Raw genomic sequence first — 72,089 nt, 5'->3', positions numbered from 1 at the left:
TTTCCAGGAGAGTCTGAGCGATTTCCAGGAGAGTCTGAGCGATTTCCAGGAGAGTCTGAGCGATTTCCAGGAGAGTCGGAGCGATTTCCAGGAGAGTCAGAGCGATTTCCAGGAGAGTCAAAGCGCTTTCTATGAGATTCATAGCACTCCTGCAAGTTGGAGTTGGCAGCAGCTGTAAATTCAGGTGTTTCAGAGATACACCTGGAAAAATAGTGACCCCCAAATTCATTGATAGCCCCCGTCCCAAAATGCTCATCCAATATTTTAGATCTGTGATCTGTGCCTCAATACTAACCCCACCACTCCCGCAAGAAGGGCAGGAGGAGTGGCGGTTGGGTACACCCTATAAAATGCAACTCCAATCCAGTAAGCATTCACCTGCCGTCTCTACAGAGGGAGGAGGCAATGTAGTGCACTTCATTGTCAAATTTGTCAGACTCTCGATGTGCAACCGGGAGCCTGAATTAAATTTACCCACTGCGGCACGAGTTTCCCAGGCCTCAGGAAACCCGTAAGCAAAGTGGAGGTGGAAGGTGCCAGCTCCAGTGCCATTGGCAACGCTTCTTGGGGGCAGGAGGTGCAGGAGTGTCTCCCTCCAAGCCTATAAAAGAATCGTTTGGACTCCCTTCTGCCAATTGCAGTCTCTCTCTTCCACTGATCCCCACCCCACCCCTCCTCGCCCTCACTGCTCTGATCTGTGACTCCCCACCCCTAACCTCGATCTGTGAAGGTTCCCGATATTGCTTTACCTGCCCGCTACCTGGTGAGAAACAGAACTCAAACATGATAAAGAGGTGCTGCGATTAACTTCAGCGGCATTCACATCCCTGGTGTCACGGTATTCGTTTGGCCTCTCCCACTCCCATCCTACCACCTTGCTAAATCTCAGGACCCTGGCCTCTAAAATCCTCACTGAACTGTTTTGACTAAGCCTTGAACACTGCCACTGATGGCCGTTATTTACCACATAATTTTTTAAATAGAATTACACATAATTCTCCTAAACATTCACAGCTCAAACTAAACAAGATCCTGCAACTCAGCACATTCAACAGTGAATAATTCACAACCATGCAAGGGCAGCACGGTAGCACAGTGGTTAACACTGTTGCTTCACATCTCCAGGGTCCCAGGTTCAATTCCCGGCTTGGGTCACTGTCTGTGCGGAATCTGCACGTTCTCCCCGTGTCTGCATGGGTTTCCTCCGGGTGCTCCTGTTTCCTCCCACAGTCCAAAGATGTGCAGGTTAGGTGAATTAGCCATAATAAATTGCCCTTAGTGTCCAAAAAAAAAGGTTAGGTGGGGCTACAGGGATAGGGTGGAGGTGTGGGCTTAAGTAGGGTGCTCTTTACAAGGGCCAGTGCAGACCCGATGGACCGAATATCCTCCATCTGCACTGCAAATTCTATGATTCTATGAGATCAGAATGAAAATGTTATTGTCGTTCCTGTCTCTCAAGGTAGCCTACATGGCAGATTTAGCAACTTAGAGGAGGCAAGAGAGGTGATATCGAGCCTACAGGCATGTAGAACATACTCACGGCCAGACTACAATACAAAAAAGATCAGAGCCAAATCCAGCAACCAATTTATTGTACAGTCGATCCTTCCCTTTCATTTGGTTTGGGTTGACCTGCAGGGCTTTGATACCATAACAGGACCCACAAGGAAACAAAACTTGCATATTAGGAGGAATCATTGTCAGCTAATTATGATTGACAGCACAGAATGGAAACGTCACAGACAATAGTGCTGGTAGTGTGTGAAAGCTCTGTGAAGGACCTTTATGAAAGAGATGACAAGAATAATAAACTCTCAGAAATTTCAAATTATAAAAAGACATCTGAACTATCTTTTATGAAGTGTGATGACAGCTAGACACAATATACCACGCATGGTGCCACTGATGCTTTAACGAGTGTCAATTTTTCTCGCGTGCATTTACTTTTTATCCATGTTCCTGAACTGCGCTGCCTTTTGCAAATGTTGTCTCAATGATGATGAGATTCTTAAAGCTGCCTCCGTGCACTGACCCAGTGTGCAGAACCATTACTTGCCAAAAAAACGCCAAGCGCCCAATATTCCCAGAACATTGATCCCTAGGTAGCCTCAGACTCCCAAAATGGTTGTTGAGCCTCCTCGCCAACCCGGTAACCTCATAACACGGATCACTGGATAGCCCTAGACAGCAGCGATCAGGTCAGTAATGGAGCTCTTCCCATCAACCAGGCCATGAACCCCTGTTGCCACACTTCCTCACATTTCCTTTCCCTACAAACCCAACTTTTCCAATGTTCTTCTCACTGTTCACTCAGTTTCCATCTTACACAAAGTTCACTTCACCCAAAAAAACACCCTTATTCTCAGGCACCTCCCCTGGCTACCTGTTCCCAATGTACCAAGTTAAAAATTCTCGTCCTCAAGTCGAAATCACTTTATTCCCTCACACTCTTCGCAATGAACTTCCAGCTTACTTCAAGGCCTCCTGTGAGTCCTTACTTCTCTCTGCTACACCATCAATCTTGGGGCCTTTAGCCAGTGTGGTTTTACTTTGTAGAACTTCCTCCTTTAAACATTTCCTCTTGGTTTTCTTCCCCACCTGTAAAAGCTGCTAATGCATTGATCCTTTCACCATCTCGGTGAACTATTGGTCTGCATATGTTTCTTTCCTAGTCTTACAAGTATCGGTGTGATTAAAAGTCTGTGCCCATATAAAATTTTGAATGAGCGATTCAACATTTCTAAGCAATACATAACCAACAGCTCAAGCATGTACTCCACAATTTTCTTCCTTTGTTAACTCCTTTGTCCCAAGAACAATGAAAGATTGGAACAATCTTCCACAAACCTTGTCCTCCAAGGATGCTTTTAAGAAGAAAATGCTCAACTTTTTAAGCTAATGTGACCGTCGCCTGCAATCATTGTACCCCTCCTGTAAAAGTTTAAAATTCCCTGGTGGAAGACTACAGAGGGAATCCTTACTGAGTGCCAAGTATCAAGTATCTATACAGTCCATTATTCAATTATATGAGAGCCAGATATGAATCATGATGCTAGTTGATTTTTACAAACAAGTGAAAGTTATATAATAACTTCTATAATAACAAAGTTAATTCATTTCACATAAAGGTAGCTGGAAATATTTCAGCAGGCCTGGCAGCATCTGTGGTGAGAGTTGATGGGTGGAAGTTAGTGGAGCTGACCAGGGCATGCATGATGGCAGCACAGCCAGAAGAATCGGATGGGGTTATTCACATCGGATTCCGAGCATTAGGAACTCTGTCTCCAATTAAGTCAGGTGCAGGAAGGGGCTGACATGGGATCTCCCCCCCCCCCCCCCCCCCCCCCCCCCACGGTAGGCTGTCAATTAGGTTCAACAATGAGCCAGCTGAGAGCAATTATCCCCGAGACCTCCGGAATTTAATGATGGCTCATGGATAGAATCCCTACAGTGCAGAAGGAGGCCATTCGGCCCATAGAATCTCTATCGACCTTCCAAAAGAGCATCCTTCCTTGGTCCATTCTGCCAACCTATCCCCGTAACTCTCTGTAGTGATCTTGGCCAATCTACCTAACCTGCACATCTTTGGACTGTGGGAGGAAACCAGAACACCCGGAGGAAACCCACGCAGACACAGGGAACATCCACACAGACAGTCAGCCAAAGTCAGAATTAAACCAGGGTCCCTGGCGATGTGATGTAGCAGTGCTTATCCACTATGCCACCGAGCCGACCAGTTATGGGACCCAGCATTAGAAAGGGTTTTTGGGGGGCTCCCGAAATCTACCCACTACCCCTGTCCTCCCCTCTCTGACGATCATCTGCCCGCAACTTCCAATCAGGATGGGATTTACCCCCGCTTGGGAGCTTGATTGCATGGAATGTCCAACATTGGCCAGTTAATTGCCTGAGAGCACTTAAATCACTCCCTGCACAAAAAGGGCACAGGGCTCATACCCGTTCTCCAACTGCGAGGGTGATTCCCACGTGACCAGAATTGAATCCCAGCCAATTTCCCAGGTCGATGACTTTTCATCAGAACTGGGAAAAGTTAAGTGATGTCACAGGTGTTAAGCATGTAAAAGAGGTGAGGGCAAAAAAAGGACAAAGGCTGGAGAGATTAAATGACAGAAGGAAGATCAAAGGAAGAGTTAAAACAAATAGCAAATAAGGAGACAAAAGGTTGTGTCCAGATAAGGGGTGAATGATAGAATGATGAACAGCTGCCAACCTAAAGCAAAAAAGAGAAGAGGAAAAAAACCCAGAACAAGATAAAAGAGTTTAGCGAAAGGAAACCAAATGAGGATCGAGATATGTTCCGGAATTATTGAAAACACTGTGAGTCTGGAAGGTTGTGAAGCGTCTTAGTGAAAGGTGAGGTCCTTACATTGATCTTCACTGGAACACTGCAAGAGTGGGCTGGATTCTCTGCCATCGGGATTCTCCGTTGCGCCGGCAGTTATCCCAATCCGGGGATTTCCCGACGGCGTGGGGCTGCTGGCGAGGTGGAGAATCCCGCTGTCGGCGGGGGGTGCGCCGCACCAGAAAACTGGTGTGGCGGGACAGAGAATCCCACCCCATGGACAGAGAGTTCAGAGTAGAAGCAAGGGTGGAGAATACAAAAGGAAGATGACGACAAACTCAGGCAGCCAGACAGCAAAGCAGCCATCCAATATGTGAAGTGGACCAGATTTTCAGGGAGGAAAAAAAATCTTTATTTCACTTTATTTTGGGTTGTCCTGAGAATGTTGATGGTGCTATGCAAATTCAAATTTTCTTAATTTCAAATCTCTCCTCTGTAATAAGAAGAAATAATACTCCACACCAGGGGTTCCCAATCTGGGGTCTGTGGACCTCCAAAGCTCAGTGAAGGCCTCCAGGGAGTCTGCAAAACTGGTGGTCAAACACACGGAATTTTTTTCTTTTGAGTATTTTTTAAATCTCCTCCTTTTTCACATTTTCTCCCAAATTTACACCCAACACTAAACAATAATCAATAACAAATGTAAAGTCAATCTCAATAACAACGATCCCATCCTCCCACCAAACCCCAGACATTGGCCCACATGTTAACATAAACAAATGACAAAAAGGAATCAGGAATCACCCATAGTCACCATTCACACACACCGCCCCCTTTCCCCCCCAGCCCTCCCAACCCCTAACCCCCTTAATGTTCGGTGTGATCCAATTCGTGAAAGTGCATAATGAATAACGCGCACGAATTGTAGAACCCCCCCATCCTTCTCCTCAGTTTCAGTTCCCCCCCCCCCCCCCCCCCCCCCCCCCCCCCCCCCCGCCCGCCACACCACGCCAGGGCACAGGGTGGAGAGGTTGATCTCCACCCTAACAGGATCCGCCTTCGGGCGATCAACGAGGCGAAGGCTACAACATCTGCCTCCGCGCCCATTTCCAACCCCGGCTGGTCCGACACCCCGAATATGGCCTCCCAAGAGCCTGGGTACTTTTCACGTGCACCACTTTAGAGATTACCCTAAACACCTCTTTCCAGTAATCCTCCAGCTTTGGACAGGACCAAAACATATGAAAGTGATTTGCGGGGCCTCCCCCATAACGTTCACACACATCTCCTACCAGTGGTGGCAGCAAGAAGAGGCTTCACATGGTCTACAGGTGGCGACAATGGGGTCTCAGGACAGGAGTGGTGCACCGCAGACCTCAGGAAAGGAGCAGTGCAGTGCTGGGCCTCAGGAAAGGATTGGTGCACCGCAAACCTCAGGAAAGCAGCACTGCAGTGCTGGGCCTCAGGAAAGGAGCGGTGCAGTGCAGACCTCAGGAAAGGAGTGGTGCAGTGCAGACCTCAGGAAAGGAGCAGTGCAGTGCAGGGCCTCAGGAAAGGAGTGGTGCAGTACAGGCCTCAGGACCGGAGTGGTGCACTGCATGGCCTCAGAAAAGGAGTGGTGCAGTACAGGACTGAGGAAAGGAGCGGCGCACTGCATGGCCTCTGGAATGGAGTGGTGCAGTGCAGGCCTCAGTAAAGGAGTGGTGCAGTACAGGACTGAGGAAAGGAGTGGTGCAGTGCAGGGCCTCAGTAAAGGAGTGGTGCAGTACAGGACTGAGGAAAGGAGTGGTGCAGTGCAGGCCTCAGGGAAGGAGCAGTGCAGTGCTGGGCCTCAGGAAAGGAGTGGTGCAGTGCAGGCCTCAGGAAAGGAGTGGTGCATTACAGGACTCAGGAAAGGAGTGGTGCAGAACAGGACTCAGGAAAGGAGTGGTGCAGTGCAGGCCTCGTGAGTGGAGCGGAACAGTTTGGGCCTCGGGAGTGGAGCAGTGCAGATTGGGACTCGGAGTGGAGCGGAACATTTTGGGCCTAGGGAATGAAGCGGACCAATTTGGGCCTCGGGACTGGAGCGGTGCAGTTTGGGCCTCGGGAGTGGAGCGGTACCGATTGGGCCTCGGGGGTGGAGCGGAACAGTTTGGGCCTCGGGAGTGGAGCGGTGCAGATTGGGACACGGAGTGGAGCGGAACAGTTTGGGCCTCGGGAGTGAAGGGGAACAGTTTCTGCCTCGGGAGTGGAGCGGAACAGTTTGGGCCTCGGGAATGAAGCGGACCAATTTGGGCCTCGGGACTGGAGCGGTGCAGTTTGGGCCTCGGGAGTGGAGCGGTGCCGATTGGGCCTCGGGAGTGGAGCGTGCAGATTGGGACACGGAGTGGAGCGGAACAGTTTGGGCCTCGGGAGTGGAGCGGAACAGTTTGGGCCTCGGGTGTGGAGCGGAACAGTTTGGGCCTCGGGAGTGGAGCGGAGCACTTTGGGCCTCGGGAGTGGAGCGGTGCCGATTGGGCCTCGGGAGTGGAGCGTGCAGATTGGGACACGGAGTGGAGCGGAACAGTTTGGGCCTCGGGGGTGGAGCGGAACAGTTTGGGCCTCGGGAGTGGAACGGAACAGTTTGGGCCTCGGGAGTGGAACGGTGCCGATTGGGCCTCGGGAGTGGAGCGTGCAGGTTGGGACACGGAGTGGAGCGGGACAGTTTGGGCCTCGGGAGTGGAGCGGAACAGTTTGGGCCTCGGGAGTGGAGCAGAACAGTTTGGGCCTCGGGAGTGGAGCGGTGAAGATTGGGCCTCGGGAGTGGAGCGGAACAGTTTGGGCCACGGGAGTGGAGCGGTGCAGTTTGGGCCTCGGGAGTGGAGTGGAGCAGTTTGGGCCTCGGGAGTGGAGCGGAACAGTTAGGGCCTCGGGAGATGAGCAGAACAGTTTGGGCCTCGGGAATGAAGCGGACCAATTTGGGCCTCGGGACTGGAGCGGTGCAGTTTGGACCACGGGAGTGGAGCGGAGCAATTTGGGCCTCGGGAGTGGAGCGGTGCCGATTGGGCCTCGGGAGTGGAGCGTGCAGGTTGGGACACGGAGTGGAGCGGAACAGTTTGGGCCTCGGGAGTGGAGCGGAACAGTTTGGGCCTCGGGAGTGGAGCGGAACAGTTTGGGCCTCGGGAGTGGAGCGGTGCAGATTGGGCCTCGGAAGTGGAGCGGAACAGTTTGGGCCAAGGGAGTGGAGCGGTGCAGTTTGGGCCTCGGGAGTGGAGCGGAGCAGTTTGGGCCTCGGGAGTGGAGCGGTGCAGAATGGGCCTCGGGAGTAGAGCGGAACAGTTTGAGCCTCGGGACTGGAGCGATGCAGATTGCGCATCGGGAGTGGAGCGGAACAGTTTGGGCATCGGGAGTGGAGCGGAACAGTTTGGGCCTCGGGAGTGGAGCGGTGCAGATTGGGACACGGAGTGGAGCGGAACAGTTTGGGCCTCGGGAGTGCAGTGGAACAGTTTGTGCCTCGGGAGTGGAGCGGAACAGTTTGGGCCTCGGGAGTGGAGCGGAACAGTTTGGGCCTCGGGAGTGCAGCGGAACAGTTTGGGCCTCGGGAGTGGAACGGAACAGTTTGGGCCTCGGGAGTGCAGCGGAACAGTTTGGGCCTAGGGAGTGCAGCGGAACAGTTTGGGCCTTGGGAGTGGAGCGGTGCAGATTGGGACACGGATGCAGCGGAACAGTTTGAGCCTCGGGAGTGCAGCGGAACAGTTTGAGCCTCAGCGATGCAGCGGAACAGTTTGGGCCTCGGGAGTGCAGCGGAACAGTTTGAGCCTCAGCGATGCAGCGGAACAGTTTGGGCCTCGGGAGTGGAGCGGAATGGGCCTCGGGAGTAGAGCGGAACAGTTTGAGCCTCGGGACTGGAGCGATGCAGATTGCGCATCGGGAGTGGAGCGGAACAGTTTGGGCATCGGGAGTGGAGCGGAACAGTTTGGGCCTCGGGAGTGGAGCGGTGCAGATTGGGACACGGAGTGGAGCGGAACAGTTTGGGCCTCGGGAGTGCAGCGGAACAGTTTGGGCCTCGGGAGTGGAGCGGAACAGTTTGGGCCTTGGGAGTGGAGCGGAACAGTTTGGGCCTCGGGAGTGCAGCGGAACAGTTTGGGCCTCGGGAGTGCAGCGGAACAGTTTGGGCCTAGGGAGTGCAGCGGAACAGTTTGGGCCTCGGGAGTGCAGCGGAACAGTTTGGGCCTAGGGAGTGCAGCGGAACTGTTTGAGCCTCGGGGATGGAGCGGAAAAGTTTGGGCCTCGGGAGTGCAGCGGAACAGTTTGAGCCTCGGGGATGGAGCGGAACAGTTTGGGCCTCGGGAGTGCTGCGGAACAGTTTGAACCTCGGGGATGGAGCGGAACAGTTTGAGCCTCGGGGATGGAGCGGAACATTTTGAGCCTCGGGGATGGAGCGGAACAGTGTGAGCCTCGGGGATGGAGCGGAACATTTTGAGCCTCGGGGATGGAGCGGAACAGTTTGGGCCTCGGGAGTGCAGCGGAATAGTTTGAGCCTCGGGGATGGAGCGGAACAGTTTGGGCCTCGGGAGTGCAGCGGAACAGTTTGAGCCTCAGCGATGCAGCGGAACAGTTTGGGCCTCGGGAGTGCAGCGGAACAGTTTGAGCCTCAGCGATGCAGCGGAACAGTTTGGGCCTCGGGAGTGGAGCGGAACAGTTTGGGCCTCGGGAGTGCAGCGGAACAGTTTGGGCCTCGGGAGTGCAGCGGAACAGTTTGAGCCTCGGGGATTGAGCGGAACAGTTTGAGCCTCAGCGATGCAGCGGAACAGTTTGAGCCTCGGGAGTGCAGCGGAACAGTTTGAGCCTCAGCGATGCAGCGGAACAGTTTGGGCCTCGGGAGTGCAGCGGAACAGTTTGAGCCTCAGCGATGCAGCGGAACAGTTTGGGCCTCGGGAGTGGAGCGGAACAGTTTGGGCCTCGGGAGTGCAGCGGAACAGTTTGGGCCTAGGGAGTGCAGCGGAACAGTTTGAGCCTCGGGGATGGAGCGGAACAGTTTGAGCCTCAGTGATGCAGCGAAACAGTTTGAGCCTCGGGGATGGAGCGGAACATTTTGAGCCTCAGCGATGCAGCGGAACAGTTTGGGCCTCGGGAGTGCAGCGGAACAGTTTGAACCTCGGGGATGGAGCGGAACAGTTTGGGCCTCGGGAGTGCAGCGGAATAGTTTGAGCCTCGGGGATGGAGCGGAACAGTTTGGGCCTCAGGAGTGCAGCGGAACAGTTTGAGCCTCGGGAGTGCAGCGGAACAGTTTGAGCCTCAGCGATGCAGCGGAACAGTTTGGGCCTCGGGAGTGCAGCGGAACAGTTTGAGCCTCAGCGATGCAGCGGAACAGTTTGGGCCTTGGGAGTGGAGCGGAACAGTTTGGGCCTCGGGAGTGCAGCGGAACAGTTTGGGCCTCGGGAGTGCAGCGGAACAGTTTGAGCCTCGGGGATGGAGCGGAATAGTTTGAGCCTCGGGAGTGCAGCGGAACAGTTTGAGCCTCAGCGATGCAGCGGAACAGTTTGGGCCTCGGGAGTGGAGCGGAACAGTTTGGGCCTCGGGAGTGCAGCGGAACAGTTTGGGCCTCGGGAGTGCAGCGGAACAGTTTGGGCCTCGGGAGTGCAGCGGAACAGTTTGGGCCTAGGGGATGGAGCGGAACAGTTTGAGCCTCAGTGATGCAGCGAAACAGTTTGAGCCTCGGGGATGGAGCGGAACAGTTTGGGCCTCGGGAGTGCAGCGGAACAGTTTGAGCCTCGGGGATGGAGCGGAACATTTTGAGCCTCGGGGATGGAGCGGAACAGTTTGGGCCTTGGGAGTGCAGCGGAACAGTTTGGGCCTCGGGAGTGCAGCGGAACAGTTTGGGCCTCGGGAGTGGATCGCTGCAGTTCAGGTTTGTTTGAAAGGAGCGGCACTGTTCATCCCTCGAAAAACGAGCATGCAGTTCGTGCATGAAGAACGGAGCAGTGCAGCTCAGGCCTCAGGAAAGGAGCGATGCTGTTCAGACTGAAGAGTGAAGCAGTGTAGTTTGTCTCTTAGGAAGGTGATGTGTTGGGTGTTCTGGATCACATACAGGTCACCAACACTTGAAGTGGTGCAACACTATTTTATTAAAAGGTTAACTATTTAAACATACTTGAACTGTGGGTAAATACGATACCAGCTTTAATTCAAGACCCTTGCCTTGTCCTAACCAGTTGATGCACTCAGCACATGGTGAATGTCTGTGTTGCAGGCTGTGAGCTCTGTGCTCCTAGCTAGCTGCAACTCGAATGAGAGGGAACTCTGATGTCCCCTGTCTTTATAGTGCGTGTGCTCTCACTGGTGATTGGCTGCGGTGTTGTGTATGCTGATTGGTCCCACTGCATGTCCATCAGTGTGTGTGTGTGTGTCTGCACCATGATATACAGGTGTATATTATGACATCCTCCCTTTTATATAAAAAAATGTGCCTTCATGACAATAAATAGTGTGTGGTGAATGTTCCTGACTACGTGTGCGCGAAATATTTACAGGACTATGTACATAAAACTAAGCTATTTATATGGGAAGGTGCCTGGTGCAGAAAAAAAGTGTGTCACACAAATAACGAGATGAACACTATATACAAACCACTTGAACGATTAAACGGAAGAACCGAACAGACCAGAGAGTCCATTACTACAAAGTTCACAAATTAAGTCTCTGAGGTGGGAGACGAATTCTGGTTGACCGCCTCAAGGGTGGGTCGGAAGCCACCGGCTGAGGAGCGGGCTGGACTGAGTCAGAGTGAGGAGGATGCAGAGTGACCGGAATCTCTGCATAGTCCAGGTCAGGGACAACAGGAGGGCGTGGCACTGGCGGAGGATCATGTAGCGAGCGTGGAACGAGACGAAGGGCACGCCGATTACGGCGCAGAATGGAGCCATCCGGTAGACGAACCAGGAACGAGCGGGGAGCCACCTGCCGAAGAACCACAGCAGTTGCAGCCCAGCCACCATCCGAAAGATGGATGCGGACGTTGTCATCTGGAGCCAGAGCAGGGAGATCAGCTGCACGGGAGTCATGAGCCGCCTTGTGCTGTGCACGAGACAGCTGCATCCAGCGAAGGACCGGAACGTGGTCAAGGTCTGGGACATGGATGGACGGCACCGTCGTCCTCAGGGTGCGACCCATGAGCAGCTGGGCTGGCGACAGGCCAGTGGACAGTGGGGCCGAGCGATAGGCCAGCAAGGTGAGGTAGTCGGATCCCGCATCGGCAGCCTTGCAGAAGAGTAATTTGACTATGTGGATGGCCTTCTCCGCTTTGCCATTGGATTGGGGGTACAGGGGCCTGGATGTCACATGCACAAAGTTGTACCTCCTGGCAAAGTTGGACCATTCCTGGCTTGCGAAGCAGGGGCCATTGTCCGACATCACAGTGAGTGGGATGCTGTGACGAGCAAAGGTGTCCTTACAGGCACGGATGACTGCAGACGATGTGATGTCATAGAACATAGAACATAGAACATAGAACAATACAGTGCAGTACAGGCCCTTCGGCCCACGATGTTGCACTGAAACAAAAGCCATCTAACCTACACTATGCCATTATCATCCATATGTTTATCCAATAAACTTTTAAATGCCCTCAATGTTGGCGAGTTCACTACTGTAGCAGGTAGGGCATTCCACGGCCATGTCGTGCAAACGTACCACCTCCGGGTAGTTTGAAAAATAGTCCACAATCAGAACATAGTCCCTGCCCAGCGCGTCGAACAGGTCGATGCCGACCTTGGACCAAGGGGACGTGACCAACTCATGGGGCTGTAGGGTCTCACGTGGTTGGGCCGGCTGGAACCGCTGACAGGTGGGGCAGTTGAGCACTGTGTTGACGATGTTGTCATTGATGCCGGGCCAGTACACTACCTCTCAGGCCCATCGGCGGCACTTCTCCACGCCAAGATGACCCTCGTGTAGCTGTTCCAAGACAAGCTGGCGCATGCTGTGCGGGATCACGATGCGGTCCAGCTTCAGGAGGACACCATCGACTACCACCAGATCGTCTCTGATGTTGTAGAACTGTGGGCATTGGCCCTTGAGCCACCCGTCTGTTAGGTGGCGCATGACGCGTTGTAGCAGGGGGTCAGCCACAGTCTCGCGGCAAATTTGGACAAGGCGTTCATCCGTGGCCGGTAGATTGGAGGCCACGAAGGCCGCATGGGCGTCAACCTGGCAGACGAATCCCGCTGGGTCACACGGGGTGTTGACTGCCCTGGACACAGCGTCGGCTATGATCAGGTCTTTGCCCAGGGTGTATACGAGCTGAAAGTCGTATCGCCGGAGTTTGAGCAGAATGCGCTGGAGGCGAAGCGTCATGTCGTTCAAGTCTTTTTGTATTATATTGACCAGCGGGCGATGGTCGGTCTCGACGGTGAATTGGGGAAGGCCGTACACATAATCATGAAATTTGATGACACCGGTCAACAGGCCCAGGCACTCCTTTTCTATCTGCGCGTAGCGCTGTTCCGTGGGGGTCATGGCGTGTGACGCATATGCAACGGGGGCCCATGATGAGGCCTCATCGTGTTGCAGGAGCACTGCCCCAATGCCAGATTGGCTGGCATCAGTCGAACTTTTTGTCTCTTTCGCTGGATCAAAAAAGGCCAATACCGGGGCCGTGGTAAGTTTGGTTTTAAGTTCTCTCCATTCGCTCTCGTGGGCAGGAAGCCATTGGAAGTCTGTCGTCTTCCTGACCAGGTTCCTGAGAGTTGTGGTATGAGAGGCGAGGTTAGGGATGAACTTCCCTAGGAAGTTGACCATGCCCAGAAATCGGACTGCCTTCTTGTCCTCTTGCTTTTTCATGGCTGTGATGGCAGCCACCATGTCCGCATCCGGCCGCACACCCAACTGGGAGATGTGGTCCCCTAGGAACTTAAGTCCCGTCTGGCCGAAGGAGTATTTGGCTCTGTTGAGGCGTAGGCCCTGCTCCCGTGTGCGTTTGAACACGCGCTGGAGGCGACTGATATGCTCCTGCGGGGTGGTGGACCAGATGATTATGTCGTCAACATAGACGCGAACACCTTCAATGCCTTCCATCATTTGTTCCATGATCCTGTGGAATACATCTGATGCCGATATGATCCCAAACGGCATCATGTTGTAACAAAATCTGCCAAAAGGGGTGTTAAAGGTACACAGTTTCCTGCTGGATCTGTCTAGTTGAATTTGCCAGAATCCTTTCGAGGAATCAAGTTTGATGAAGAGCTTGGCCCGAGCCATCTCGCATGTGATCTCTTCGCGCTTGGGGATTGGGTAATGCTCCCTCATTATGTTGCGATTCAGATCCTTTGGATCAATGCAGATTCTGAGCTCGCCGGAAGGCTTCTTTACGCAGACCATGGAACTGACCCAGTCGGTTGGTTCCGTAACTCTGGAGATCTCCCCTTGGTCTTGGAGGTCCTGCAGCTGCTGCTTGAGGTGGTCCTTGAGGGGTGCTGGGACTCTGTGAGGTGCATGCACCACAGGCGTGGCGTTCTGTTTGACTAGGATCTTGTAAGTATATGGGAGCATGCCCATGCCTTCGAAGACGTCACGGTGCTGGTCGATGATGGCGTTGAGTTGCGCCCTGAAGTCAGCATCCTGGAAGGCAGACGTGTCATCAGGAGAGAGAGAGTGAACTCTTTGAACAAGGTTTAGCAATTTGCACGCCTGTGTGCCAAGCAGAGAGTTCTTCGAGGAGCCCACGATCCCGAAAGGAAGGATGGCTTTTCGTGACTTGTGCGTCACTTCGAGTTGGCATGAGCCGGTAGCAGGAATGATGTTGCCATTGTAGTCCAATAGCTGGCAGGCCGATGGGAGAATGGTTGGTTTGACACGAAGGCTTTGGAAAGCAGACCACGCCATGAGATTGGCGGAGGCACCAGTGTCCAGGCGGAATCGTATTTGGGACCGGTTGACCGTCAGGGTGGCACACCACTCATCGTCTGGATCGATGCTGTATACCGACAGCGGCTGGTGTCTTTGCTTCGGGGACAGCCTGTTTTTCGTTATGACACCGACTCGAAAAGGCGCCTTCGGGTCCTCGGTGTCACCGCTGTGTGCGAGGTCGGAATCGGACTCGGTGACCGTGGGTTGAATTGCCCGAATATTCCTGCGGGGCCGGCTGAAGCGATATGAATTGGAAGGCTGAGCTGCTCGACAGCAGGCAGCATAGTGGCCAAGTCTTCCACATCGTAGGCATTGTCGAGATTTTGCGGGGCATTGCCGCTTTAAATGGGCGGAGCCACAGTTGCCGCACGTCGTGACGTCTGCACGTTCGCTGCGCCACCGCGCATGCACGGTGCGGTCCTGCGTGGTGCCGCCTGAGCATTACATTCCTCCATGTCGCTGTCCCCTCGTTTGGTGCGTACAAGCGCGGGAGTCTGCGAAAAGCACCCAAAATGGCCGCCCTCACCCAGGCTGAGGCCCTGGAGGTATTCAATCACTTGGACCCGTTCCGCCTCGTGGGGACCTTGCCGCGCCGTTTCAGCCGCTTGTATATGGGAGTACCGACTGGTGGCATTTTCATGTAGGACACAGGTCTCGATGGCGGTCGCTAGGGTGAGTTACTTTACTTTGAGGACCTGCTGACGTAGGGGGTCCGATTGAACACCGAAAACAATCTGGTCGCGTATCATGGAGTCGGAGGTGGGTCCGTAGCTGCAAGATTGCGCAAGGATGCGGAGGTGCGTTAAAAAGGATTGGAAAGGTTTGTCCTTACCCTGCAAACGCTGCTGGAACACGTAGCGTTCAAAACTTTCATTCACCTCTGCGCTGCAGTGAGTGTCAAATTTGAGGAGAACCGTCTTGAACTTCGTCTTGTCTTCGTCATCTGCAAAGGTGAGAGAGTTGAAAATATGGATGGCATGGTCCCCGGCCTTGGAAAGGAGAAGAGCAATTTTTCTGGTGTCCGAGGCGCCCTCCCAGTCCATGGCTTCGAGGTAGAGCTGGAAGCGCTGTTTGAAAATCTTCCAGTTGGCCCCGAGGTTGCCGGCGATGCGGAGCAGCGGTGGTGGGCTGATGTTGTCCATGTTGCAGAATGACGGAATGCTGGCGGAAGGCAGATCACTTGCAGGTAGGTCTAAGAAGTGCTAGTATGCAACCACTCCTGGTATCATGATGTGTTGGGTGTTTTGGATCACATACAGGTCACCAACACTTGAAGTAATGCAACACTATTTTATTAAACGGTTAACTATTTAAACATACTTGAACTGTGGGTAAATACGATACCAGCTTTAACTAAAGACCTTTGCTTTGTCCTAACCAGTTGATGCACTCAGCACATGGTGAATGTCTGTGTTTCAGGCTGTGAGCTCTGTGCTCCTAGCTAGCTGCTACTCGAATGAGCGGGTACTCTGATGCCCCCTGTCTTTATAGTGCGTGTGCTCTCACTGGTGATTGGCTGCGGTGTTGTGTATGTTGATTGGTCCCACTGTGTGTCCATCAGTGTGTGTCTGCACCATGATATACTGGTGTATATTATGACAGAAGGTATCGCTGTCATTTGGGCCTCGGGAAAGAGGCAGAGCAGCTTGACCCTTGGGAAAGGAGCGCTGTAGTGCGGGCCTCAGGAATGAAGCGATGCGGTTCAGGCCTCAAGAGTGGAGCGGTGTAGTTCATGCCTCGGGAAAGGAGCGGTGCAGTTCCGGCTCGGGAAATGTGTGATGTTGTTCAGAATGAAAATGAGCAATGCAGTTTGGGCCTCGGGAATGGAGCAGTGCAGTTCATGCCTTGGGAAAGGCCTGTGTTTGTGAGGATGTGAGTGTGTGTGAGAATGTGAGTGTGTGTGTGCGTGCGTGTGTGTGGGAGAATGTGAGTTTGTCTATGTGTGTGAGAATGTGAGTGTTTTTGTGTGTGAGAATGTGAGTATGGCTGTGTGTGTGAGAATGTGAGTGTGTGTGAGAATGTGAGTGTGTCTGTGTGTGTGAGAATATGAGTGCGTCTGTGAGAATGTGAGTGTGTTTTTGTGTATGAGAATGTGTGTGCCTGTGTTTAAGAATGTGAGTGTGTCTGTGTGTGAGAATATGAGTGTGTCTTTGTCTGAGAATGTGAGTGTGTCTGGGTATGTGAGGGTGTGCATTTGTCTGTGTGTGTGAGAATGTGAGTGTGTCTGAGAATGTGAGTGTGTTTCATGTGTGAGAATGTGAGTGTGTGTCTGAGAATGTGAGTGTGTGTGAGAATGTGAGTGTGCCTGTGTGTGAAAATGTGAGTGTGTCTGTGAGAATGCGAGTGTGTTTCTGTGTGTGTGAGAATGTGTGTCTGTGTGTGAGAATGTGTGTGTGCATGAGAATGTGAGTGTGCCTGTGTCTGTGAGAATGTGAGTGTGTTTTTGTGTGTGAGAATGTGAGTGTGTTTTGTGTGTGAGAATGTGAGTGTGCCTGTGTGACTGTGAGTGTGTCTGCATGTGAGAATGTGAGTGTGCCTGTGTGTGTGAGAATGTGAGTGTCTGTGTGTGTGAGAATGGGATTGTGTCTGTGTCTGTGAGAATGTGAGTGTGTGAGAATGTGAGTGTGTCTGTGTCTGTGAGACTGAGTGTGTCTACGTGTGAGAATGTGAGTGTGTCTGTGTGTGAGAATGTGAGTGTGTCTGTGTCTGTGAGAATGTGAGTGTGTCTGTGTCTGTGAGACTGTGAGTGTATGTGTGAGAATGTGAGTGTGTCTGTGTGAATGTGAGTGTGTCTGTGTGTGTGACAATGTGTGTGAGAATGTGAGTGTATCTGTGTGTGCGAGAATGTGAGTATGTTTTTGTGTGTGAGAATGTAAGTGTGTGTGTGAGAATGTGAGTGTGTGTGTGAGAGAATGTGTGTGCCTGTGTGTGAGAATGTGAGTGTGCCTGTGGTGAGAATGTGAGTGTATCTGTGTGTGCGAGAATGTGACTGTGTATTTGTGTGTGAGAATGTAAGTGTGTGTGTGAGAATGTGAGTGTGTGTGTGTGAGAGAATGTGTGTGCCTGTGTGTGAGAATGTGAGTGTGCCTGTGGTGAGAATGTGAGTGTCTCTGTGTGTGCGAGAATGTGACTGTGTATTTGTGTGTGAGAATGTGAGTGTGTGTGTGAGAATGTGAGTGTGTGTGTGTGTGTGTGAGAATGTGAGTGTGCCTGTGGTGAGAATGTGAGTGTGTCTGTGGTGAGAATGTGAGTGTGTCTGTGTGTGCGAGAATGTGAGAATGTTCAGCCGCTCGTGTTTTGCATGAAATCAGTAAGTCGCATCATTGATAAGTTGAACATTCATGGAAGTTTGAGATGGGAAAACAAATTAGCTAAATTATTTTAAAATACATCTGCAAGACCGACCTCTTTAAAATGTAATCTTGCCTTTGAATCAGCAGCTACTGGTTGTGAATGTAAAAAGAATTCAACTTCAAACACACCACTTAAAAATAGTTCATCTTCAAATCCTCTTGATGGAATAATTGATGAAAAATATCAGAAAATGTGATGGTAGGGTTTGTGGTATTAGAGGTATTACGGTACCTGATAGGCTGGAGCACCATCGGTAGAAACTGTATGCTTTCGATTGGTTAGAATGTATGGTAGCTCCGCCCTGCTAGGCGGGGTATAAGAGCCCGTGCCGCCCCAGCAGCCTTAATTCTGTACCTGAGCTGCTGGGGGAAACATCTAGCTTATTAAAGCCTTCAGTTGGACTACAACCTCGCTTTAGTGGTCATTTATCGTGCATCAATTTAATAAGCTAGATTTTTTAAAAAGAAAGGATGGAGCTCCGAATCAAGCCGGAGTGTCTGCAACTCAGCCCCCACGCGGCGAACTCAGCGGCAATCTTCAAGCACTGGCTGGCGTGCTTTAAAGGGTATCTCGGGACGGCCGAAAACACACCCACGGGAGAGTAGAAAATGCAAGTTTGCACTCAAGGGTGAGCCTGGAGATTTACACCCTCATCGAGGAAGCGGAAGACTTCGATGCAGCAATAGAGCTGCTAAAAGGACATTATATTCGCCGGGTAAACCAGGTCGAAGCCCGGCACCTGCTTGCAACAAGGCGACAAACCCCTGGGGAATCACTGGAAGAATTCTACCGTGCACTCCAAGTGTTGGGGAGAAACTGCAGCTGCCCGCAAGTTTTGGCGAGCGAACACACTGAACTCTTGGTCCGGGACGCTTTCGTAGCAGTTATGCTATCCTCCCATATCCGCCAGCGACTGCTAGAAAAAGACACTCTGGGTCGCAAGAAAGCACGGACCCTTGCAGACTCCCTGGACGTGGCCTCCAGGAACGCCCACGCTTACGTTCCTGACCGCACGGCAGCCCCCTGGGCAGCGTGGAATCCCTCCGCAGCCGACCCCGAGACATCCCCCCCACAAGCCTGCGCTGCAAGGCAGCCTGGCAACCCCGGGGGGCCCCGCTGCTACTTTTGCGGGCAGGCAAAGCACCCCCGCCAGCGGTGCCCGGCCCGCGCATCCACCTGCATGGGATGCGGCAAAAAGGGCCATTTCATGGGGGTATGTCAGGCCCGTGCGGTTGCCGCGGTCTCCGGTGGCGAATGCGGACCGCCACCACAAACTTCTCCGCAGTCCCCATGCGGCCAGCGGTCGCCGCCATCTTCCTATTCCAGGGCCACGTGCGGTCCCCGGACGTTGCAATCTTGTCCCGCAGATGTCACGTTAGAGGGATGGGAGGTGCCATTTTGTGCAACCCCAGCCATGTGTGACCAATGGGAGCTGCCATCTTGGATGAACCCCCAGGACCCCAGCTCAGCTGACCACGCACTGCCCGAAAGAACTCTCAACTGCTGCGATTAGCCTCGATGACCCTGGGTCAGTCCCGGCCTCGAACACTCTCAACTGCTACAATGACCGTATTCATCAATGGGCACGAGACGTCCTGCCTAATCGACTCTGGGAGCACAGAGAGCTTCATACACCCCAACACGGTAAGGCGCTGTTCTCTCCTCATCCACCCCGTTAATCAAAAAATCTCCCTGGCCTCCAGTTCACATTCAGTGGAGATAAAGGGGTTTTGTGCAGCAAACCTCACAGTCCAGGGAAGGGAGTTCAAAAATTTCCATCTCTACGTCCTTCCCCACCTCTGCGTGGCTACACTCCTGGGTTTAGACTTCCAGTGTAACCTCCAAAGTCTAACCTTCAAATTCGGCGGCCCTATACCCCCCCATTACTGTCTGCGGCCTCGCGACCCTTAAGGTCGACCCGCCTTCCCTGTTTTCGAACCTCACCCCGGATTGCAAACCCGTCGCCACCAGGAGCAGATGGTACAGTGCCCAGGACCGGATCTTCATTATGTCAGAGGTCCAAAGGCTACTGAGGGAAGGGGTCATTGAAGCCAGTTACAGCCCCTGGAGAGCTCAAGTAGTGGTGGTAAAGACCGGGGAGAAGCATAGGATGGTCATCGACTACAGTCAGACCATCAACAGGTTTACGCAGCTGGACGCGTACTCTCTCCCCCGCATATCCGACCTGGTAAACAGGATCGCGCATTATAAGGTCTTCTCCACAGTGGATCTCAGGGCCACCTACCACCAGCTCCCCATCCGCACTAGTGACCGCAAATACACTGCCTTCGAGGCAGATGGGTGGCTCTATCACTTCTTAAGGGTTCCCTTCGGTGTCACCAACGGGGTCTCGGTCTTCCAGCGCGAGATGGACCGAATTGTTGACCGGTACGGTTTACGGGCAACATTCCCGTATCTCGATAATGTCACCATCTGCAGCCACGACCAGCAGGACCACAACACCAACCTCCGAAAATTCCTCCAGACGGCAAAAATCCTTAACCTTACATACAACAAGGATAAATGCGTGTTTAGCACCGACCGTCTAGCCATCCTCAGCTACGTAGTGCGAAAGTGAGTTATAGGCCCCAACCCTGAACACATGCACCCCCTTATGGAGTTCCCCCTCCCTCACTGCTCCAAGGCCCTGAAGCGCTGCCTAGGGTTTTTCAGTTACTACGCCCAGTGGGTCCCCAACTATGCGGACAAGGCATGTTCCCTGATCCAATCTACAGCTTTTCCCCTGTCGATAGAGGCCCGCCAGGCCTTCAGCCGCATCAAAGCAGACATTGCAAAGGCCACGATGCACGCCATCGACCAGTCCCTCCCCTTCCAGGTCGAGAGCGGCCACCCTCAACCAAGCAGGCAGACCAGTGGCCTTCTTCTCACATAGCCTCCATGCTTCCGAAATCCGCCACTCCTCAGTCGAAAAGGAGGCCCAGGCCATAGTAGAAGCTGTGCAACATTGGAGGCATTACCTGGCCGGCAGGAGATTCACTCTCCTCACTGACCAACGGTTGGTTGCTTTCATGTTTGATAATGCACAGCGGGGCAAGCTAAAAAACGACAAGATCTTGCGGTGGAGGATCGAACTCTCCACCTACAACTACGAGACCTTGTACCGTCCCGGGAAGCTAAATGAGCCTGCTGACGCCCTGTCCCGCGGCACATGTGCCACCACACAAGTGGACCGCCTCCAAGCCCTCCACGTGGACCTCTGCCACTCAGGGGTCACTCGCTTTTTCCATTTTGTCAAGACCCACAACCTGCCCTACTCCATTGAGCAGGTCAGGACAGCCACCAGGGACTGCCAAATCTGCGCGGAGTGCACTTCTACCGGCCAGAGAAAGCGCACCTGATAAAGGCTTCCCGTCCCTTTGAACACCTCAGCATGGACTTCAAAGACCCCCTCCCCTCCACCGACCGCAATATGTACTTCCTGAACCTGATTGATGAGTACTCCCGGTTCCCATTCACCATCCCCTGCCCCGACCTGACCGCAACCACCGCCATCAAGGCCCTCCATAGCATCTTTGCACTGTTCGGTTTCCCCGCTTACATACATAGTGATAGGGGGTCCTCCTTTATGAGCGACGAACTGCGTCAATTCCTGCTCAGCAAGGGCATCGCCTCGAGCAGGATGACCAGTTACAACCCCCGGGGTAACGGACAGGTAGAGAGGGAGAACGGAACGGTCTGGAAGACCGTCCTACTGGCCCTACGGTCCAGGAACTTCCCAGTCTCCCACTGGCAGGAAGTCCTCCCGGATGCCCTCCACTCCATCCGGTCACTGCTTTGTACCACCACCAACCAGACACCTCACGAACGTCTCCTTGTCTTCTGCAGGAAGTTCTCCTCTGGGACCTCGCTCCCAACCTGGTTGGCAGCACCCGGATCCATCCTGCTCCGAAAACACGTGCGGATGCACAAGTCGGACCCGTTGGTCGAGAGGGTCCATCTGCTCCATGCTAACCCCCAGTACGCCTACATGGCGTACCCCGACGGCCGACAAGATACGGTCTCCCTACGAGACCTGGCGCCCGCCAGAGCCCCACGCACACCCCAGCCACCAGTCCCACCCTCTCTCCCACTGGTGCACCTTACAGGAGGATCGGTCCTTCCGCCAGCCCCGTCTAGTCCCCCCCACCCACCGACGCTCCCCTCAGGCGTTCCCTTCCCAGGTCAACCGTTTTCCCCACCAGCACCATCTAGGGGTGACGAAGCTGCCATGGAGATCAAAGCCACGCTCACGGAGTCACAAACGCCCGAGCCTCCACCGGAGTCACCACCGAAGCTCCGACGATCACAGAGGACGATCAGGGCCCCCGATCGACAGATTGCTTCATTTTAAATTGTAAACTGTAAACTGTAAATTTAAATCATCAATTGTAAATAGCTATCAGAATTGTAAATAGTTACAAAATGCTGTACGGAGGTATTACGGTACCTCCATAACTATTTCTACCACGTTGCCATGTTTGTAGTATCAGGCCACCACCCCCGCCGGACTCTTTTTTAACAGGGGGTGAATGTGGTATTAGAGATATTACGGTACCTGATAGGCTGGAGCACCATTGGTGGAAACTGTATGCTTTCTATTGGTTAGGATGTATGGTAGCTCCGCCCTGCTAAGCAGTGTATAAGAGCCCGTGCCGCCCCAGCAGCCTTCATTCTGTACCTGAGCTGCTGGGGGAAACATCTAGCTTATTAAAGCCTTCAGTTGGACTACAACCTCGTTTTAGTGGTCATTGATCGTGCATCAGGGTTTTCTCATATTCACACACTAACCTCCTTGATAGCGCAGAAGATCTACACAGTCCAACTGTGGCCCTCAGGAGTGTGATGGAATACTCGTCACTTGACTGGATCCAACTACACTCAAAAAGCTTGACACCACCCAGGACAAAGCAGCCCACTTGATTGGCACCTCATCCACAAACAATCACTCCCTCCACCACTGACGAAATGTAGCAGCAGTGTGTACCATCTACACGGGTAGCAGATATCTGGAAACACCGCCACCTGGACGTTCCCCTCCAAGCCACTCACCACCCGGACTTGGGAATGCATCACCGTTCCTTCACTGTCGCTGGGTCAAAATCCTGAATCTCCTTCCCTAACAGCACTGTGGGTCTACCTACCCTACAAGGACGGCAGCAGTTCAAGAAGGCAGCTCACCATCCCCTTCTGAAGGGCATAGGGATGGGAATTAAATGCTGTCCTCGCCAGTGATTCCCACATCACAATGAATTTTAATTATTTTTTTTAAATCGTCACCAGCTAGACACCAATGACAGCCAGCTCCATAAATGCCCATTGATGGCCTGAGTTGTCCACTTATACATGCATTGCTTTTGGTGAACTTGCTCTATTCCAGAGGGTGGCAGTGAAAGCCCAGCTTATCCTATTACATCTCTCTCGACTGAAGCTATAATTACAATATTCAACCTAAATGTAATAAGATGGAAGCTTATCTTACTAAGAACTGTAATTATGCAGAAACATTTGACACAAATCATCACTGCTTTTGTTTTTTAAAACTAATTTTGTTCCATTTATTGGCAGGCGATGGCATTGGGATGTGATCCGAAAATTCCATTTGCAGAGTGACTCTATTGAGTTATGTGTCGTGTCAGCTCCAGACGGGTTCTTACCATGTAGGAGATGACTGAGAGGCCTGGGGCTTGCCGTGGGTTTGGAGATGTTCCAAATCTTTAGGGAAACTGTACTACTCACTGAATAAGGATAGACCATTTATAGAGTCACATCAGCCCACATCAAAACTTGTTTTAATCTTCATGAGATTTCTTTTCCCCCTTTCCTATGACAGCTGAAAGCGTTGTTAATTATGGTTCTCACAGCAAGCTAACAGCAGACTCTGTAAACACAACTGCAAAGAGCCAATTGCAACCAGACTTAAAGTGGGAGCATTTCCCAGAACACGGACCGAGTTTGTTGAGTTCCACTATCCAGGCAACATTTTAATCTACACTTTGCGGGTTGGCATTGACACATACATCGAGCACAGTCCCATCTCCAGTGTTAGAAATAGTTTTTATCCACTGACACCAATGTCGGGTGTCACCAGCTATTCAATTAGAAAATAATGATATCTGATCCTAATTGCCAGATAGCATCCATAGTTTCATATGACGCCAATCTTAAATGAGATTGTAGTGTTAAAATCACTCCCCATCGATTTTTTAAAATAGATTTTATCTACCCAATGATTTATCATGGCATTGTTCACAGGACGTCTGAGATGTGGACCACACAGCTGACATACTTAACGGCTAACCCGGTCTTGTCTCTTAAGCCTGTGTTGTTATGTTACTTTGCCGCTACTTGGTGTAGGCGTTGCTGAAGAATACTCCAGACCTCGAGGTAAGTTGAACGTATTTATTGAGCGATTAACAAAACTCCTAAATGAGTTCTACACTGACTCTAGTAACACAGTTTACTCTACTAACTAGATGAGCTTGCTCTAGAGCACGTGCTATGGTGTGACGGTGCTGCTTACTACACACGTCTTGCTCTCTAGGTTTCTGCCGGTGGAAGAGGCAGGGCTTGTGTGCCTTGTCCTTTTTATCGTGGTCGTGTGGTGATGCCACCTCTGGTTGTCCTGATTATCCATTGGTTGTGTCCTGTTCTGATGACCCATTGGTTACGTGTCTGCATATCATTACAAAGCCTATTGTCCAATGTGGGCTCCCTGTGGAGAAGTGGCCTAAACCGACAAATCCTGAGGTCAAAATACAGATTAGCAACTGTTTACGTTGGATATTTCTCGGGTGACTGTTTGGCCCCACTCACTGGGGGAAACCAGGTTACATGAAGAACAGAGAAATCTGCAGGATATCTTTTTTGTCTGACAGACACCTCGCTGCATAGTTAACGATCCCGTGGCCCTTGCTTACGGATAAAATGAACAAAGGAATTGAAGACATAAAGAATATTTTGCCCAATCATTACAGGAAAGAAATATGCCTTTCCCTTCGGCAAGCTTTCCCCCACAAGCATTGGGGTTCCGACATCAGGGTCAAATGCGGGTCAGAAGCCTACACTGTGCGAGAAACTGCCACCCGGCAATGATTTTCCTGAATTGGCCCATAGTGGCCAGAGGTCCGACTTGTGGTCCAATTAAAACAACAGGCCGGCTTTTGATCCTGGAGGGCCAACAGGGGGGGGCCTTCCCACACTGACGAAGTAGCAGGCTGCCTCTCCCAATACCCTCTCCAACTTTTCAAAATGTGAAATAAAAATTCCCTTCAGCAGCCATGCCACCATTGGAAGGGACTCCACATGGTGGCCTATAACTAGAGCTGAAGCCAGGCAGGCAGGGAAAGGCCCCAAAGCCTGACTTCAGGCTTCGGGGCCTCCAAACTGTCCTCCAAACAGTTGGCCTGTTGCCCAAGGCCTCCCTGAACATTCCAGACAGCCTCTGAAAATAGGCCTTGATACCCTTTACACGGCCTTAACTGGTTACCTGCTATTTGCAGGTAGGTAGCCCTGCTGCCCTTCAACTGCTTCCATCCTGCCCTCATCGAGTCAAAGATGTTTCCAGCATGGAAACAGGCCCTTTGGCCCAGTTTCTATCACTAAGCTAGTCCCACTTGCCTGCATTTGGCCCATATCCCTTGACACCTACCCTGCCCATGTAACTGTCAAACTTGTTTTTTTTTGTAAATTTAGAATGCCCAGTTATTTTTTTTTACCATTAAGGGCCAAGACCAATCCACCTAACCTGCACATCTTTGGGTTGTGGGGGTGAAACCCATGCAGACACGGGGAGAATGTGCAAACTCCACACGGACAGTGACCCAGGGCTGGGATTCGAACCCGGGTCCTCAGCGCCGCAGTCCCAGTGCTAACCGCTGTGCCACGTGCTGCCCCCAAACTGTTTTTTAAAAGGAAAACATTGTACCGGCCTCGACCACTGCCTCTGGCAGCTCATTCCAGGTGTTCGCCACCCTCTGTGTGAAGACATTTCCCCTCTGTTCTCTTTTGTATCTCTCCCCTCTCATCTTAAACCTATGTCCTCTAGTTCTAGACTCCTCTACCTTTGGGAAAAGATGTTGACTATCTACCTTATCTATGCCCCTCATTATTTTATAGACCTCTATAAGATCACCCCTAAGCCTCCTATGTTCCAGGGGAAAAAGTCCCAGCCTATCCAGCCTCTCCTTATAGCTCTGACCATTAAGTCCTGGCAGCACCCTCGTAATTCTCTTCTGCCCTCTTTCTAGTTTAACAATATCCTTCCTATAATAGGGTGACCAGAACTGAACACAGTATTCTATGTGTGGTCTGACTAATGTGGTCCAACTTCAACAAGACGCCCCACTCCTGTATTCAATATTCTGACCAATAAAACCTAGCAAGCTGAATGCCTTCTTCACCACCCTGTCCACCTGCGACTCCACCTTCAAGCAGCTATGAACCTGTACCCCTAGATCTCTTTGTTCTGTAACTCTCCCCAACTCCCTACCATTAACCTGCTCTGATTTGATCGACCAAAACGCATCTCCTCACATTTATCCAAATTAAACTCCATCTGCCATTCATCGGTCCACTGGCCCAATTGGTCAAGATCCTGTTGCAATCTTATGTAACCTTCTTCACTATCCACTGTGCCACCAATCTTGGTGTCATCTGCAAACTTACTAACCATGCCTCCTACATTCTCATCCAAATCATTTATATATATAACAAATAACAGTGGACCCAGCACCGATTCCTGAGGCTCACCGCTGGTCACAGGCCTTCAGTTATAAAAACAACCCTCCACAACCACCCTATGGCTTTGTTTGCCAAGCCAATTTTGTATCCAATTGGCCACCTCACCCTGGATTCCGTGAGATTTAACCTTTTTCAACAACCTACCATGTGGTACCTTGTCAAAGGCCTTGCTAACGTCCATGTAGATAATGTCGACTGCACTGCCCTCATCTACCTTCTTGGTTACACCTTCAAAAAACTCAATCAAATTGGTGAGACATGACTTTCCCCTTTCAAAGCCATGCGGACTTTCCCTAATTAGCCCGTGCCTGTCTAAATGCCTGTAAATCCTGTCCCTCAGAATACCTTCTGACAATTTACCCATTACAGAAGTAAGGCTCACCAGTCTGTAGTTCCCAGGCTTATCCCTACAGCTCTTCTTAAACAAGGGCACAACATTTGCTACCCTCCAATCCTCAGGCACCTCTCCTGTCGCTGATTCAAATATCTCAGCTAGGGGGCCATCAGTTTCCTCCCTAGCCTCCCACAATGTCATGGGATACATTTCCATCTCATCAGGTCCCAGGGATTTATCTATCTTGATGCACTTTAATACCTCTCTGTAATATGTACATTCCTCAAGACATAACTGTATCTTTCCCCAATTTCCCTAATATTCGTGCCTTTCTCAACAGTAAATACTAATGAGAAATATTCATTTAGGACCTCTCCCATCCTTTGTGGATCTACACATAAATGATCTTGTTTATCTTTAAGAGGCCCTACCCACTCCCTAGTCACCCTTTTACCCTTTATCTCTCTGTAAAAGCTCTTTGGATTTTCCTTTGCCTTTTCTGCCAGGACAATCTCATGTCCCCTTTTTGCCCTCCTGATTTATTTCTTAACTCTACTCCGACAAGCCTTAGACTCTTCAACGGATCCATTTGATCCCAGCTGCATATGCATGTTATATGCCTCCTTCTTCCTTTTGACCATGGCCTCAATATCCCGAGTCATCCAGGGTTCCCTCCTTCTATGCCTTACGCTTCACTCTAAGAGGAATGTGCTCACCTTGAACCCTAGTTAACACCTTTTTGAAAGATTCCCACTTACCAACTGCCCCCTTGCCTGCAAATAGACACTCCCAATTAACTTTTGAAAATTCCCACCTAATACCCTCGAAGTTGGCCTTGCCCCAATTTAAAATTTTAGCTTTCGGGCCAGAACTATCATTTTCCATAGCTACCTTAAAACTAATGGAATTATGGTCACTTGTCCCAAAGTCATCCCTCACTAACACTTCCATCACCTACCCTTCCTTATTCCCCAAGAGGAGGTCAAGTTTTGCCCCCTCCCTGGTCGGGCCATCCACTTATTGGGCCTCTGTGCCAAAATCGCGATCGGCGCGGGGGCGAAGAATGGGCATTTATGCCGAAATCGGGTCCGCGGAGAATCGCTCGGGAGTCTCTCGCAAGCGAACTACGTGGCACGGGTAGGGTCCATTGACAGAAGCTCCCCCCGCGATTCTCCGAGGAAAACTGGCGAGTTCCCGATGGAGTGGTTCTAACCACATATTGGCCATCATGAACGGCTGGTGGCAGCTGCAGACTCAGTCCACGGCCGCCCTGGTGGGTGGGCGGGGGGATTCCTCACCGGGGGGGGGCCTCATGGACGGCCAGGCAAGCGATCGGGCGGCACCGATCCATGGCGAGCGATCTCGGGGGGACTACTTCTTGCATCAGGGTCCGCAGTGCGAGTCCGCCATGTTTCTTAAAGAAAGTCCAGAGTGAAACGCCAGCGTTTTGACACAGGCGTGGGGACATAGCCCCATTTTTGGAGAATCCAACCCATCGACTGAGGAATTCTTCCTGAATACACTCGACAAATTTCTCTCCATCCAAACCTCTAATGCTATGGCTGTCCCAGTTAATGTTGGAAAAGTTAAAGTCCCAAACTATTACCACCCTATTTTTCTATCTGTAATCTCTTTACATATTTGCTCCTCAATATTCCGCTGACTATTTGGGAGCCTATTGTACAGTCCTATCAAAGTGATCTTACCCTTTTTATTTTTCAGTTCTACCCACATAGACTCAGTGATATATCCTCTCTCTGTCCTGCCGTGATACTGTCCCGAATCAAAAACGCAACTCCCCCTCCTCTCTTACCTCCTGTTCTATCTTTCCTATACATCTGTTAGCCTGAACATTGAGCTGCCAGTCCTGCCCCTCCTTTAGCCAAGTTTCAGTAAAAGCTAGAATATCCCAGTCCCGTGTACCTATCCATGCCCTGAGTTCATCTGCCTTGCCCGTTAGGCCTCTTGCATTGAAATAAATGCATTTCAATCCGTTTCTCTGCCTTCCACTTTTCTCCTTACTGACTTTTGTTTCTATCCTCTCTTTACTACCCTCTTGAGTTCCTGCATTGGTTCCCATCCCCCTGTCACATTGTTTTAAACCCTCCCCAACAGTGCTAGCAAACTAGGACATTGGTTCCAAACCTGCCCAGGTGTAGACCGTATGATTTGTAATGGTCCCACCTACCCCAGAACCGGTTCCAATGTCCCTGAAATCTGAATCCCTCCCTCCTGCACCATCACTCAGGCCACGCATTCATCCTGTCTATTCTGTCATTCCTACTCTGACTAGCACCCCCAACCATTTCCCTCCCCCGCAACTGCACAATCTGCCTCTGGGAAAATTACATGGGAATAGGATGGTGCTCGAAATCTAGCATGTCGATCAGCAGCTAAAAATACCCGGCATGTCCAACACTGTGCTTGCATGCATCCACGTCATCCTCTGTACTTTATATGACATACCAGAAAATCATAGCTGGCCAACTTTTGACACTTTGTTTGTTGAGCAAAACGCAGTATAGTATCAGGGAAAAAGGAATTTAAAGCATCTTCTCGACATTTTTCTACAGCCAGGTGTTGACTGGCTGGAATCACTTTGGCAGCAGACTCCCAGCCAATCAAAGGCTACTTGCTCAGGTGTCATTCAAAAAAAATGCTGCGGAATTCTCCGTCAGCGGGATGCTCCGGTCTGCCAGCCGTGCACCCACCCACCCGGATTTCCCAATGACGTGGGGTGGCCACAATAGGGAAACCCCATTGGCTGGCTGCAGGAGTGGAGAATCCCACTGCCGGCAGGGGCGAGCCGCACACGGCTGGCGGACCGGAGAATCCCGCCCATGGACTAGTAGATTGCCACCATCCTTTCCATTGTTTTGAAAAATGATTGCATTCCAATCTTATGGAAGTTGCTTCCAACTTCAGTTTGGATGTTGAGATCCAGAAGGAGGAAGAAAACTGACAAGAAGGTTATTTTATTCCTAATTCTTCAGAGGTTATAATATAAGTTAAAATATCAAACAAACTCCATAATACAAAACAAAATACAATGCGTAATAAGGAGAGTTTAATTGTTTTAGTGGAATTGGGGCATATATCTCAGCGAGAGCCTTTCACCTGGCACACAAAGTGACGCAATTTAAACGCCGCGCTTTGCCCGAACTGGGCATCTCACGAGATTTGCCCTGCTTGCCGTGGCTCACACGACCTAATGGGCGGGATCCACATCTGGCTAGTCTGCATATTGAAGTGCTGCAGTAAGCAGCACTTCGATGTGCGCTCGCCGGAGTTACCCAAAGCGCAAGATCTAAACCCTGCTCTTTGGAGACACCAAGCGAGCACCGGTTAGTACTGGTCTCCACAAATGGGGACCAGGCGTACTGGCACTTGGAACTAAGTGCGGCCTTGGAGGATCCTTCCCTGCTAAGGCCCCGAAAAGACCCCGTTAGCGGGGTCTTTCTCAGCGCTGTAAGCGTCAGGAAACACCCGGCCTAACGCACTCAACACGGGACTCCGTTTCGTTTCCATTAAATCCCACCCACGATACTCCTGACTTCAGAATATTCCAGTTTCGGGGTAATTTGTGTAAATAAGGACGAACCCCCTGGATTCCAGTCTGGATGAGCTGTGACAGCAATGGCAGTCTGCCACAACGTCACATTGTAGGTGCTCATAGCGTTCATCTGACATTTTGTTTTTAATGTCTTGCATTTGATGCCGAAACAGAATTGATTGCTGAGCAACTGATGGTTTGGGATGTTGGGTTTGAAATTGTGCATGTTCTATGGATAGGTCAAGATTGATATGCCCAGTTACCCTTCTTTCTTAATTCTCAACGTTGTGAGAGGTATTAACAATGTGAAAAGGGAGAAACCTTTTCCAAAGACAGGGAGCTCGAGGGCAGAACATAAGAGGGCACAATTTTGGATAATTGGTAAAAGAGCCAGAGGTGACATTGTTGTCGAATTAATACGCCTAAATGGATGTGAAAGTACATTCAATTGTAACGTTAAACAGGGAATCAAATAAATACCTCCAGGCAAAAATGTTGCAGAGCTCAGGGAATGTGGGTGGGGAAGGACTAATTGGATATTTTTCACAGGATTGACGGCGAGGGCTGAATGGCCTCCTTCTATGATTCACTTATCTCAATAAATTTCATCTAGCCTCCTTTTTTTTGTGTAGGAGCTAATCGGCAGAGCATTACCTACTGTTGCAGGATCTGTTCCACATATTCACTGTAGTATTAGTCCACATTATTACAGTACCATAGTATTAGGCAGCTGTTGCTCAATGAGATTTTACAGGCAATTTCCAGGCAGGCAGCCAATCATGCTGTGCAACTTGTGAAACTTCAATACGGCACAATTGCTGGAAATGTTCCGGAAGAAAATGCGAAATCAAGAGAACGGGTAAGCAGGACATTTTTACATAAAATGGGAACCAAAGAAATGGTGCTGGAAAGCTGCTGTAGCAGGATCGTACCATGGCCGATGTTTTGCTAGGAGCTGTAATTTTACACTTTATACGGTTTTCACCAGTGATCTTCGGAACCATTATTCCTATCTGGATACCAAACTTGCATGGCAACGTCTTGTGTATCGAACATACACGTCAGCCTATAGCTGTGAGGAGAGTCAAGACACTTGAAGCTCTCTTGGTGTCACACCCCTTCAGCAGGCATTTGATGCCTGATTTTCTAGTTTTCACAGATTGTTTCCCGTGGGAGGTGATTCTGGCCATCGTGATTGGGGGTGTATTGAGTGTGAATAATTTGAGGCATTTTCCAATAGCAATTGAGAATGCAACCCTGTTCTTCACCTCTATAATAAACACCCATTTCCCAGGCATCCTGGGAGGGCAGGAATAGAGTCCTCTTACATTAGGTTACCTCCATTTATGTCACCTCAGGATTTCAAGGGATTTCCACGTGGGCAGAGCATGACCATTGTCGGCCTTGGGTGCAAATTTTGTCAGCTGGTCAAGCTCAACTTCTTCTCTGCATGACCGATGGCATCCACAAATAGTCACGCTGTAAGAAGCTAGCACAGAATAATCCCTCGGGCCCTCTCCAGTCAGAGCCTGAGCAGGTCTGCTGGCATGCAACTGGGGTCCCTAAGATAGGCTTCAGGGCTTCCTCTTCAAGGATCCCATTGGATCATCAGGACTGGGGGCCTTGCAACCACTTTCTCCACCAGAAGCAAGATAAGGCGGGTATCCGATCCACAACACAGCTCGCTGGCTTTGAAAGCAGACCAAGGCAGGCCAGCAGCACGGTTCAATTCCCGTATCAGCCTCCCCGAACAGGCGCCGGAATGTGGCGACTAGGGGCTTTTCACAGTAACTTCATTTGAAGCCTACTCGTGACAATAAGCGGTTTTCATTTCATTTCACTCACATCAGAACTCATAAGTATTCAATTGATTTCAAAGAAAAGTGTAAGAATTCAACTCAAATGGATAAAATTGTAAAGCCAACGATGTGGAAAATGTTAACCTTAAAATAAGTAAGATTAGGGGCAGAGCCTCACCAGAATTTAGCGAAGTGTCAGGCTCAGACTGAAAACTGGTGATTAACTCTCCAGTTGCACAGATCATTTTTCTCCCCAGGTATTGAAACTCTTAAAAAAGTATATTAGTGGGCATGGTTTAAGCCATCACTCTGGTGTCACGGGGCCTGATAGATCCAGCAATCGGTTCCACAGAGATCAGAGCGCCATCTGAAAGGGCGCCCCAATCAGCACTGCGACTTAACAGCCCCCAGCCCCCACCACGGAGGTGTTGGAGCTTCCCACCGCTTGCCCCCACCCTACAATATTCATCACCGGCATGCCCCTCCCTTGGCCCAACAATCATCGCTCCCCTCCCTTGGCCCAACAATCATCGCTGCCATCCCCCATCCTCCTATCCCACCTCCATGGAGGTATCGCTGGCACTCCCCCTCCCTCAGTGTCCAATCCCCCCACGCCCTCCCCCACCACACATAAGTGAATCCCCTCCCCACTATGGGGCTCCCAATAAGGCCTGTCCTGGCACTGTCCTGCCACAACATGGCACTTCCAGGTTTGCACAGTGCCAACCTAGCAATGTCAACCTGTGCCTGTGGCAGTGCCTACCCGGGCATGTCCCTCTCCTCGCCAGAGGCTATACTTATCTCAGCGCCCCAGAGGGATTCCCTTGACTGAATTGCGTTTTGTTAAAACCTGTTTTCAACCTCGCCTATGTGACATCTGGGTAAATTCTCTGTCCCGGGGCGCCCCAAGTGCGTTTCCCGACGGGACGGAGAATTGAAAAATCGGGATGGGCACCGGCGGGTGTCAATCCGATTTGTGATGCTCCGACACCCGACTGGGATGGGAATGGGGTTCGCGCCCGCCCGCCAGAAGGACAATGTAAATGAATGCAAATGGGTCTTAATGACCCATTTGCATCCATTAAGCAGGCCTGGCACTCTATTTCCCAGCCCTCCATGATTCTCCGGTCCTCTGGACCTTACTGTAGGTCTCACCAAACATGAGCCTGATGTGGTGGACCTCACGATGAGCCCAAAGTCCAATGGAGAGCCACCGTCCCACCCCCACAATGCACTACATGTCCACTCCTCCTCTACCAGATCCCTCCAGAAACCCCCAAACTGGGGGACCCCCCCAAGAGAATCCTTTAATAGGTAGACCCTTCCCACGTACCCTCTTAATAGGAAGACTCCCCCAGGCATCCCTTTAATAGCAGGATCGCCCCCAGGAATCCTTTAATAGAGGGACTCCCCCAGCAACCCCCTTAGTAGGGTGACCCCCCCCACGGATCCCCTTAATAGAAAGACACCTGTGGGACTCCATAATAGGGTGACCCCCATGAACAAACCCCTCCCCCCCCCCACAGAGACCAATTAACTAAAGGAAACCCCTCTCACATGGGCCTCCTAATTAAAGGAACCCCACCGCAGAGACCCCCTAACTATAATAACCCCCTACAGGGACTCCCTGACTAAAGAAAAAGCCCCCTCACAGACCACAGACCCCCTCCCTACTCCACCAGAAAAGAAACCCCTGTCTGGAGAGCAGTCCTGACAGGTGCACTGTAACATATTACAGGGAGTGAATGTTTAAGTTGATGGTGGACCGCCAGTCAATCAAGCTGCTGTCCAGGATGGTGTTGAGTGTCTTGAGAGTTATTGGAGGTGAACCCATCCAGGTAAGTGAAGTCACCTCACTCCTGACTTGTCCTTGGAGATGGTGGACAGGCTTTGGAAATCAGAAGGTGAGTTACTTGCCGCTGAAATCCTAGCGTTTGACTGACTCTTACAACCACAGTATTTATATGACTTGTCCAGTTCAGTTTCTGGGTAACCCCCAGGATGTTGATGGTAAGGGATTCAGTGATGGTGATGACATTGAATATCAGGTGGAGATGGTTAGATTCTCTTTTGTTGGAGATCGTCATTGCCTGGCCTGAATTTTTCATGCCACTTATCATCCAAGCCTGAATGTTGCCCAAGTCTTGCTGCGTGCGGGCATTAACTGACAAGTTGTGAAGATACTGGACACTGCAATCGGCAGCATGCATCCCATTTCTGACCTAGAATGGAGTGAGGTTCATTGATGAAGCAGCAGGAGATGGTTGGGCTGATATGTTGATAAGTCACAGGAACAGAATTAGGCCATTTGGCCCATCAAGTCTGCTCCGCCATTCGATCGTGGCTGATTCCATCCTGGCCTTAACTCGACCGTCCTGCCCGTTCTCCATAACACTTCAACCCATTACCAATTTCAAAATCTGTCTAACTCCTCCTTAAATTTACTCACTGTCCCAGCATCCACCACACTCTGATGTCGCGAATTCCACAGATTCACAACCCTTTGGGAGAAGTAGTTTCCTTTCAACTCCATTTTAAATTTGCTACCTCTTATCCTCAGACTATGACCTCTTGTTCTAGAATGCCCCACAAGAGGACGCATCAGCTCCACGTCCACTTTATCCATACCTTTTATCATCTTGTATACCTCAATTTGATCTCCCCTTATTCTTCTAAACTCTAGAGAGTATAGGCCTAATCTGTTCAATCTCTCTCCATTCTACAGACGCCTCTTCTCTGGTATCAACCGAGTAAACCTCCTCTGAACTGCCTCCAATGCCACCACATCTTTCCTCAAATAAGGGGACCAAAACTGTGCACCATGCTCCAGGTGCGGTCTTACCAATGCATTGTATAGTTGCAGCAACACTTCCTTACCTTTGTGCTCTGTTCCTTTAGCTATAAATGCCAACATTCCATTCACTTTCTTTATTATCTGCTGTACCTACATGCTCGTTTTCTGGGACTCATTCAGCCAATTGAATGTTTGACTGTCAGGCAAACAGCCTTTTTTTCCCTCTCATTTTCAATGTTTTTTATGTCTAGCAAATATAAATGTTCAAATCATTTTTGATAAACGACCTTTTTTAATGTCCCACTGAATTTTGTCCAACATTGTGCACACGGCAGTGTCCCGAAGACTGATCTTCAATTCCTGGAGACTCCAGGTCAATCCTGGAGGGTTGGCAACTCATCCACACGAGGATTTGCAAACCTGTGGAATTTCTTTCAGTGGTTGAACTAGAAATCCTATCAACATTCAAGGTCATATAATTATAGGAGCATGGAAAAGTATGAAGAGGGGTATAAGGAAAGGATCAGGATTACTTACTCATGTGAAGTGTAAACACCAACATGGACCAGTTGAGCCGAATGGCCGGTTCTCTTGTTTTAATTTCTGCATATTTCTATAAGTGATTATCCATTCGATTGCAATTTGTTAGATTATATCCTTGGTGCAAATTCACTGCCACATACCAAACAGCAGCAACGGCACTGTGAAAGGAATTCATTGGCTGCAAATGTTAAAGGAAAAGGCACTATATAAAAATATCCGTTTCTCCCAAAAGCTGCGCTGCTTTCTAAAGATTTACCAGGCTGGACCTCAAACTTTAACATACTATTTACACGCCAAGCAGAGAGTAAAGTCTTTGGCAGCCCCTGAATCACAGCCGCGCTTGCATGAGATGGCTGAATGTACAAGATGGTAACTGCGGCCTACAGCAGTGCATAAAAGCCTCACAAAACCTTGGGTCAATGGATCTAAAGGCAGCCAACAAAAGTTTCCTGGGGGAGGGGTTTTCTGAAAAGAAAAGGTGTGGTTGGAACAATTTATCATCAGATACTTCGGGTAATTAGGAAGCAGATCACTTGCTGTTAAAAATGACCCCTTTCATTCTCTTTGTCCTTCCGGTTCCCAGCAGGTTCTTTATAAACATCACTTCTTTAAAAGATGAAGAGAGCTTTTCTCCTTTTTTCATTTAAAAAAAATCTTTAATCCCTGCGCTCTTTGCGCCAGAATGGACCGTGCCACCACCCTTCAAAAACACCTAAATAGCTAAATAATGTGGATGCTTTCAATGTTAAATGTCTTTGATCAGCCTGAACCTGTCAGTCTCCACTGAAGACTTTTTCTCCTCGCCCTTGTTCCTGGCTGAGAGTGGAAGTAATGCACTTTGAAAGAATTACCCCAGGTGTCCTGCAAATCATCAATCTTTTCTCTTCTTTTCCTCTTCTCTGTGCTGCCCACCACCCACCCTCCCCACAGCAGCAACCCCCCCCCCCTTCCCCAAACCATGTCATTTGGTATACACAATGTGACATACCAGTCTGACCTGATGGGAGCTCACTGTCTGAGACTCCACCATTTTCTGCAGACAGGGGAAATCCTTTCCATATCACTACCCCAACAAGTTATATGTGCTGCAATGTTTATTCCTTTATTTAACGATGGTCAGAGTCATTTTTAAAAAAAAATTATACAACTCTCCACGTCCTGTTTTTTATTTAGGGTGAAAGGGAATCATTCTGAAGCGGTGATGGTAGGTTCATCTTTTTATTAATTCTCCTCGTATATTTTGAACACCAGAGAGTCAAATATATTTGCAGTCGGACAAAAAAACATTCAGCAGAAAGAGTGGTTTATCTTTTTCGTACCGCGAAGGGGAGAGTTTCCCGTGCAGTGAAAGGATGCAAAAATGTCCAGGCTGTTTGGTTGAAAAACACGTAGAGAGTTTCTCTGCAAGTTGCAAGCTTGTGGAGGCCCCTTGTTGGAAAGCAAGGGGCTGCTGAGTGGAAAATTCCTGTCAAGGCGACGTGTTTCCATTCCTAATGTAAAGAAAGGGAGTGCTGTTTCTCTCACAGGCAGGTCTGTGAAAGGCTGGCAAAATGCAGCAAAGATGGAAAGAAAAATGACCTCATCGAGCCTACTATTGTTAATCAAGACAAGTACTGATTTAAACAAAGACTAAGCCCTCAGGGGTTATCTTGTGTTCCTAAAACAACAGCAAAGCAAGCTTTTTTGTTGCAAAATACTGAGTTTGCTCCTTGGTCAGCACTTTGGAACAACACACTGATATTCCAATCGTGTATCAAAATTACGCCTTCACTGTAAACAATACAAATTATACATCACACTTCCCATGTTAAATGCTGCATTGATTTGATCTTCTCCTGTTAAGTTTTTATTATTAGATTTCATATGTTCTTTCTGTCAGACTGAGTTACTTTATTTTCCCAGAGATATATACCGAGAAGGGAGCCCCCAACCAACCAGAGCTGCTTAATTTTTGTCTGGTTTCCCCATTGTGTGTAGATTTGCTGCTGGTAATTTGATGAAGTGTAATTCTCTTTGACGCTGGGAAAGTCGCCTGGAGTGACCAGCAGGCGTTTGATGTGATCGCACCCGTGAGCCCCATCACGTAGCAGCTAATTGGATGGATTGGTGCACACCCCGAAGCTGAGCCGAAAGCTTCTCTCCTGTAAGTTTTGCAGACAAACATTCCACTCTGGTTTCTAGGGCAACAGACATAACAACAGCCCAATGAAACTATGGGTATCTGTCTTGTTAACTCTTAAAGGGCGCTCATTGAATAGAATACATCCTGTGGGAAACAACCCATTTTAGTCAGACAGCCCCTACTGTCAACAGCAACATTTCATTCACTTGGGCAGATATCTTATCACCCAACAACATGATGTCTTATGGTTAGCAAACATTGCTTCACCAATTATCTGTTCTAAACTGCCAGGAATATTATTTGTGTTCATATTTAATTTGTTTAGAAAGGGAATTTCGTCCTCAATTACTGTCGTCGCATAGGAGTGAGAGTGGGCCTTTTCGCTCCTAGAGCCTATTCCTCTATTGAATTAGTTCATGGTTGACCTGTACCTCAACTCCCTTTACCCGCCTTAGCTTCCAATCCCTTGATAAATCTACCGAACCAGAATCAGAGATATGTGTTTGTGTGTACAGATGTTATTGTTCCATCCAGCCCAACATTTCTCTACCCTGTCACTGCTTCTACAGATCATAGAATTTACAGAGCAGAAGGAGGCCGTTCGGCCCATCAAGTCTGCACCGGTCCTTCGAAAGAGCACCCTACTGAAGCCCACGTCTCCACCCTAACCCAATAACACGTCGCCCAGAAGCTAAGTTGGGTGTTGCTTGCTAGTACTGCTTTGCACCTGATGGGCACCACAGGCGTCCATACTGCGATCACAGCTTTTCTCAGTCTAAATTAATTGCAGGGCATAGTTTGTACATTTGAGGATGACATAAAAATGAGAAGTGTTGTGATCTGTGAGGAGGATGGTGACTGGCTTCAGCTGGATTGGCCTGATGCATGGCAGATTAAATTTAATACAGACAAGTGTGAAGTGATGCATTTTGGGAAGAAGAACAAAGAGATGCACAGAAGGTAAAGGGTACAATCCGAAAGGGGTTGCAAGAGCAGAAGCACCTTGGAATATATACAGTTGAGGGTGGCAGGGCAGGGGGGGGAAAGTAGCTCATGAGACATGTGGGATACTTGCTTTATAAATAGACACAAAGGGCTGGATTTTACAGCTTCCGGCAGTGGGGGCCGGCACATAAAATACGTTTTGGTATTTTGGTCGGCAATTGGTCGGCAGCTCTAGGAGGTGGAATATCCTCCTGGAGATGAAAGGAAGCGTCATCTCATACAACCATCACCCAAAAAATTCAAGCAGAGCTCACCCCGAAAATTTATCTGTATCCCGTTGCAGCCTCCTTATACTTTTTACAACTTATTTTCCTCCCTATCTTTGTGTTATCAGTAATTTTCTTTTACAGTTAAAATACCAAATTCATTTTTTACCAATTAAGGGGCAATTTAGCATGAGCAATCCACCTAGCCTGCACATCTTTTGGGTTGTGAGGAGAATGTGTAAATTCCGCACGGATAGTGACCCAGAGCCGGGATCGAACCTGGGACCCCAGCGTCGTGAAACAGCTGTGCTAACCACTGTGCCATCGTGCTGCCCTTGGTATCAGCAAATTTAGCAACTATACCAATGGACCCTTCATCTTAAATTATTTATACAAGTTGTAAAAGGTTATGCACCTAGCACTGATCCCTGTGGCACACCACTCATCACATCTTGCCAACCAGAAAAAGACCCATTTATACCTATCTGCTTCTTGTTAGCTAAACAATCTTTTATCCATGACAATATGATACCCCTTACATTATGAGCTTTCATATTCCACAATAACGTTTGATGAGGCGCCTTATCAGATGCCTTCTGAAAATCTAAATATAGTAAATCCACCAGTTCCCCTTTATCCGCAGAACTTGTTACTTCTTCAAAGAATTTCAATAAATTGGTTAAAAACATGACTTTACTTTTCCAAAACCATGTTGACTCTGCCTGATTAACTTGAATTTATCTAGGTGGCTTGTTATAATGGGCATGATTCAACTAAAATGGAACAAAGTCCCACAGCAAGCGCGTTTAGCCGCATGGGGCGAAATTCTCCAGAAACGGCGTGATGTCCGCCGACTGGCGCCCAAAACGGCGCAAATCAGACGGGCATCGCGCCGCCCCAAAGGTGCGGAATGCTCCGCATCTTTGGGGGCCGAGCCCCAACATTGAGGGGCCAGGTCGGCGCCGGCCGAATTTCCGCCCCGCCAGCTGGCGGAAAAGGCCTTTGGTGCCCCGCCAGCTGGCGCGGAAATGACATCTCCGGGCGGCGCATGCGCGGGAGCGTCAGCAGCCGCTGACGGCATTCCCATGCATGCGCAGTGGAGGGAGTCTCTTTTGCCTCTGCCATGGTGGAGACCGTGGCAGAGGCGGAAGGGAAAGAGTGCCCCCATGACACAGGCCCTCTCGCGGATCGGTGGGCCCCGATCGCGGGCCAGGCCACCGTGGGGGCACCCCCCGGGGCCAGATCGCCCCGCGCCACCCCCAGGACCCCGGAGCCCGCCCGCGACGCCTTGTCCCGCCGGTAAGGTAGGTGGTTTAATTTACGCCGGCGGGACAGGCATTTTAGCGGCGGGACTTCGGCCCATCCGGGCCGGAGAATCGAGCGGGGGGGCCCGCCAACCGGCGCGGCGCGATTCCCGCCCCCGCCGAATCTATGGTGCCGGAGACTTCGATAACCGGCGAGGGCGGGATTCACGCCAGCCCCCGGCGATTCTCCGACCCGGTGGGGGGGTAGGAGAATCTCGCCCATGTTTCCCGACGCTCGTAACGGCAAGAAACACGTGGCTATACAGCGCCACACACATTAAATAAGGGGCCTCAGCGGGGAATGCACAACCAAGGGTGCACATAGCCCCATTTTCCACACCAAGGAGCACTGCTCGCCGGAACTCCTCAGTACAGCGAGAGATCGGGGCACCATATGAAAATGGAGTTCCGATCTCCAATGCCCCAGGCACGACCCCTGACCGCCCAAGCCCCAATGCACTATGGGAGGGTTCCGGATGCTCCCCCCCAAAAAGAAACCCACACAGGGCACCCCTGGCCCGATCACCAGCACAGACAAAATGCCAGCTTGACAGCGGCACCTGGGCAGTGCCAGGCTGGAACACAATTGGCACTGCCAGGGTGCCCAGGTAGCACCAGCAGTGCCAGGGCACGACCCTGCCCAAAGGGCATGCACCTGGAGGCCTCCAATCCCCTGGGAGACCCCCATGAGCGCTGTTCCATCTGGTCACTGTTTGTGGGGATCAGTGCTAAACCGTGTTCACCTGAGGTCTCCGAGCCAAAGGGAATAGATTCTAATGCCTTGGTTACCTCGGGAAACTGCGCGTTAAAGTGAGACTAGCTCTATCGCTTTAATATGCAGATTTCTTAAAAAGTGATCCCGCCCACAATGAACGGGATATACATCGCAACGTCTTGTGAGATCTCGTTAGATCTCGTGAGGCATTACGAGCCGGGTAGATTCCGGAAACGGGGTCTCCCAGCTTTTATCGGCCACGCGCTGCACTACAGAGAGCTGCGTTTAGGGCGCAGCATGGCCATTGGAGCGCGCCCAGTATCTTTAATAATAGCTTCTAACATTGTCCCTATGGCAGATGTTAAGCTAACTGGCCTGTAGTTTCCTGCTTTCTGTCTCCCTCCCTTTTTGAATAAAGGAGTTACATTTGATATTTTCCAATCTAATTGAAACTTCCCCAAGTCTAGTGAATTTTGGAAAATTACAACCAAAGCAGCAACTATCTCACTAGCCACTTCTTTTAAGACTCTGGGATTAAATCCATCCGAAACAGGGCATTGTCAACCCGCAGCTCCAACAATTTGCTAAGTTCCATTTCCCTGGGTGATTTTCATTTTCTTGAGTTTTCCCCTTACCTTCCAATTCCTGATTTACGGCCATTTCTAGGATGTTTCTTGTATCCTCTGCAGTGAAGATTGATGCAAAACACCTGCTCAATTCATCTACCATCTCCTTATTTTCCATTAACTCCCCAGACTCCCTTTCTATAGGACCAATGCTCACTAAGTTAACTCTTTTCTTTTTCTTTTGAAATCTTTTTTATTAGCATTTCTCATATTTATAAACAATTGTATATATATACACATCACATTTTTCTTACCCGCGTTAATTTACTTTATTGTATACCTCAATTTAATTAATTGGTCCTATATACATTTCGCTGCCCTTTGGGTCGGTCTATGGTCCCCCCCCCCCTCCCTGGCATTCTCCCCCTCTCCCCCCACCCCCTCCCTGGCATTCTCCCCCCCACTCCCCCCCCGTTGACCTCAGCTGTGCTTTGTTTTTATTTTAAAGAGGGCGTTACCTCCCCCCTCTTCTCTTTGTGGTCACTCCACCTTCCTCGCCCCCCCCTCTCGAGGTTGCCCAGTCCTTTGGTTCCTCATCTATCTTGTTTTTTTATTCTTAACTTACTCCTCATTGTTGGCCTCGAACAGGTTTTGGAACAGGCCGACAAACTGCCCCCCAGTATCGAGGAAGCCTTCCTCTGACCCTCGGATGGCATACTTAATCTTCTCCAGGTGGAGAAATTCCGAGAGGTCAGCGAGCCAGTCTGCAGCTTTGGGTGGTGCTGCCGATCGGCAACCGAGCAGGATTCTCCGGCGCGCGATTAGGGAAGCGAAAGCTCGGGCCCTTCCCTATGTGTCCTGGTTGTTACGCTACCCCGAAGATTGCCACTATTCACCCTCACCCCCACAACCTTGGACATTGCCTCAGAGAAGGCTGTCCAGAACCCAGCAAGCTTGGGGCAAGCCCAAAACATGTGTGTGTGGTTGGCCGGGCCCTTCTGGCACCGTTCACATTTACTCTTCACCTCCAGGAAGAACCTGCTCATTCGGGTTCTGGTCAGATGCGCTCTGTGCACCACCTTGAGCTGCATTAGGCTTAGCCTTGCGCAGGAGGATGTGGAGTTAGCCCTGCTCAGTGCTTCGTTCCAGAGTCCCCACCCTACCTCTGTCCCCAGTTCATCCTCCCATTTTTGTCTGGTCTCGTCCAGTGTCCGAGCTCTGTTCAGTATCTGTCCGTATATTTCCCCACATAACCCCCCCTCCTTGCTCTTTATGCCCCCCTCCTTGCTCTCTATGCCTATCAGGTCCTCTAGTAGTGCGGTTTCTGGGGCCCTGGGGCACCCTACTGTCTCTTTGCGGAGGAAGTGTTTTATTTGGAGGGGTCTCATTTCCTGTCCTTTTGCTAGTTTCTACTTCCTTGTCAGTTCGTCCAGTGTCGCCAGTGCGTGCCCTATGTAAAAGTCTCCGACCGTCAGTGTGCCCCCATCCCGCCTCCATCTTTTAATGTTGGTATCTGATGGCTGGGGGGAGATCTGTGATTGCCACAGATGGGGGTCATTGGGGACATTTTAGTTAGCCCGAAGTGTTGTCTCAGCTTGGCCCATGTTCTCAGTGTGGCCGCTACCACTGGTCTCGTTGTGTATTTTGTTGAGGGGGATGGGAGTGCTGCTGTCGCCAACTCCTTTCTTTTTTAAAGTATCTGTGGAAACTCTTACTATCTGGCTACACCTCTCTGCATTCCTCCAATCCTGGAACCTTGCAGGCCTCCAATTTCCTTTGTCACACCATTGGTGGCTTTACCTTCAGCTTCCAAAGCTCTGGAATTACTTCCCTAAATCTCGACTCCCCCTTTGTACCCCTTTCTCTTTTAATAGACTTCTTAAACCTCCTTCTTTGGCTAAACCTTTGGTAACCAGTTCCAATATCTCGCTATGTAGCTCAGTGCCATAATGCGTCCTGTGGAGCACCTTGGGATGTTTTATTGTATTATGGGCACTATCTAAGTTGCTGCTGTTGTTCTGGTGTGTGGAATGAAGATAAATCAGATGGCCCAGCCTGCAGGCAAGGCAGACAGTCCAGCCAATACTAATGGGAGCATTACGAAACAAAACACCTGGATTTGTCCTCTCTATTAGAAATGCATAGAGGTTACAAGGTGCAAACAGGTCAGCTTGGCCCAACCAGTATGTGTCAGTGTTAACTTCCAACCGAGATGCCCATTATGCAATTGCAAATCCTTCTTTCTTGGTTTTGCTGGGCAGAAAGCAGAATGCCTCTTTTGTAAATGTCTGTGTTGTCCAGTCTGAGTAATATTAGGAAAATAGATGAAATAGTGATTCAATTTTTTTCTCTTTACGAGCGCACATTGTAATGAAACACGCAAGTACAAATCCCTTCGGAAAATATTCCTGACCGTTGATAAAACCACAAAAATCTCCGCAGATTCTCTCTCGCATTGCCACGTGATAAGTCCAGTAGACCTGCCATGCCGTAACACCTTAGTGCAAAGTCCGACAACCCTCTGAAATACCTGCTTCACTGCCAGCTGCCCAAACATTGTCAGGGTTTTAAGTGATAACAACTAACAAGTTATGTTACCATGTATGCTGCTAATGTTTTTTTCCCCCTGATGTTCAGCACTGGCCGGCGACGGGTTGCAAGACAGGGAGGCTCATAAAATGCATTGCGGCGACTGCCCGCACCACGCAGGCTCCATTATCACTTCTTCGGGGACTGACTGCCTTCCCAGCAGTGGCCACCGCTCAAACCTTGCACTGCTGGAACTTACATCTCTTGGCCATCCTTCCAAGGTGGGGGTTGTGCAGCACAGACCATCAACGGGGATGCATTCCCTGACCGCTCTCCAGGCCTCCATAAACCAGTGGGGGTGCAAATCCAAGTCGTATCTGACGCAACAGCAGCCATTCACCGCTGGTTTGACAGGCAACAGGTACCAGCCTGACTCGAGTGGGGAGCCTCATCACTAAATTTAAATCAGAGTTTGATTATGTAAGCTGGGACCTCAAAGCCATTGGGTGGACTTTTCACTCAGTAGAATCTATTGGTCAAGAAGGGAAGGTCTTCAAAAGGTAGTCGAAACAATTGGGACTAGGAGAAGCAATTGGCAGGCAATTTTGTGATGAATACCAGCAGTATTTTATCCATATTTTCCACGCATTAACTTTTCAGGCACCTGCAAAAATATCAGAGGCGAATGAAATCATCACAATTGGGGGTTCAGAAGCGCAGGCTGTCGAGTAACCTCGCTTCCCTGGATTTCAACAGTTCTATAACGGATATACATTTTGAGGGGGAAAAGATGGGCCGATCACTTTATGTTGCTGGAGTTATCAGATATGATGAAACTGCTGGACATCCAATAGCATAGAGTTGCTGCTGTGATACTCTTTGCCGTTAAAATTAACCGGACGTGTCTGGGTCTTCTCCAAATGAAGGGGACAGGCTCAGTCTTCATTGGTGGCCCTGTAGATTTTGTCTCCGCTGAGTATAGTTTGCAGGTTTAAGGTCCTATCTGATCATTTAAAAATTGTCTGCCTCCTGATTTGATTTATGCAGCAGAAAAGCTGTGTTTGACTAGTCTGTCGGGTGTTAAGGCTAGTTTTTTTCACACTGTGTTATGGGTGACATCACATGAAATTGTCAAGTTCCTAACAAAGTAGCAATTGTTTTTGTGGATGACTACCACTGCTGGAGTTTAGCCTTTTAGGATCAAGCCAAGGTTTAATTACAAGATACGTTAAAAAATATATAATTTTTCAGGGTTATGAATCGACCACTAGAGGAACACTAAAGCCTGTTCGTTTAGCTGGAAACAACAGCCGATTCAGTTTTGTGCTGTTCATTAGCGTCTGTTGGTCTGGGTTAGTAGTATGTAATATAGCACAGAGGATGGGGCAGGTTTCCGAGAATTGTTGGTTTGGGTATTTAATGGAGTAATATTTCATGTCAGCTGCACAATTTTGGAACATGTGCGAGCACACCATTTTCCAAATCCAGCATGAGGTTAAGCAAACCAAATCAGAGTTCAATCCCACTCGTGTAACAACTCAACATGCAGAAAATGATCCTGTGATCTCTACTGAACATATCAGCACAGAACCCAGCTAGTCCTGTGCCGAAGCTGTTATCTTCTGAGTGAGCTATTAAACCAAGGCCCAGTCCATACCTGTTCAGAGGAAAGTTAAAATATCTCATTCCACGAAGAGAATTTCACTACAAATTATCTCCTCAACGCCACCCACCCCCGCCCCCTTCCATGTCACCTCCACAATGACCTTGAACAGTTTGAGGAGCTCATGGACTTCTTCATTAATATTTTTAAAAATAAATTTAGAATACTCAATGTGGTGAATATATTCACCATAATGCATGCATGATACTATAACCTATGACCTGTAACCTGGAAGTGATGATATGAACTGCTTCCAGGTACTGTACTATAACCCTGGTATGGCTCCGCCCACACCGGGGCATATATAGGCCGGCCTCTTGTGGGCGGCATTCATCTGTACTACTGACTCTGGCTAGGCAAGTTCATGACTAATAGAGCCTTATGTTCACTCGCTCTCGCTGCCTCTCTGTGGATTGAAGGTACATCACTCAATTATTATTTTTTTCCAATTAATGGGCTCTTTAGCATGGCCAACTGTGGTAAACCACTATTGCACCTATATTAGGTGATGTAAGGTAGGACCTGTACTACAGGTTCGCCGGTAGTCCCTGTCTGCTGGCTCCACCCAGTAGGAGGAGTATAAATATGCGTGTCCTCCATTCAGCAGCCATTTCGCCAGCTGCTGTGGGAGGCCACACATCTTAGAGCAATAAAGCCTCAGTTATATCCAATTCTAGTCTTTGTTCAATTGATCATGCATCAATGTATTGCTCTAAGATTTTCTAAAAGATGGACCTCCGTATCAAGCCAGATCGCCTGCAGCTGGATCCGCAATCAAGCGACGCCAAAAAGGACTTCAATCACTGGATAGCTTGCTTCGAGGCGTACATCAGCTCAGCGACCACCCCTGTTCCGGAGGCTCAGAAGATACAGATCCTGTACTCAAGGTTGAGCTCCAACGTGTTTCCGCTGATCCAGGACGCCCCGAACTACGCCGACGCCATGGCGCTTCTCAAAGAAAACTACGCACAGAAGACGAACACGCTCTTCGCCAGGCACGTACTCGCCACTTGCTCTCAACACCCTGGTGAGTCTATAGAAGACTTCTGGCGGGCCCTAATCCCTCTCATCCGGGACTGTGACGGTCAGGCCGTTACGGCCACTGAACATTCGAACCTCCTTATGCGGGTCGCGTTCGTGACTGGGATTGGGTCGGACCTCATACGCCAAAGACTGTTAGAAGGGGTCACGCTCGATCTAGCTGAGACAAAGAAGCTAGCGCTCTCTATGACAGTCGCCACGCGCAACAGTCAGGCCTAACCCCCAGCCACGCGGCCCACCCTCCTACGCATCGTGGACCCCACAGACGGCCGCCCCAGCAGGTGCTTACCCAGCCAGTACGCCTGTGCCACGCGCCAGCCCGCGCACCCCGGGGGTCCCCGATGTTACTTCTGCGGCCAGCAGAAACACCCTCGCCAATGCTGCCCGGCCCGCGCGGCCCTTTGCAAGGCTTGCGGCAAAAAGTGCCACTTTGCCGCGGTGTGCCAGGCCCGCGCAGTCGACGCTATCGCCCCCACCCCCCTAGTTTACACACAATGGGCGCCGCCATCTTCATCTCCCCGGACCACGTGCGGCCCATGGGTGCCGCCATCTTGTCCAACTTCGCAACGTGCAGCCCATGGGCGCCGCCATTTTGTCCCCCGCAGGATCTTCAGGTGCCGCCATCTTGTCTCCCCCACAGGGCACGGACACCGAAGCATTCCAGGACCTGGGTCCCCCAGGCTCCCCATCATCCGACGGCAGCGACGACCGACCACGACTCGCCTCAGTCTCGAGATCGACCAGTCTCGTCCGCACAACCTGGCCACCGCATCAACGCCCACGTGACCTCTTGCCTGCTGGACTCCGGGAGCACTGAAAGCTTCATACACCCGGATACGGTAAGGCGCTGCTCCCTCACGGTACACCCCGCCAACTAAAGAATCTCCCTGGCCTCTGGATCCCATTCCGTCGTGATCCAGGGGTACTGTATGGTCACACTCACGGTCCAGGGCGTAGAATTCAGCAGCTTCCACCTCTATGTCCTCCCTAACCTCTGCACTGCTGTACTACTAGGCCTGCACTTCCAGTGCAATCTCGAGAGCATAAGCCTCAAATTTGGCGGGCCCCTACCACCCCTCACTATGTGTGGCCTCGCGACCCTAAAGGTCGATCCGCCTTCTCTCTTCACAAATCTAACCGTGGATTGCAAACCCGTCGCCACCAGGGGCAGACGGTACAGCACCCAGGACAGGACCTTCATCAGGTCCGAGGTCCAGCAGCTGCTTCGGGAAGACATCATCGAGGCCAGCAACAGTCCCTGGAGAGCCCAAGTGGTAGTCGTTAAAACTGGGGAGAAACACAGAATGGTCGTGGACTACAGCCAGACCATCAATCGGTACACGCAGCTCGACGCGTACCCCCTCCCATGCATATCTGATATGGTCAATCAGATTGCACAGTACTGGGTCTTCTCAACAGTAGACCTCAAATCCGCCTACCACCAGCTCCCCATTCGTAAATCGGACCGTCCATACACTGCCTTCGAGGCGGATGGTCGCCTCTATCACTTCCTCAGGGTTCCCTTCTGCGTCACTAACGGGGTCTCGGTCTTCCAAAGGGAGATGGACCGAATGGTCGACCGGTACAGTTTGCGGGCCACCTTCCAGTACCTAGACAACGTCACCATCTGCGGCCATGACCAGCAGGACCATGATGCCAACCTTGCCAAATTTCTCCACACCACCACTCTCCTCAACCTCACCTACAACGTGTTTAGCACGACCCGCTTAGCCATACTCGGCTATGTGGTCCAGAACGGAGTTCAGATGCCCGATCCCGACCACATGTGCCCCCTCATGCAGCTCCCCCTCCCCCACTTCCCCAAGGCTCTCAAACGCTGCCTCATACTACGCCCAGTGGGTCCCAAACCATGCGGACAAGGCCTGCCCACTCATACAGTCCACACACTTTCCCCTGGCGGCCGAGGCACAACAGGCCTTCACCCGTATCAGAGCCGATATCGCCAAGGCCAAGATGCACGCAGTAGACGATTCACTGCCCTTTCAAGTAGAGAGCGATGCATCGGACGTCGCCCTTGCCGCCACCCTCAATCAGGCAGGCAGACCGGTGGCATTCTATTCCCGCACTCTTAATGCCTCAGAAATTCGGCACTCCTCTGTCGAAAAAGAGGCCCAAGCTATTGTTGAAGCTGTGCGGCATTGGAGGCGTTACCTGGCCGGCAGGAGATTCACCCTCTTCACTGACCAACGGTCGGTAGCCTTCATGTTCAATAACATACAGCGGGGCAAGATCAAGAATGATAAGATCTTGAGGTGGAGGATCGAGCTCTCCACCTATAATTACGAGATTTTGTATCGCCCCGGCAAACTCAACGAGCCCCCAGACGCCCTATCCCGAGGTACATGTGCCAGCACACAAGTAGACCGACTCCGAGCCCTGCACGACAGCCTTTGTCACCCGGGAGTCACACGGTTGTATCATTTTGTCAAGGCTCGCAATCTGCCCTACTCCGTCGAGGACGTACGGACAATCACCAGGGACTGCCAGGTCTGTGCGGAGTGTAAGCTGCACTTCTACCGGCCGGACCGTGCGCGCCTGGTGAAGGCCTCCCACCCCTTTGAACGCCTCAGCGTGGATTTCAAAGGGCCCCTCCCCTCCACCGACCAAAACACGTATATTCTCAGTGTGGTCGATGAATACTCCAGATTCCCCTTCGCCATCCCATGCCCTGATATGACGTCTGCCACAGTCATCAAAGCCCTAAACATTATCTTCGCTCTGTTCGGTTTCCCTGCCTACATCCACAGTGACAGGGGATCCTCATTCATGAGCGATGAGCTGTGTCAGTTCCTGCTCAGCAGGGGTATCGCCTCCATCAGGACAACCAGCTATAACCCCCGGGTGTAGTATTGGGTGTTCTGATGTACAGATGAACCAACACGGTTGTATTTGGTACAACGCTGTTTTATTTCAACTTGTTATTTACAGTCCTGTCTTGATACTCTGCACGTGGTGACTCCCTGTGTGTGATGTTAATCAGGTCCTGTCCTTGTCCTGGTCTCCAGATCTACTGGCCACCAGGTGTCGTGTTTCTTCTCTTATACTGTCTCTGTCCTTGTCTATGATTGGTTGTCGTGTTGTGTGTGCTGATTTGTCTGTTGGTGTGTCTATCATGATGTGTGTGTTTGAATATCATGACATCCCCCCTTTTTTTACAAAATTATGTGCCTACGTGGTTATAAATACGAATGTGTCGTGAGTGCATCTAAAAGTGTGTGTGCGTGATATTTACAGCAGGTGCATGTGGCGTAACTATATACATGGAGCGATGTCGGGTGTGTCATGCTAACGAGGTTGTATCATAACAAAACAGGAAGACGAAAAACTTTGAAGTGTGGTCCGGTCAAACGATATCTGGAATGATAAAACAGTAACATGTTACAATACAATAGTGTTTCAACTTTAACGTGTGAACAGTCTCATAAGTCCAATCTAGTAGGTGTGCGACGAATTCGGGTTGACCGTCAGGGTGGCACTCCATTCATCGGCCGGATTGACATCACATCAATGACTGAAACCCGGAAGGCATCTTGGTCATCTGTGTCATTTGGCTGGATGTCCTGATGTACGGGCTGGACGGTCCTGACGTGTCTGCGAGGTTGTCGGAGATGTGTAGGATCCATCGGTTGAACCGCTCGACAGTAGGCAGCGTAATGGCCCATCTTGCCACATCGTAGGCATTGTCGGTTTTAAGCAGAACATTGCCCTTTTAAATGTACAGCTCCACAGTTGCCGCACGTCATGACGTCACAGCGTTCGTTACGCCACTGCGCATGCGCAGTTCGGTCTTGCATCGGGCGCGCCTGTGCAGTGCGCCCCTCGATGTTGCCGTTGGTTTTGGCGCGCACAAGCGCGGGAAACGGCCACCCTCGTCCGGGCCGCGGGCCGGGAGATAATCAATTGCCTGGATGCGTTCGGCCTCGTGGGCGGCCTGGCTTGCCGATTCGACGGCTAGGGACCCCCTCCGTGCCGATTCGGTCGCCTGAAATTGGGCAAAATGGCTGGTTGCATCTTCATGGAGGACACAAGCTTCCACCGCAGACACTAAGGTCAGGCCTTTAATTTTAAGAAGCTGCTGGCGTAGGCCACTGGAGGCAATGCCAAAAGCAATCTGGTCCCGGATCATGGACTCTGAGGTGGTGCCGTAACCGCAGGACTGCGCGAGTATGCGGAGGTGCGTCAGAAAGGGTTGAAAGAGCTCATCTTTACCTTGCAGGCGTTGCTGAAAGATATACCTTTCAAAACTTTCATTCACTTCAACGTTAAAGTGCTGGTCTAGCTTGAGGAGGACCATGTCATACTTGGATTGGTTCTCGCCTTCCGCGAACACCAGTGAGTTGAATACATCGATGGTGTGCTGACCTGCAGTGGTAGGGAGCATCGCAATCTTTGTTTCGTCCGAGGCACTCTGTTTCTCGTTGGCTCGCATGTACAGTTCAAATCGCTGCTTGAAAAGCTTCCAATTGGTGCCAAGGTTCCCAGCGACTTGCAACGGCTGGGGTTTGTTGGTGATGTCCATATCTCAGGATGGCAGGTTTGCCGGCAGGTATCGATCCACTCCTGTACCATGTAGTGTTGGGTGTTCTGATGTACAGATGAACCAACACGGTTGTATTTGGTACAACGCTGTTTTATTTCAACTTGTTATTTACAGTTCTGTCTTGATACTCTGCACGTGGTGACTCCCTGTGTGTGATGTTAATCAGGTCCTGTCCTTGTCCTGGTCTCCAGATCTACTGGCCACCAGGTGTCGTGTTTCTTCTCTTATACTGTCTCTGTCCTTGTCTATGATTGGTTGTCATGTTGTGTGTGCAGATTTGTCTGTTTGTGTCTATCATGATGTGTGTGTTTGAATATCATGACACCGGGGAAACGGGCAGGTAGAGAGGAAGAACGGGACGGTATGGAGGGCCGTCCAACTGGCCCTACGGTCCAGGAACCTCCCAGCCTCTCGCTGGCAAGAGGTCCTCCCTGATGCACTCCACTCCTTTCGGTCACTGCTGTGCACCGTCACTAACAACACACCCTATGAACGTCTTTTTGCCTTCCCCACATCCGGGGTGTCGCTCCCGACCTTGCTCGCGGCTCCAGGACCAGTCCTGCTCCATAGGCACGTCCGACTTCATAAGGCAGACCCGTTGGTGGAGGGGGTGCAATTGCTCCATACAAACCCCCAGTATGCCTACGTGGCGTACCCCGACGGCCACCAGGATACTGTCTCCCCCAGGGACCTGGCACCAGCAGGTTCCACACACACACACCCCTCCGGCCCGGCGCCACCCTCCCCTCCCATGGCGCTCCCAGCATTAACCCCACCAGGACCATCCGTCCTTCCCATGCCCACGCCCGAGGATGAAGAGGATTTCGGCACTCTCCCGGAGTCACCGAACATCGGGCCAGCATCAACATCGCCGCCACCACTACGTCGCTCCCAGCAGAACATCAAGGCACCGGACCGGTTAAACCTCTAACTGGTCCACCGGACTTCAAAAGAAATTTTATTTTCTGCTCAAATGCTGTAAATATTGATTCATTGCTGTATATAGTTCCCCACCACCCCCGCCGGACTCAATTTTAACAGGGGGTGAATGTGGTAAACCACTGTTGCATCTATATTAGGTGATGTAAGGTAGGACCTGTACTACAGGTTCGCCGGTAGTCATTGCCTGCTGGCTCCGCCTAGTAGGCAGAGTATAAATATGCATGTCCTCCATTCAGCAGCCATTTCGCCAGCTGCTGTGGGAGGCCACACATCTTAGAGCAATAAAGCCTCAGTTGTATCCAACTCTAGTCTTTGTTCAATTGATCGTGCCTCACCAACCCACCTACCCTGCTCACCTTTTTGGTTGTGGGGGCGAAACCTACGCAGACACAGGGAGAATGTGCCATAGAGAGCATCCTATCCGGCTGCATTACAGCTTGGTATGGCAACTGCTCGGCCCAAGATCGCAAGAAACTGCAGAGCTGGTGAACTCAGCCCAACGTCTCACACAAGCTTGCCATCCTCCCATTGATTCTGTCTAGACCTGCAGCTGCCTCAGGGAGGCAGACAGGATTATCAGAGACCCCTCACACCCAGGCTTTGCCCTTTCCCAGACCCTTCCACCAGGCAGAGGATACAGAAGTCTGAAGACCCGCACATCCAGACACAGGGACAGCTTCTTCCCCACAGCTACTAGACTCCTCAACGACTCTCCCTGGGACTGATCTGTTCCCTGTAAGACCACTATTCACGACGCCCTATGCTGCTCTTGTTTGGCCCATGTTTTGCACTGTAACCAATTACTATTTGTTGATGTACCATTTGTCAATGTACTCTGTCGATTATTCTTTTGTCTACTAGGTACGTACTGTGTATGTCCCCTTGGCCGCAGAAAAATACTTTTCACTGTACTTCGGTACAAGTGACAATACTTTCAATCAATCAATCAATGCACAAACTCCACACAGACCCGGGATCGAACCCGGGCTCTCTGTACCGTGATGCAGCAGTGCTAACCACTGGGCCAACGTGCAGTCCACTTCTTCATTCGTATTGAGCCGTCAGTTCAGCTGCCTCTGCAGCATTCTCTCCTTTCTCTCGTACACCAAGCCCCCCAGGCTTCCTCTGTCCTGGTCTTGAACCTGCATCTTTCTCTAGTTCCTTTGATGTCAGCTGAATATGATGGCATCTGGGGCTTTTAAAAGCACCAGATCAATTATGTATGACTTATAATTATGTGGGTCTATAAATACACAATAGCAACAGTGCCTTTCTCATTCAATTCTGCTTAGGAAAGCCAATGCTAATTGATCAGCAGATAGTGCAACCATAAATCAAGAGTTGATGGGGATATTGGTGATCATTCCCATGTCTAGAGTGCAGGTCATGCTGATTACACCGAAGAATGTGTGGAAGTGCAGCTCTTTAAGGGAGTGGCTCAGGGTAAATCACATGGGGGCACGCAAATCTCATCCAGTAGGGAGTTTGTGTGGGGCCCTGGGAGCAGGATCTCAGGCAGTGTTAAGTCAAAGTGTTAAGATCTGTTACATTATGCTCTGTGCCTGTTACATATCTGACTTTCACCAATAAACCCCTTTGTTAACTGCTGGAAGCCTCCAGTGTATATCTTGAGCCAGCACATTGGCGACGAGGTAAAAATTTTGAACGCAGCCGACAGTCATCGTGAATTGAGGAGGGAAGAAAGGAGCAGTTCAAATAGTAAACAAGCAAAGAAGGCAAGGACAAACAGAAGGTGATATTTCTGACAGTTTATGGGCCCCAAATGTAAAATTTAATTAAAACCTCATGTGTCCGGAGGCACCCGACTCAAAGACTTTTGACCAGATAGTGAAAGGACATTTCAATCCAAGGCCTTCGATTATCCTTCAACATGGAACGCTCTGAGTGACATGTTGCGCATTCAGCTGGTTTGTGGGATCCACAACCTTAATATCCAGAAGACGCTCCTGGTTGAAACCACTATAATGTTGGAAAAAGCAATAGAGATAGCTCAGGTGACAGAGTATGCTGAAAAAGGCTCCACTGACCTTCAAAGTGCAGCTGAAGGGAGTTCAACCAAGTATGGGGCTGTTTGCTGGCAAGGTGCGCGGCAGGATCAACAGGCACAGCGGAGAACCAGACATGTTCCTCGAGTTTGGATTGGCATCAAAGGACCGGGTAGAAGTCAGGGCATCAACCCAGGACAGAGGAGAACTGCTATCATTGAAAAGGGCAGCACGATGGCGCAGTGGTTAGCACTGCTGCCTCATGGCGCCGAGGTTGCAGGTTCAATCCCGACCCTGGGTCACTGTCCATGTGGAGTTTGCACATTCTCCTTGTGTTGGCGTGGGTTTCGCCCCCACAACCCAAAGATGTGCAGGGTAGGTGGATTGGCCACGCTAAATTGCCCCTTAATTGGAAAAAATGAATTGGGTACTCTAAATTTTTTTTTAAATCATTGCAGGGGAGAAATCCCCAGGAGACCTGTCATGTTCGGGAGTTTGTGTGTTTCCGATGCAACCACAGGGAACGCATTGAAGTACTTTGCCAGGCTAGGCAAAGTGTGCCATGCAAAAAAAATATACAGCAGCAGTGGCAGTCCACAGAGCCATGAGCATTGAGGAGAAGAGATCTGACGAAGAGCATGCGATGTATCGGTTGAACGCAGTCCAATTGAATAAGATAACTCCAAATGAAAATGCATTTAGGGTAAATGGCAAACCCCTAAAAATGGAAGTTGACACCAGGGCTTCGGTGACCATAGTGGGAAAACAGACTTTCTAATATTTTCAAGCTGGAACTCAGCTTTTAAGTTTGAACAGCCAAACTCTCCAGGGGAGCCTTTGAAGATCCTCAGAACCACCAACACTCCAGTGGCATACAAAAGGGCAGGAGGCCAATCTGTCCTTGATTGTCGTGGAAGGGCACAGATCCAGCCTGATGGGAAGAGACTGGTTACAGGACATTAGTCTCAATTGGCTGGAGGTTATCAATATATCCAATGGTGTCCTCCAAGATGTCCTAGGGAGGTTTAAAGACATATTTTACAAGGAACTACACCAGATTAAATGCGTCAAAGCTTAAATCTATGTCAATCCATCCTCGACGCCCAGGTTCTTCAGAGCTAGACGAGTGACATATGCACTGCATCAGAAGATTAAAGCATCGCTCAAGTGTTTGGAAGAGCTGGCTATAATCAAGCCGGTTCAGTTTTCCAAACAGGTGGCACCAATACTCCCCGTTGTAGATTGCATGATAAGAATTTGTGGGGACTACAAACTAACCATAAATCACGCTGCCCAGGTATCCGATTCCCCGGACCAAGGACCTCTACGCTAAGCTGACAGGAGGCCATACCTATTGATAATTGGACCTTAGTCATGCATACCTGTAACTAGAATTGGTGAAAGAGTCTCACAAGTTTTCCACAATAAATACCCACAAAGGGCTCTTTCAGTAGACCAGACTACCTTTCGGCCTATGCTATTGTCCAGCGTACGATGGAAAATCTCCTCCAGGGACTTCCTTAGGTGATGGTTTTCCTTGACAATGTGTTAGTCACTGATGCTACCTCTGAGGAACACATGCCCAGCCTGGAGGAAGTATTAAAGAGGTTTTGGGATGCTGGAGTCTGCCTCAAACATGAAAAATTTACTTTCCGGGCCTCAGAAGTGATTTTGCTTATTGCGACATGGTTGCATCTCCTGGAAGAAAAGATCAACTTTTGAACTTTAATCCCCTTATGCAGGATAGGGTTCACAACTCCGAGTGGCCGTGCACCATGACACTTTTCAAACCTGCTCCAATAACTGCATGAAAATTGAAGAGATCTAGGATATGATTACTCCCGCAATGGAGCCAGCCAGGTCGAGAGTGCCAAGTGAAGGCTTTTGATGGGAACCAGCCTGTATCCTTTATAGGCTCTCCCAAAAATCAGACATCCCGGGAAAGGGTTGGGAACCCCAGAATCGAGACCCGCCCATTTTTAAAGAGTTCCTAAGTCAACTTGACTCGGTGAAAATCCAAGCCAAGGAGTCTACAAAGCAATGTAGATGGGTTACATGAATGGACAGAAATTTGTTGGAAGGACTATAATGTGTGAAAATGTGAACATATCCTCTTTGGCACAAAGAATAGAAAAGCAGCATATCAGAGAAACAAAGAACGATTGCAGAACTTTGAGGTGCAGAGGGATCTGGGTGTCTTGGTACCTGAATCACAAGGAGTTAGTACACAGGTACAACGAATGATGAGGAAGGCAAATGGAATGTTGTTATTTATGGCAAGGTGAATGGAATATAAAAGGAGGGATGTTTTGCTACAGTTGAACAGGTCATGGATAGATCACATCTGGAGTACGGTGAGAAAAAAACAGAAAATACTGGACAATCTCAGCAGGTCAGACAGCATCTGTGGAGAGAAAAGGGAGCTGACATTTCGAGTCTGGATGACTCTTTGTCAAAGCTAGGCTTTTTCTCCACAGATGCTGTCAGATCTGCTGAGATTGCGCAGTATCTTCTGTTTTTGTTTCAGATGTCAGTATCCACAGTAATTTGCTACTTTCTGGAGTATTGTGTACAGATTTGGTCTCCTTATTAAGAAAGGATAACATTGCATTAGAAGCAATTCAGAGAAGCTTCATTCAACTGATTTCTGGGAATATCCTGGGTTTATTTTCATAGAACCATAGAATCAGAATTTACAGTGCAGAAGAAGGCCATTTGGCCCATCGAATCTGCACCGGCCCTTGGAAAGAGCACCCTACTTAAGCCCACATCTCCACCTTATGCCCGGATCCCGGAACCCCATTTAACCTTTTGGACGCTAAGGAGCAATTTAGCATGGCCAATCCACCCATCCTGCACATCTTTGGACTGTGGGAGGAAACCGGAGCACCCGGAGGAAACCCACGCAGGCACGGGGGAAAAGTGCAAACTTCACACAGACAGTCACCCGAGGCCGGAATTGAACTCCGGTCCCTGGAGCTGTGAGGCAGCAGTGCTAACCACTGTCATTTTATGAGGAAGTTGGGCCTGAATCAATTGGAGCTCAGAAGATTGAGCGGCAATTTTGTTGAAACATGTAAGATCCTGAGAGAGCTTGACAGGGTGGATGCTGAAAGGATGTCTCCCTTGTGGGAGATACTAGAACTGGGGTGGGGTGGCACGCAGATTAAAAATAAGGGATTTCCCATTTAAGAAAGATGAGGGTCATTTTTCTCTCAGAGGGTCATTAGCCTGTGGAACTCTCTTCCCCAGAGACCAATGGTATCAGGGGCCATTGAATATTTTTAACACTGATAGATAGATTCTAGATTGACAAGGGAGACAAAGGGTACAGGGGTAGACAGGAAAGTAGAGGCCAGAATCAGATCGGCCATGGTCAAAGGAAATGGCAGATCAGGCTCAAAGGCTCAATGACCCACCCCTGATACTGATTCAGACATCCGTATGTTCATAGATTCATTGTTGCAGAGGGATTTTTCTTATTAATGGCCCTGGGTTTCATTCAAATCTCTTATCATATTGCAGAACTCACGCACTGTGCTGCATAAACTCCATTCTTGTCTGCACTCACCCTCAAATTCATAAGTGCTTTAGCATAACTGTCCCTCAAGCATCATTGCTGCCTCACCTGCTAGTCACCTGACTAGGATCCCCCTGACACTGACCTGTGTGATGTATTTTCAAAATGGGAAACTTTGGAGGAAACATAAGTTCTCCACTCTGTGTAGCTGGAAAGTGACATCTGTATTATTTCCACGTGAAAAGGAGCATTATTTCTTGCTTTATTGGAGGGCTTCTTGTCAGCCAGTTCCGACTGCATTGCTTATGCATAATATTGGCATAAGTTTATCTTGGTTTAAGGGTTGATCCCGTCAAGCAAAGACTGGGTCATGGCATTTTCAAATGTTTCCTGTTCGGATATTACTTGAATGAGCCCCGTCTTCTGTGGAATATCAGTTACAGAACATTTCCAATCTTATTCATCTTATGAATGAAATGAAGGGGTGACTTTTAGCATGGGTGAGTTCCTGGGTTTCAGTGTCAATGTCGGGGGGGGGGGGGGGGGTTGCATAGGTTGGGGGGTGGGGGATGTTTAACTCCTGGAAAAATGCTGGTTAAGCTGGTTCCGACTGATTACATTCATATATGAACTCCAGAGTGTCAGGCTGCGTGCACATATCTACCTCAGGAGAGGGGGTGCGTCAATTTCAACATATTAATGGTTTCATTTGAGTGATATTAACATTGTTTTTGCAATTTAACAGTAGGTCCAAGGGATTCCTGGAGCTGGCCAATCAAAGCAAGGAGGAAACGCTGTGGCTATGAAGGGAGCCAGAAATATGAGAGAGAAATACGTCAGTAAGTATTGACGCCTCACAGCTGTTTTAGAACCAGAGGAAAGTTACGGTGCAGGAAGGGGCCATTCAGCCCATCGAGTCTGCGCCGACCAAAAGAAAGAAACGAGCTGCTCATTTTAATTCCACCTTGTAGCACTTGGTCCGTTGCAGGTTACAGCACTTCAGATCCAGTCACCTTGTAAATGAGTTGAACACTTCAGCCTCAAACACAAACTCAGGCAGTGAATTCCAGATGCTCACCACCCTCTGAGTGATCAATGTTTTCCTCATGTCACCTCTAATCCTCCTACCAATCACCTTAAATCTATGGCCCCCTGGTAATTCACCCCTCAGCTGGGGGAAACAAGGCTTTCCTCTCTACCATATCTAGGCCCCTCATATTTTGTACACCTTAAATAGGTCACCTCCTCTGTTCGCAGGAAAACAACCCTCCCTTTCCAATCTCTCCTACTAGTTGCAATTTTCAAGCCCTGGCAACACTTTTGTAAATCTCCTTGTACTCTCCACAGATCAGTTATATACTTCCTGTAACGTGGTGGCCAGAACTCCAGCATTTTACACAGTTCCATCATTACATCCCTGCTTTTGTATTCAATGCCTCACTCAATAAAGAAAGCATTCCACAAGCTTTCTTGATCACCTTTGTCCACCTGTCCAGCCACCTTCAAGGACCTGTGGACATGCACTCCAAAGTCTCTCACTTCCTCGACCACTCTCAATATCTTCCTGTTTATTGAATATCTACTTGCTTGGTTTGTAATCCCCAAATCCATTACGTCTCAATTTTCTGGATCTAATTCTATTTGCCACTTCCCTGCCCACTCAACCAAACCATTGATAGGGGGCCGGATTCTCTGATTTTGCAGCTAAGAGCCGACGCCGGAATGGGAACTGTGGCGGTTTTTGACGTCAAAATCGGCGCCGAACCCTCAGATCCCAGGACCGGTGAGGGGCTAACAGCGGCCCCGAGTAAAACCCCCGGCTCCCGCGCCAAAAATGGCTGGAAAATGGCCGTGTCCGTGGCCGTGCATGCGCACGGTGACGACCTGCAGCGGTCGCACCGTACCCGACCTGCCAGATAGTGCCTCCCTGGATTCCCCCCTCGCCACCCCCCGGTCAGGCAGGTCCTCGAATGACAAGCGCTGCCAGTACGCACGAGGCCTCAGGCGGCGATCCGGTTGCACTCCCTCCTCGTTCTGTTGGGCGGCCAGCTCTCCATCCTCACTGGCTGCCTCATGTTCTTCTGGGGCAGGCTCCATTGCTGTATGGTCCTCCTGCTTGGGCAGCTCCATCTCGTACAGCCTCAGTGTATCCCCCAGGGCTGTGGTGACTAGGACGAAGGCCACCATTGCTGGTTGTATTCCAATATCTATTGTCTACAGTGGGTGAAAGCCCGCCATTTTAGCATGGTTGCCCCAGGTTGGCACTGTGGACCCTGTCCATGGATATCATAGAACATAGAACATACAGTGCAGGAGGAGGCCATTCAGCCCATCGAGTCTGCACCGACCCACTTAAGCCCTCACTTCCACCCTATCCCCAGAACCCAATAACCACTCCTAACTTTTTTGGACACTAAGGGCAATTTATCATGACCTAACCTGCACATCTTTGGACTGTGGGAGGAAACCGGAGCACCCGGAGGAAACCCACACAGACACGGGGAGAACATGCAGACTCTGCACAGACAGGGTCCCATTGTGCTACCATGCTGCCCTCCCTCTCTTGTGGTCCCGTCGGTGCCCAGCACCTTGGGGGCCTCTGGGCCTGGCACCCATCCCCGCCATCAGGCTTGTGCTGCCCTTGCCAGCGATATGCTCCACAGCACACATCTGGCGGCCTCCTGTTGCCCTTGGGTGGGTTACGTGATGCCCCGTCGGCAGGTGGCAGCCAGTTGGAGGGGTGGTATTGCGGGGTCTGGGGTATGGGAGGTGTGGGCTGGGGGCACCCATACTGCCGGTGGCATTTTGTATGACCAGGGGCACGGTGGGTGGTCAGTCGCAGCATGATGGCGGACTTGCAATGGCGGTCCATGCCTGTACAATCCGGTCCCGCGGGGGGTCATCCACGGCCATTCGCTGGTCACTCCCATCACCCCCCTTTTCCCGACAACCCTGGTAGGGCGCCGCCCCATCATGACCCAGCCAGCCTGGCCAATGCCAGGACCAGCTTGAAGCCAGCGTTTGCCACGATTCCGGCATCGACTGACGGAGAATCCCATCCAGGGTGGGAGCAATTGACATCCCCATGGGTCTCGCTGAATATGAGTTGCCCCATTAAGGATGTGGGGAGCCGAGATTGATCATGTTGAGTTCTATATAAAGTTAGCCAAGGATGGAATCGACAGACAGATCTGGCGTATACTTTAAATACCTTTAAGATACAATAAACCAAAATTATTTTTTACTGAACTCGTTTGGACTCCTTGGGGTCTACAAAACTGGCGATGAGGATAAACCTGGATTCCTGTCAATGCTGCTGCACCATTGGGTAAACCACCTCCATTATTCTTCTGGATTAAAGTTGGAAATTTTCTTTCTTTCAAAATGCCTGTGTTTGGAAGGTTGGACGTATTTGACGTTAACTTAGAGGTTTGGACACTGTACACTGAACGCATGCGGTACCTTTTCCGGGCGAACAATATCACGGAGAATGAGGGACAGACGGCAATATTGCTGACTGCACATACTTATGGAGTTATTAAAAGCTCCGGACACTAAAACCTTTTAACAGTTGGTAACCCGAGTGGGACAAGACTTCAATCCAAGACCTTCTGTATTGGTGCAGAGATACCATTGTAAAGAATCCCTGGAGAGTCTGTCACCAAGTTTGTGGCAAGGCTATGTATGGAAGCAAATTTTGTGAAAATGGACCTTGTCTTTAAGAAATGCTGCATGATCTTTTGGTCTGTGGCATATTAGCCCCTCTACATCTCCTCCGGAAAAAGAACCAGGAATGGGCCTGGAGAAAGCTTCAGGAAGAGACATTCACACAGGTAAAAAAACAATTTACTTCTTCCAGCGCACTGACGCATTATGACACCGCCAAACAGCCATTTGTCACATGTGAACGGTCGCCGTACGGTATTGATGCCATTTTATCACATCGCATGGAAGATGGCTGGGAAAGGCCAATCGCATTCGCCTCCCAGACACTGGCCGCAGCCAAGTGCAATTATGCGCAAATTGAGAAAGAAGGACAAGCAGGACCTTTGCCGTGAAAAGTTCCACCAATTTGTGTATGGTCGATGTTTCATGATCATCGTGGACCACAAGCCACTCCTTACTCTGTCCGCCAGGATCCAGCATAGAACCCTCCAGCTGGCCACCTACAAGTACTCATTTGAGCATCGACCCGGCACAGAGAACAAATGCAAATGCAGTAAATCGATTACCTTTGCCGAATAGATAACCTCTCCTTCCAATACAGATGAGGTAGTGGCCAGGCTCAATTTTATGAACCTGGTACACATTTCGGCATCCCAAGTCCGTAAATGGACGCAGACCCTTGGGAATGGGTGGGGAGACCTTGGGCACGTTTACACGGCGATTGTGCTGGTCCATTTCAAGGGCCAATGTTCCTGCTCTTGATTGATGCCCATTCTACGTTGTTGGATGTCCATAGGATGTCGGCACCCATTTCCAGGGCAATCATTGAAAAACTACGTCTGTACTTCTGTACACACGGAATCCCAGAGGTGTTAGATACCGATATTGGAACACTTTTCACAAGTGAAAAGTTCTCGGGATTCCTGAAGGCTAACGGGGTGTGGCACATTCGAGCGGCCCCGTATCACCAGGCCTAAAAGGATTGGAGGAAAGGGCAGTACAAACGTTCAACCGGAATCAAAAATAGGACTTCACGGTCTCTGCACACAGGACTGGGCAGGTTCTTGTTCTGCTACACGCTGCAACTGGGGTAGCATCAGCTGAATTATTCATGGGCCGGAGGCTTAGAACCGTCTTAGTATGATTTTCCCTGGTTATAGGTCCGAAAATACACCACAAGCAGGACATGCAAGGGCATTGTCCTATTCGACAAAAAACACCCAGCCTATTCATACCAGGTGACGCAGTATATGATAGAAACTTTGCTGACAGTACCTGGTGGATCTCCGGGGCATTTGTCCGCTAGAGAGGGCCGGTATCTTATCAACTGCAGGCACAAGGTCAAATCACGAAAAAGCACCTCCATCATATGCGTGCCAGATGCCAGTTCTACATAAAACACCTTGGGAGAGGAAAGCAACCATTAAACAAAATACGATGCCCGAAGAGGCTAATATATTACCCCAAAGGGGGTCAAGACACCAAAATGTGAGACGTCATAGTTACGGATTCCTACATGGAAATTCAGGAGTCGGAGGTCTCTGATGTGGAGCAAGTAGTGCAGCAGCCTCAGACAATAGATCCACCACGACCTTCCGATCAGAAGCTGTGCTCGCCATTCAGATATGCACTGTCAGATCCAATGTAGGACACGCAACAATTCGTGGAGAGGCTGACACCCTCCTACTCCACAGTCGGCAGAGGAGTCTTCAGACTTTGGGGGGAGGGATGTTATATCCCACACGAGGCGTATGGAGTGAGAGCAATTACCAATCCCATGAGACCGCCAAATAGGAGCTCTCCGCTAAGGAGGCGGGAGAACGAGATTTAATCATGTTCATATAAAGTTGGCCAAGGATACAACCGAAGACAGACCCAACTGGGATCTGATGTATATTGTAAATTCCTTCAAGTTACAATAAAAATTGTGTTTTGTTAAACTATGTTTGGACTCCTTATGGTCTATCCTTTTCATTATGAACTATACAGCTAATTTCTGTGTCATCTGTAAATTTCCAATTGTGCCTCCCACTTGAAGTCTAAATCATGAAGCAATACAACCAACAAAGGGCATCAACACTAAGCCCTGTGTAACACAATTGGAAACTGTTTTCTAGTTGGAAATACATGCATTGACTATTGTCCTTTGTTTCCCCTCACTGAGCCAATTTTAGATCCAACAAGTCACCTTCCCCTGGATCCTAAAAGATCTCACTTTTCTGACCAGTCTGCCATGTGGGATGTTGTCAAATGTTTACTGAAATCCGTGTAGACAACATCCACTGCACAACCATCACCAATCCTCCTTGATACTGCCTCAAAAATTCTATCATCTCCTAACAAAATTATGCTGACTATCCCTGAGCCTTTGGTGATAGTTTACCCTGTCTCTCAGAATTGTTTCCAATAATTTTCCCACCACTGATGTCAGGCAGACAGGCCTTTAGTTTTCTGGCCTAAGCCTCTTTTTGAATAATGGTGCAGCATTCGCAGACCTCCAAACCTCTGGGACTTTGCCTGTACCTAATGAGGATTGCAAAATGGCATACAATCCATCTGGCTCTTCAAGGATTGTCATGTTCGGGAGATATTAAGAACTTGGGTCCAGATATGGGGTCCAAGATGTAGGAGGCAGTCTAGGGCTTAAACAGCCTGAGGGAAAAGACTTGCAGCAGAATCAGAGGGATACACCCACAGCCTGAGTTACCTTGTCCCATTCAGACTTAACTTTGTTAGTGGGTATTATATACACAGGATGCCTTGGTTCAGCTACTCAAGATCCATTGCCATTCAGGACAACTTTGATTGACCAGCCATTATCCCATCACAGTCTGATGATCTATTTGCCCGTCAATGGAAGGTTGGTCGCATATGAATGGCATAGCTCTGTTCTTTTGTAAAACAGGAGTGGGAAATCAGACAGCCCAAATAATGACAATGGATTTAAGTCTGGCCACCTCAGTGGAGAACCTTTGTTTGAGGGGGTGAGTGGAGCTTAGAGAAATAGAGAGAGAGAAATGCTGCTTTGAACAGTTACATGAGAAGGCTGGTGAAATCGAGCAGCGAGGTCATGAAAGTTGTCACAGAGGCAGGCTTTGGAAAAGGGTTCTGAAAATTGTCCCTAACAGAAGAAACATTGCTTTGTAAATGCAAGCATTGCCTTAGCCTGCTGTAAAAGTGGCATGAGAGCTGCATGGTCATGTAAAGTGTTGTGTAATGGAAACTAGTATGTTAAGGTTGAGAAACAGCATGTAAAATGTTAGTGTTAGAGCTGAAGTAAAAGGTTAAATTGTTTACTTTTCCATAATTGTAATAAAGTTTGTTTATACAATAACCAAGTCCTATTTTTTATATTATCAATCCTCGAACAAATCGATCTTTGTACACCTCAGTCAAACTTTGAAACGTTATGGCACCTGGTCCAGTCTCTTAGCTATTGTTAGAGCTGACCAGGCGTCCATAACAGGATGCCAGTCCCTTTAGTACTTCCTCGCTCATAATGCTTATTGTATCTAATATTTCACACATCGCCTCTTCAACTAGAATGTCTGCACATCCCTCTGCTTAGTGAAGGCAAAAACAAAGTGGTCATTGAGGACCATGCCCACATCTTCTGAATCAACCCCCAAGTCACCAAATACATCTCTGAACACCTTGGGCGCGATTCTCTGCTCCCGCGCCTGGATCGGCAAATTTTCCCGCGATGCCGGTCCGACGCCCTCCCGCGATTCACGGAAGCGGCCAGATCGGCACAATCACGTTTGCGCGGCGCGGTCCAGTGAATCGTCCGAGACAGCCAAAATGGCGATTCACCGGTACCCCCGCGATTCTCAGTGCCGGATTGGCCGAGCGGCCTGCCCAAAATGGCGAGTTCCCCCCAGCGCCGTCCACACCTGGTCACTGCCGGCGGGAACAGCGCGGGAATGCTGGGGGGGGGCTCACATGGGGTCTGGCCCGCGATCGATGCCCACCGATCGTCGGGCCAGTCTCTCTGAAGGAGGACCTCCTTTCTTCCGCAGCCCCGCAAGATCCGTCGGACATCTTCTTGTGGGGCGGACTCGGGGAGGACGGCAACCACGCAATCGCGGGTTGGAGCCAGCCAACCCGCGCATGCGCGGGTGACGGAAGTTATGCGGCGCCGCCTTTACGCAGCGCCAAGGCCTGGCACGCACAAATGACGTGGCGCCGCTCCTAGCCCATTTTCGGGCCCCGAATCGGTCGGGATAGGGGCCGTTTCGCGCCGTCGTGAACCTCAATGGCGTTCATGACGGCGCGAACACTCTGTCTCCATTTCAGAGAATCGCGCCCCTTACCTTTTCCTTTATTATTCTCTTGCTTTTAATGTATTGGTAAAACACGTTAGGATTTTCATTGATCTTACCTTATTTTTTGTGCTCTCTCTCTGCTTTCCTAATTTCCTTTTTTACTTCAGCGAATCATAGAAACCCAACAGTGCAGAAGGAGGCCATTCGGCCCATCGAGTCTGCACCCACCCTCTGAAAGAGCACCCCACCCAGGCCCACTCCCCCGCAGCCCCATCTAATCGTTGGACAGTGAGGGGCAATTTTGCATGTCCAATCCAATTAACTTGCACATCTCTGGACTGTGAAAGGAAACTGGTGCACCTGCAGAAAACCCACCCAGACACGAGGAGAATGTATAAACTCCACATAGACAGTCACCCGAGTTCGGAGTCAAACCCTGGTCCCTGGCACTGTGAGACAGAAGTGTGCCATCGTTCTGCCTGTACTTTCTATACTCCCCTAGAATTTCTACAGTATTATGCTTTTTGTGACTGTCATAAGCTTTCTTTTCTGTTTTGTCTTACCATGTATGCTTCTGGATAATCAGGGGACTCTAGAAGTGGCAGGACGTCCCTTTTCCTTTGTGCGGACATGTCTACACTCTGCCCATAGAGTTTGGCTTTTGAATGCCTCCCGCTGATTTGACATTATTTTCTCTTCTGGGAGCTCTATCCGTACACTCTTGCAAGCTCATCTCTCAGCTTTGTAAACGTTGTCTTAATTTGATCCAGGACAACTGGGCTATTAACTGCAGTGGTGGGCTAAGTCCCTTAAATGGGCATTAATTGCCCAATAAATGCCTCAATTGGTGGTGAGGTGTGAAGGACGTCCACAGGGCTCTCCACCCGCCACACCCTTGCCAGCATAAATGCCCTATACCATGGGGGAAGTTATTAAATTCTCCCATAATTGTTTACAGAGTTCTGGGGCGTCATTCTCCGACCCCCCGCCGGGTCGGAGAATGGCCGTTGGCCGCCGTGAATCCCGCCCCCGCCCCCGCCGAAGTCTCCGAAGGGAGAAAAGTCGGCGGGGCGTTAATGGCGCCGCTGCCGCGGAGAATGTCACGGGCCTGCGCAAGGCAGCCGATTTTCGGCCTGCCGATATTCTCCCTTCCGGATGGGCCGAAGTCCCGTCGACGTGATGACCGTTCACGTCGACGTCAATCAAACCTCCTTTTCATCGGCGTGACCCGGTGCTCCAGGCTCACGCCGACCAGCGAGGAGGTGAGTGACGGCCTGGGGGGTTGGCTCTGGGCAGGAAATGGCGTGGCCGCAGACTGATTGCCTGAGAAGAGGTGTGTCTCGGCTTGTGTGTGTGTGCGGCGGGGGGGGGGGGGGGGGTGGTTAGAGTAGGCTGGGCTCCGGGGGAGTGCCGGGAGGGGGTCCGTGCCGGGGTGGAGGTTGTGGAGGGGGTCCGTGCCGGGGTGGAGGTTGGGGGTTGTGGAGGGGGTCCGTGCCGGGGTGGAGGTTGGGGGGGGGGGTCCGTGCTGGGGTGGAGGTTGGGGGTTGGGGAGGGGGTCCGTGCCGGGGTGGAGGTTGGGGGTTGTGGAGGGGGTCCGTGCCGGGGTGGAGGTTGGGGGTTGTGGAGGGGGTCCGTGCCGGGGTGGAGGTTGGGGGTTGTGGAGGGGGTCCGTGCCGGGGTGGAGGTTGGGGGGGGGGGGTCCGTGCCGGGGTGGAGGTTGGGGGTTGTGGAGGGGGTCCGTGCCGGGGTGGAGGTTGGGGGTTGTGGAGGGGGTCCGTGACGGGGTGGAGGTTGGGGGGGGGGGTCCGTGCTGGGGTGGAGGTTGGGGGTTGTGGAGGGGGTCCGTGCCGGGGTGGAGGTTGTGGAGGGGGTCCGTGCCGGGGTGGAGGTTGGGGGTTGTGGAGGGGGTCCGTGCCGGGGTGGAGGTTGGGGGGGGGGGTCCGTGCCGGGGTGGAGGTTGGGGTTGTGGAGGGGGTCCGTGCCGGGGTGGAGGTTGGGGGGGGGGGTCCGTGCTGGGGTGGAGGTTGGGGGTTGGGGAGGGGGTCCGTGCCGGGGTGGGGTTGGGGGGGGTCCGTGCTGGGGTGGAGGTTGGGGCGGGGGGGGGTCCGTGCCGGGGTGGGTGATGGGAGGGCAAATGAGTTGGTCCACCTGGCAGGTGCCAGCCTCCAACAGTTGGACCCATGCGGTCCATGCCACCTGGCTGGGGGGAGGAGGGGATATGGGCAATGATGACATGTCGTCGTTCCCCTCCCCCCCACCAGGTCGTCATGTTTTCAGATCATCCAGCGATGTTGGCCGCCGTGGTGGCAGCCGCTCATGTCTATGTTGCCTGGATGAGGAGGAGGAGGAGGAGGAGGAGGAGGAGGAGCGTGCCAGAGAGGCGGCGCAGGCTGCCGCAGAGGGGCAGGCGGCAGCCGCCCAGGCTGGAGGGACACCTGACCGACAGGACGAGGAGGGGGAGGAGGACGTCGCGGCCCCACGGCAACGGAGGCACCCGAGGGCGCCCCGTGTGTACCGGCCCCGGCAGTCATACCAGGACCTCACGGACCGGGAATGCAGGAGGAGACTCCGGATGAGCCGGGAAACCGTGGCACACATCTGCCACCTGCTGGCACACCTGTCACCGCGTGGCACTGGCGGGGGACACCCTCTCCCCGTGTCCGTCAAGGTTACGGTGGCCCTGAACTTTTATGCAACGGGGTCATTCCAGGCACCGAGTGGGGACCTGTCCGGCATATCGCAGACATCGGTGCATCGGTGCATCCGGGCAGTGACAGATGCCCTTTATGCCATGGCGCACCGCTACATCCGCTTCCCCGTGGACCGGGCCAGCCAAGATGCCCGGGCCGTGGGCTTCTCTGCCATTGCCGGGTTCCCCATGGTCCAGGGCGCGATCGATGGGATGCACGTCGCCGTGCGGCCACCTGCAGATAACAGGGCCGTGTTCACTAATAGGAAGGGGACCTATTCGATGAACGTACAGGTGGTCTGCGACCACCGCATGATGATCCTGCACGTCTGCGCCCGTTACCCAGGCAGTGTACACGACTCATTCGTGTTGTCGCGGTCATCCATCCCCGGCATGTACGAGGGACGCCATCCCCGGCTGAGGGGCTGGTTGCTGGGCGACAGGGGCTACCCATTGCGATCGTGGCTGATGACGCCTATACGGAGGCCACGCAATGAGGCGGAGAACCGCTACAATGATGCCCATGTAGCGACAAGGGGAGTGATCGAGAGGTGCTTTGGCGTGCTGAAGATGCGTTTCAGGTGCCTGGACCTCTCTGGGGGCGCCCTCCAGTATCGGTCAGATAGGGTCGGCCGCATCATTGTGGTGTGCTGCGTCCTGCACAACATAGCCCAGCAGAGGGGCGATGTGCCGCAGGCAGAGGAGGGCGGAGTGGAGGAGCAGCAGGAAGAGGCCCAGTCCTCCCCAGATGAGGGGGATGGGGGCAATGGTCAGGGCAGACGGGGTAGACACAGACGGGTGGCTGTCCACCGTTACCGGCTGGCCCAGCGGGCACGGGACAGACTGATAGACGCCCGCTTCACTGACTAGATGGGCGTGGAATCGGGTAGTATGGCCACAGACCGCACACCATGACAACAGCCGACCACCCCACACCCCCCACCCATCCATCCACCCAGCACCATCACCCCCCTCCCCAACCCCACACACCCCACCCGCATGCACACCACCCCCCCACTCCCAATTGCCGATCCACCGGCGGCACAACGGGCCGGGCTCACCCAGTTGCGGGTGGACGCGTGTCTATCGCAGGCCATGGAGAATGATGACAGCCCGCCTCCGATGAGCTCCTGGCTCTACATCGTTGGACTATGTCTGACCCATGGCCACAGTACCACCATCCACCCGGACCATCCCTGCATGCGGCTGTGACACTGCAGCGCACGGTCCCGTCCTCTGCCCGGGGGATGTTGATGGCGGCCCAGGGGGAAGGGGGCAGACTCACCTGGGGCTGAGGTAAGACCACCCCTCACACACACACTTGCGCTCAACGTACATGACACCCCCGCACACTTTGGACAGAGCATAAAGGCAGCTTCGGTAGGTGTAACATTGACTTTAATAACCAAAGGAGTTCATGCACGTGCCCTAGCGCCTAAAACTCATCTGTGCCCTGCACCCGTGCCAACTTACTCAGTGTCTAATTGTTTGGCCTTACGGGCCCTTTGACTACGTCTACGTGGTTCCCCAGACGGTACAGCAGAACTGGAGGTGGACTCCTGTGATTCCTGCCCTCTGACACTGGATCCCTTTGGCGGCCGTTTCCTGGGCGTCCTGGCCTAGATGGGCCAGGCTGCGGCCCGGGCGACTGGGATGGCGAGCTGCCAGCCTGTCCTGCCCGTTGCCCACCCGATGCACCTGGACGGAAGGGGGGGAGTCCGAGGTGTCGCGGTGTACCGGGACCTCCCCTACAGAGGGAGCCGGGATGGACCACACCACCTCCTCCTCCCTCGGGGTGCCCGATGGCCCCCAGGCCTCTACATGGGTGGGGATGCGAACGGACTGGCCATCCGACGCGCCCCCGACATCTGGCGCTGCCAGTCCTGGAGGCCCGTGCTGGTATCGACAGGGGTCTGCAGGTTTGCAGCCATGGAGCCCAGGGGGTTGTCGAACCCTGTCTGCGACAGTGCGACGCCAGCTCGCACATGGCCACTGGCGCCGATGCCCTCAGCGATGGCCTGCTGAGACTGGGCCATGGCCTGCAGAGACTGGGCCATGGCCTGCAGAGACTGGGCTATGGCCTGCTGAGACTGGGCCATGGCCTGCTGAGACTGGGCTATGGCGTTGAGCGCCTCTGCCATCTGGCGCTGGCACTGGCTCATGGCCTCCTGTGAGAGGGCAGCCATTTCCTGGGCCACAGACCGCCGCCTGCACGGAAGGCCCCAGGCCTCGCAAACCGTTCCCCATGTCTGACACCGTCGCACCCATTGCCTCCACCGCGGACGCCACCCGTGCGGTGTCAGCCTGGGTGGCACGCATGACCGGGACCACTCCCAGCTCCTGGACGCGGTGGACTCCTCCACCTGCGACCGCAGCCGCCGCAAGCCACCCGTCACCCTATTCGCTCGTCTCCGTGTCGGTGTTGCATCGGATCTATGTGTGGGTGTGGTAACTGCAGGAACCCGGGATCCATCTGGGCGGCAGATGTTCGCTTGGCCTGGGCTGCCCTCCGACCGCCCGGTCCCTCTGCTGCTCCTACCTCCACCTGCTGTACCGGGACGGCTGTGTTGTGCGCACCAGTGAGTGTACCAGACGCCTCATCACTAAGTGCCCAACCGTGGTGAGTGTTTCTGCGATGGTGGAGGGTGTTGGTGACAGCAGTGGCGTTGTGTCGTGCTCTTCGTCCCACTCTGAGTCCATGGCACTTTGGGGTGGGGGTTCGTCTCCACCCATCCACTCTGAGTCACTGTCCGGTATTTCGTCTTCCCGGGTAGGGGTGTCCTGGGTAGTGCTGTCCCGGGTAGTGCTGTCCCGGGTAGGGGTGTCCTGGGTAGTGGTGTCCCGGGTAGGGGTGTCCTGGATAGTGGTGTCCTGGGTAGTGGTGTCCTGGCTCGGATGTGACGGGGGCCTGTGGCTGCCCCCCTCATCGCTGGGTGGTCGCTCCCGCACGTGACGGGGGTGTCGTCTCCCTGTTGCTCCAGGTCTCTCCGTCTCCCGTGTCCGTCTCCCGTGGTCTCCGAGGGGCATCCTGCGGGCGTCGCATGCTGGAGGGTTCGGGTCTCTCCGTCTCCCGTGGTCTCCGAGGGGCATCCTGCGGGCGGTCTGCATCTGCGGGGATGGGTGCCTGGACGTTTGGTCCTGCGATACACAATGAAGCATGCATGGTTAGACATCAGGCAGTGATCAGGTGATACGGGAGAGGGGGATATAGGGGAGGGGGGATATGGGGACGGGCTGTTGGTGGCTCACTTGCTCGTGGGGCCCCGACCTCTGCATCAGCAACCTCCCGGTCGTCAGGTCCGCCAGCCAGTTCCAGGGCCCTTTCCTCGTGTACGGTCAGTGGCCTCTCATCAGCGGGCCCTCCTCCAGTCCTCACATGCTCCCTATTGTTGTGTGCGCGCTTCTCCTGGGGGGGGGGGGGGGGGGGGTGGTGGCAGGGGTAAAAGGCAACAGTGTTAGGCAGGTATATGAATGCACGCCATCGGTTGCGCGTGCATTGCAGAGGTTAAGGTTAGGGCTGGATTCACTTGGGGATATGGGGGATATGGGGGAGGGGGGATATGGGGGGAGGGGGGATATGGGGGATATGGGGGAGGGGGGATATGGGGGATATGGGGGAGGGGGGATATGGGGGATATGGGGGAGGGGGGGATATGGGGGAGGGGGGGAATATGGGGGATATGTGGGAGGGGGGGATATGGGGGAGGGGGGATATGGGGGAGGGGGGATATGGGGGGATATGGGGGGAGGGGGGATATGGGGGATATGTGGGAGGGGGGATATGGGGGAGGGGGGATATGGGGGATATGGGGGAGGGGGATATGGGGGAGGGGGGATATGGGGGGAGGGGGGGATATGGGGGATATGGGGGAGGGGGGATATGGGGGAGGGGGGATATGGGGGAGGGGGAATATGGGGGATATGGGGGAGGGGGGATATGGGGGGAGGGGGGGATATGGGGGAGGGGGGGGATATGGGGGATATGGGGGGAGGGGGGATATGGGGG

The 72,089-nt window shown here is 51.2% G+C and overlaps 1 long non-coding RNA gene across 1 annotated transcript; it reads left to right on the top strand.

Moving 5' to 3' along the window:
* The first annotated feature begins 36,281 nt into the window (after positions 1-36,281).
* Positions 36,282-60,136, top strand: LOC140389284 (uncharacterized). The gene is made up of 3 exons (XR_011934320.1): positions 36,282-36,487; positions 37,261-37,426; positions 58,209-60,136. It is a non-coding gene; the product is annotated as an uncharacterized lncRNA (long non-coding RNA).
* The last annotated feature ends 11,953 nt before the right edge of the window (positions 60,137-72,089 follow it).

Source organism: Scyliorhinus torazame, chromosome 14 (assembly GCF_047496885.1).
Source record: "Scyliorhinus torazame isolate Kashiwa2021f chromosome 14, sScyTor2.1, whole genome shotgun sequence".
Taxonomy (NCBI): domain Eukaryota; kingdom Metazoa; phylum Chordata; class Chondrichthyes; order Carcharhiniformes; family Scyliorhinidae; genus Scyliorhinus; species Scyliorhinus torazame.
Note: the sequence above shows the minus strand (reverse complement) of the source record. Positions and strands in the feature narration are given on the sequence as shown.